Source organism: Lynx canadensis, chromosome X, assembly GCF_007474595.2.
Source record: "Lynx canadensis isolate LIC74 chromosome X, mLynCan4.pri.v2, whole genome shotgun sequence".
NCBI classification, from domain to species: Eukaryota; Metazoa; Chordata; class Mammalia; order Carnivora; family Felidae; genus Lynx; species Lynx canadensis.
In genome coordinates this window covers 70,520,767-70,592,855 of record NC_044321.2, presented here as the reverse complement: position 1 = coordinate 70,592,855, position 72,089 = coordinate 70,520,767, and the positions used below count along the sequence as shown (strand labels likewise).

Sequence of the window (72,089 nt, the reverse complement as noted above, 5' to 3'; positions counted from 1 at the left end):
ATAAGTGACATAGAAACTAAAAAAACAGTACAGCAGATCAATGAAATCAGTAGCTGGTTCTTTGAAAAAAATAATAAAGTTGATTAACCTCTAGCCAGATTTATCAAAAAGAAAAGAGAAAGACCCACATAAATAAAATCACAAATGAGAGAGGAGAGATACCAACCAACACCACAGAAATACAATTCTAAGAAACTCTATTTTAACAATTAGAACATAGAAATTCACAGAAACATACAAACTACCAAAACTGAAACATGAATAGAAAACTTGAGTAGACCATCAAAGAAATGTAATCAGTAATCAAAAAATTCCCATGAAACAATATACTAGTCTTTTAATTTTTATTTTAATATTTATTTAGTTTTGAGAGAGACAGAGAATGTGAGTGGGTAACAGGCAGAGAGAGAGGGAGACACAGAATCTGAAGCAGGCTCCAGGCTCCAAGCTGTCAGCACAGAGCCCGAGTCGGGGCTTGAACTCAGGAGCTGTGAGATCATGACCTGAGCTGAAGTCGGTCACTCAACCGACTGAGCCATCCAGGCTCCTCTAAACTAGTCTTTTAATGTAACTATCTTTTGTAACACATTGCTAAGACTTCATCTATTTTGTCAAGTGTTACCTATAAATTTGTTAAAAAACATAATTATGAACTCATTTAATCTCGTGTATTTTTCATATCATCACCACTAAGTGGCAGTGCAGTCATGTCTTTATGCATAGCATTGATACCATTTATTCCATTTCATATTTTGTTTCCTTAAGAATTTAAAAGTGATTTACTAATTATGTTTTTTAATGAGTAGGATAATGGTAATGTTATTCGTGGTTTCTCTTTGTTCAGTTTTGGCTTTAGCTATAAAAACAGGCATAGGAATTTCTGTAATGATGCACTTAAGTGAAAACAGCAACATTTTAAAAATATAGTTGACACACAATATTACATTAGTGTCACATCTACAAAATAATGATTCAACATCTCTATATGTTATGTTATACTCACAAGTATAGCTACCATCTGTGACCACACAATGCTATTACAATATCATTGACTATATTCCTTATGCTAATCTACAGGTTATTATGATAAGTAAAATAAGCCAAACTGAGAAAGACAGAATCCATATGTGTGGTAGTCAGAAGAAAGACTGGACTCAGTATTTTGTACATCATATAACATTACCTCTGGAAAAGTCTACTGTATATTTTACAAAGTTGAGATTTTTGTACTATTGACCAGTTCTGCTTTCTGACACAGAGGAATATAAGACACCCTACAGATTGACCAGTACTTCAAGCACGTAATTTTACAGATAGAGAGATTTGATTCTAAAGAGATTCAGATCATTGGCAATGTTTACATACCCAGTTTGTGACAAACCCAGGACTAATATTGAGATGTTTTTGTAATTTTGATCTTTTTGAAACTCAGGGTATGATTATATAACCCCAAATAACTTAAAAGTAGCAAATATAGTAAATTATTTAAATGTATACAAATAGTCATATATTTGTCATTTAACTAAACATTTTGCTTAATTTTTACCTAATGGAATAACTAGTGTTGTATAAGCATAAGCAGAAATATCTACTTTGCTACCTAAATTGAATATAATTTATTATTGAATGGCTATCAAAATGTTCCAGGTAATCATTACGTTTTACAGAAGTGTATTTGTTAAAGTCTTAAGTTCTTCTAATCAGTATAGATTAAACTAAAACCAAAATTTAAATTTGACCTAACTTGTGCTCCTATTACACTAAGAACAATTTGTTCTCTTAAACACAGTGGTTGGATACTTCCACTCATATGTGGAAGGATAATAATGTTTGCATTCCGTGATACTACTGCCGTTCTCAGCTTGTCACAATTTAATCACAGCAAACAATCTATGGCTTGGGTTTTCAGTTTAAGGTTTCAAACACAGAGAAACAGCATTTTTTTTAACTATTCACCGATCATAATGAAATCTGGATTGTTCCTCTTGACCTCTATATGTTGGTATTAAAGATATGTTTAGTTTCTGAGACTCTCAGAGGAAAAATTTCAAAAACTAACCCTTTACTCATTATTTACAATATATAAAATTTAGCATAGAAGTGAGGAATGAGAGTAGTAATAACAATGTACCAAAGGCAAAAACCATTAACTCAGAAAAAAATCATGCTTCTATATGCTTATTAAATAACATTTCTCACTGCAATTAATTCATTGCACCAAGATTTGTTATATCATTATTTATAATGAGGGAAAGAGTTTGATATATGTTACACAAAGATTTGAAATTTTGGAAATTTCAAAAGCTTTTATAGCTCTCTGTACTGAATTATTCTTCATTTAACTTAAATCCAATTTTTGTACCATGTTATATTCTTTTCCCTTGGTTGAGCCCAATATATAAAAGATAAATAGCTTTTTGAAAAGTAATTTGAAATATATTCTAAACAAATAAATCAAGTAAGTAGCATTGATTTAGAGGTTACTAACAATGTATAGAATATGGTGCAAAAATGTTTAAATATTTTTACTTGACTCACCAATAATTATGTTTTGATTGATTATAATTTAATGTATATATTAATTTAGCAGTGTATGCTATGTCCCAAATGAATGAAGTAGGTAGTAGATGAAAAGAAATGAAGAAGATTGCCAATTCAGGCTGAGGTGGCCCAAAGTATTTTTCAAACTCTATTTTACTCTATCACTTAGAGGTTGGCATTATCCAAGTTCCAACTTTGATACTATTTCTTTCTCACTATACTTGTGCCTCCCCAAACAGTAACCATTAGTCACAGGTGCCTATTTAAACTTAAATTTAAATTAATTAAAATTAAATATCCATTTCCTCACTCTACAGCAGCCATATCTTGAGTGCTCAATAACCACGTGTAGCTAGTTAATTCTGTATAAAACAATACAGGTTATTGGACGTCCATCACTGTATAAAGTTCTATTAGAAAGTACTTTGAATCTACCTACTTAGCCTAAGTAATTTCATCTACATCATGGCTCACCTAACACTGATGACTACTTCCAAATCTGTATTTTTTATGCTTAAATTTCCTCACATTTTAAATTAGATAGTAATATCTACCACATAAAACTGTTGAGAGGATGAAACAATATAATACATGTAAGTATTTTGAAAAGCACCAAACCAATAGTAGGCCTTCAATTATTTTCAGTAAATATGAAATGTCTTCATTATGATTAACAATAACATTGTCCTGAACTACAGATATGTATTTTTTACAACTTAATGGACATTTACATGTGAAACACATGGGGACATCAAACTCAATAAAGTGAAAGCCAAACAATACAGAACAAGTCTTTCTTTTATACAATAACTATTTAAATATTTGAAGACAGTCACCATTTATATCCTTAGATTATTATGGGTTAAAAATATTTAGTCATTGGGGCGCCTGGGTGGCTCAGTCGGTTGGTCATCCGACTTTGGCTCAGGTCATGATCTCACAGTTTGTGAGTTTGAGCCCAGTGTCAGGCTCCGTGCTGACCTCTCAGAGCCTGGAGCCTGCTTTGGATTCTGTGTCTCCCTCTCTCTCTGCCTCTCCCCTGCTTGTGTTCTCTCAAAAATGAATAAATGTAAAAAAAAAAAAGTCCAGTCATTTTAATTTTACTTGATGTTTTCTAAACCCACATCATCTTTTTAAATGTTTTTATTTATTTTGAGGAGGGAGGGGGAGGGGGAGGGTGGGGGAGCATGAGCAGTGGAAGAGCAGAGGGAGAGAAAGACAGGTTCCTCAGAAGCGGGCTCTGCACTGACAGCAGAGAACCCGATGTGGGGCCTGAACTCAGGAACTGTGACATCATGGCTTGAGTTGAAATCAGATGCTTAATCAACTGAACCACCCAGGATCCCCTAAACTCATATCATTTTTTTCAATATATGAAATTTATTGTCAAATTGGTTTCCATACAACACCCAGTGCTCATCCCAAAGGGTGCCCTCCTCAATACCCATCACCCACCTTCCCCTCCCTCCCACCCCCCATCAACCCTCAGTTTGTTCTCAGTTTTTAAGAGTCTCTTATGCTTTGGCTCTCTCCCACTCTAACCTCTTTTTTTTCCCTTCCCCTCCCCCATGGGTTTCTGTTAAGTTTCTCAGGATCCACATAAGAGTGAAAACATAAACTCATATCATTTTTAAATGATCAGCTCAAGTGTCACTTCTTTTGTGAATTTTTTTTCTGATTCTGATGCCATCTAGAGACTGATATAATAATCAGTAATTGCATTTATTATGATATATAGGAAGTTTTGCCTTTCTGATCATTTCTATCATTTGAACATAAGCTTCATGAACATAACAATTTTTTTATCATTGCATTTTTAGGTGTTAGCACAAGTCCTGTTAAAAATTAAAGACTAGTTAAATCATGTTTGAATTAATGAATAAATGTTTCACAGTGGAGAAGAGCTTTGAGCTTTGGGTTAAAAGATGAGTGGAGATGAGATGAAGAAAAGAGCAAAAATGGCATTAGTGAAGTCCTCATGGTGTACAAGCATAAGATGTTTTGTGGGCAGTGACTAGGCCAATTTGATTGGATAAATTATTTATAATTTGTAAGATGAATATAAAAATTACTGAATTTTAAGAAAAGCTCTAGATCTGTAAGATCCAAGATGGTGTCATAGGAAGATCCTGAACTCACTTCCACTCATGGACACACCGGATCTAGACCTGCATATACAGAATTTCTTCCTCAAGAAGAATTGAAGGTTGATTGAACAGCTTCTTCACAACAAACAATAGAAGAACCACACAGGGAAAGGTAGGAGAGACAAAGACCTGGTAACAACAAGAACCCCATCCTCAATGCAGTCACCTGCAATAGGGAGGGATACTAGTGACCACATGTAGAGTTGCCCACACTGGGACATAAATGAAAAAAAAAAAAAACCCAGCAATTTAAAGAACAACTACACTATAGGAGAAGGAAATCTATTAACCCTAGAGTCTCTTCCCAATGGGCAAGAAAAAGCTGGAACTATCTCTGGGGTTGGAGGCACTGGAAAATACCATTTTAACATTCCCCATCTAGCTTGATAGTGGGGACAGGAGCAGGGTCCAGGCATTCTAGCTAGTCTGTTAGCGCTAACAAACACACTGTTCCCCAGGCCCTTGACCCAAACCAGCCTCAGCCTTCCACCTATATTGTCGTCCTGGCATGACAAGGTCTGGGCCTCCCAGAGTTTGTGCCAGACCCAGTTGTCCTGATAAGGGGACACAGTGCCATGCATCCTAGGACATCTCTTGCCCATGCCCAATCCCACCATCCTACCCACACAGCCCCAGATAAGTGTACACTGGGAAGCATGCAGCCCATGCCTACTCCAACTCCAGCTATTTTACCAAAGCAATCCTGGCACAGCAAAAACTAGGACCCTTTCAGACTGCACTTGCTTCAGCTGTCCTACCATGTTGGTCCCATTGTGGCACTCTTGAGGGGTACACCCCTGGCCTATATCTGATCAAGTTACACCACCAAAGTGGCCCTAGCATAACACACCAGCTTGTGCCCACTATAGTTTCATATATCTTGCTGAGATGATTCAAGCATGGCATTCCCTGGGAACTGCCCACCTGGCACCTACTCCAGGTTCAACTGTCCTGCAAACATGACCCTGGTGCAGCACACCCAGGAACACCACTGTCCTGTGCCCACTACAGTTCCAGCCATTTCCACCAAGGTGAACCCAGCATGTATGCCCTGGGACACTTTGGCCAGCACCTACTCCAATTCCCACGATGCCACCAAAAAGGCCCCAACATGGCTTATTCCAGAACCTGTCATGTGCCTACATCAGATCCAAACCTTTTGAAATGGCAGCTCCAGTGCAGACACTTCGGGATACCCAGGCCTGTACAATTAAAACTCTAATCATCTTACCAAGGCAGAACCAGCAAAGCACACCACAGTAACCTACAGCCCACACCCACTTCATCTCCAGCCATCCTGTCAAAGCCACCCAGCACATAGTCCACAAAATGAGTGCTCCTATAAAAGAATACTACTTCAGACAAGGAGAGGTAGCTATTTCATCTAATTCATAGAAACAAGTGCAGAAAGTCAAACAAAATGAGACAGAGAAATATGTTCCAAGTGAAAGAACAAGATAGAACCCCAGAAAAAAATAATGAAATAAAGATAAATAATTTACCTTATAAAGAGATCCAAGTATTTTTCATAAATATGATCATCAGGATCAAGAGAAAACTGGAGGATCACAGTGAGAACAGCAACAAAAAGTTAGAAAATATAAGAAATAACCAGAGATAACCAATACAAAAACTGAAATGAAAAACACACTAGACGAAATCAACAGCAGATTAGATCATTTTATCTGGAAGACACAATAGTGGAAATCACCCAATCAGAAGAACAAAAAGAAAAAAAAGAATTTAAAAAAACGAGGATAGTTAAAGGACTACTGGGACAGCACCAAGTGTGTTAGCTTTCACATTATAGAAATAATAGAAGGAGAAGAGAGAATAAATGACAGAAAAATATTTTTAAAACATGGCTGAAAACTTCCTAACCTGGGGAAGAAAATAGGCATCCAGTTCCAGGAAGCAGAGAGTCCCAAACAAGATGAACCCAAAGATGTCTATCTCAGGACATATTATATTTAAAATAGCAAAAGTTAAAGATAAAGAGAGAATCCTGAAGATAGAAAAAGAAAAAAAATAGACATATACAAGTTAAACCCCATAACACTATGAGCTGAGTTTTCAGCAGAAACTGTGAAGGCCAGATGAGAGTAGGAGGATATATTTAAATTGCTGAATGATAAAAAAAAAAAAAACAACAACAAAAAAAAACATAAAACCAAGAACAATTTACTCAGAAATATCAGTCAGAATGAATGAGAGTTTCCCAAACACAAACTAAAGGAGTTCATCACCACTAAACTGGCCATAAAAGAATGATAAAGAGTCTTCTTTAAGCATAAAAGAAAAGGCCACAACTTGAAATAAAATATGTGAAAGAAAAAATATCACTGATAAAGACAAATAAATAGTAAAAGCAAAGGATCACCCACTTAAAAAGGTGAAAAAATAGTAATGTCAATTATAATCAATAAGTAGTTAAGGAATACACTAAATAAAGAGATGTAAAATATGAGATCAAAAAATGTGGAAGAAGAGAGAAGAAATGTAGTGTTTTTAGAATGTGTTTGAACTTAAGTAACTAGCAACATAAAAGAGATTGCAATATACAGAGGATGATATATACAAACCTTATGATAGTCATGACCAAAACCCTACAATAGATACAAAAAGTAAAAGGAAAAAAAAGAAAAAAAGAACCCAACCGTAACACCAAATAAAATAATCAAAACTTAAAATGCAGAGATCCAAAGAAGAAGAAAAAAATGAATTACAAAAACAACCAAAAAATAATTAACAAAATGCCAATAAATACATATGTCTCAATAATTATTTTATTTTTTTAAATTAAATCCAAGTTAGTTAACCTATGGTGTAATAATGATTTCAGGAACAAAAATTTAGTGATTTATCACTCACTTATAAAATGCAGTGCTCATCCCAAAAAGTGTCCTCCTTAATGCGCCTTGTCCATTTAGCTCATCCACTCACCCAACATCCCTCCAGAACCCTGTTTATTCTCAGTATTTAAGTCCCTTATGGTTTGTCTCCCTTTCTGTTTTTATGTCATTTTTGCTCCCCTTCCCTTATGTTCATACGTTTTGTATCTTAAGTTCCACATATGAGTGAATTCATATGATATTTGTCTTTCTCTGACTGACGTATTTCACTTGGCATAATACACTCTAGTTCCATTGATGTTGTTGCAAATGACAAGATTTCATTCTTTTTGATCACAGAGCCATATTCCATATATATTTCATATCTTCTTTATCCATTCAACAGTCAATGGACAAGGGCTCTTTCCATAGTCTGGCTATTGTCAATATTGCTGCTATAAACATTGTGATGCATATGACCCTTTGAAACAGCACTCCTGTATCATTTAGATAAATAACTAGTAGTGCAATTGCTGAGTTATAGGGTAGTTGTATTTTAATTTTTTGAGGAACCCCCATACTGTTTTCCTGAGTGGCTGCACCAGTTTTCATTCCCACCAGCAGTGCAAAAGGGTTCCTCTTTCTCTGCATCCTCACCAACATCTGTTGCAGCCTGAGTTGTTAATTTTAGCCATTCTGACAGGTGTGAGGTCGTATCTCCTTATGGTTTTGATTTATATTTCCCTGATGATGAGTGATGTTGAGCATTTTTCATGTGTCTGATAGCCATCTGGATGTTTTCTTTGGTAAGTATCTATTCATGCCTTTCCCATTTCTTCACTGGATTATTTGTTTTTGGGTGTTGAGTTTGATAAGTTCTTTATATATTTTGGATACTAACCCTTTATCAGATATGCCATTTGCAAATATCTTCTCCCATTCCATAAGCCTTTTAGTTTTGCTCATTGTTTCCTTCATTGTGCAGAAGGTTTTTATCTTGACAAGGTATCAAGAGTTTATTTTTGCTTTTGTTTCCCTTGCCTCAGGAGACATGTCAAGTAAGAAGTTGCTGCAGCCTAGGTCAAAAGTTTCTTGCCTATTTTTTCCTTAAGGATTTTGATGGATTCAAGTGTTACCTCTAGGTTTTTTATCTATTTTGAGTTTACTTTTGTGTATGGTATAAGAAAGTGGTCCAGGTTCTCTGCATGTGGCTGCCCAGTTTTCCCAACACCATTTGCTGAAGAGATTGACTTTTTTTGCATTGGATATTCTTACCCGGTTTGTCAAAGATGAGTCTGCCATACGTTTGTGGGTCAATTTCTTGGTTCTCTATTCTGTTCCATTGGTCTAAGTGTCTGTTATTGTGCCAGTACCATACTGTCTTGTTGATTACAGCTTTGTAACACAGCTTGAAGTTTGAAATTGTGATGCCTCCAGCTTTGGTATTCTTTATCAGGATTGCTTTGGCTATTTGCGGTCTTTCCTAGTTCCATACAAATTTTAGGATTATTTGTTCTAGCTCTGTGAAGAATGCTGGTGTTATTTTGATAGGTATTGCATTGAATATATAGAATTCTTTGGATAGTATCGACATCTTGACAATATTTATTCTTCCTATACATGAGCATGGACTATTTTTCCATTTCTTTGTGTCTTCTTCAATTTCTTTCATAAGCTTTCTATAGTTTTCAGTGTATATTTTTCACTCTTTCATTATGTTTATTCCAAGGTATTTTATGACTTTTGGTGCAATTATAAATGGTATCAATTCCTTGATTTCTTTTTCTGCTGCTTCATTATTGGTGTATAGAAATGCAACCGATTTATGTACATTGATTTTATATCTTGTGACTTTGCTGAATTCATAGATCAGTTCTAGCAGTTTTTTTTTTTTTTGTAGAGGTCTTTGGGTTTTCCACATAGAGTATCATGTCATCTGCAAAGAGTGAAAGTTTGACTTCCTTCTTGCTGATTTGTATGCCATTTATTTCTTTGTGTTGTCTGATTACTGAGGCCAAGACTTCCAACACTGTGTTGGATAACAGTGGTGAAAATGGACATCCTTTTTGCATTCCTGACTTTAGAGGGAAAGCTCTCCATTTTTTCCTGTTGAAGATGATATTGGTGTCAGGTCTTTTATATGTGGCTTTTATGTTCTTGAGTTATGACCCATATATCTCTACTTTCTTGAGGTCTTTTATTAAGAAAGGATGTTGTATTCTGTCACATGCTTTCTCTGCATCTACTGAGAGAATCATGTGGTTCTTATCCTTTCTTTATTAATGTGATGTATCACTTTCATTGATTTGTGGATATTGAACCAGCCTAGCATCTCAGGGATCAATCCCACTTGATCGTGGTGAATAATTCTTTTAATGTGTTGATGGATGGGTTTTGCTAGTATCTTGTTAAGAATTTTTGCGTTCATGTTCATCAGGGGAATTGGGCTTTAGTTCTCCTTTTTACTGGGATATTTGTCTGGTTTCGGAATCAAGGTAATGCTGAACTTGTAGAAGTAGAATGAGTTTGGAAGTTTTCCTTCATTTCAATATTTTTGCAACAGCTTTGAAAGAATAGGTGTTAACTCTTTTTCAAATGATTGGTAGAATTACCCTATATTATGGTATTATACTCAGTGAGTTTCTTTATTATTGTGATTGATTTATATATTTGTGGGTTCATGTTGGGGGCACAAAGATTTACAATTGTTAAATCTCTTTGGTGTATAGACCCCTAAAATAATTTATAGTGCTCTTCTTCATCTCTTGTTTGTTTTTATTTTAAAATTTCTTTTTCCTGATATCAGTATGGCTACTCTGGCTTTCTTTTGATGAACTTTACCATGATACATGGTTCTCCATCCCCTTGCTTTCAATCTGCAGGTGTCTTTAGGTATAAAATGGGTCTCTTATAATGAGCATATAGATGGATCTTGTTTTCTTATCTATTCTGCTACCCTAAGACTTTTGATTGGAGCATTTATTCCATTTACATGTAGAGTGAGTACTGAAAGATATGAATTTTTTTACATGGTTAATAACCTCCAGGGATTATATATTTTTTTATATATATATATGAAATTTATTGACAAATTGGTTTCCATACAACACCCAGTGCTCATCCCAAAAGGTGCCCTCCTCAATACCCATCACCCACCCTCCCCTCCCTCCCACCCCCCATCAACCCTCAGTTTGTTCTCAGTTTTTAACAGTCTCTTATGCTTTGGCTCTCTCCCACTCTAACCTCTTTATTTTTCCCTTCCTCTCCCCCATGGGTTCCTGTTAAGTTTCTCAGGATCCACATAAGAGTGAAACCATATGGTATCTGTCTTTCCCTGTATGGCTTATTTCACTTAGCATCACACTCTCCAGTTCCATCCACGTTGCTACAAAAGGCCATATTTCATTTTTTCTCATTGCCACGTAGTATTCCATTGTGTATATATACCACAATTTCTTTATCCATTCATCAGTTGATGGACATTTAGGCTCTTTCCATAATTTGGCTATTGTTGACAGTGCTGCTATGAACATTGGGGTACAAGTGCCCCTATGCATCAGTACTCCTGTATCCCTTGGATAAATTCCTAGCAGTGCTATTGCTGGGTCATAGGGTAGGTCTATTTTTAATTTTCTGAGGAACCTCCACACTGCTTTCCAGAGCGGCGGCACCAATTTGCATTCCCACCAACAGTGCAAGAGGGTTCCCGTTTCTCCACATCCTCTCCAGCATCTATAGTCTCCTGATTTGTTCATTTTGGCCACTCTGACTTCCGTGAGGTGATACCTGAGTGTGGTTTTGATTTGTATTTCCCTGATAAGGAGCGACGCTGAACATCTTTTCATGTGCCTGTTGGCCATCTGGATGTCTTCTTTAGAGAAGTGTCTATTCATGTTTTCTGCCCATTTCTTCACTGGGTTATTTGTTTTTCGGGTGTGGAGTTTGGTGAGCTCTTTATAGATTTTAGATACTAGCCCTTTGTCCGATATGTCATTTGCAAATATCTTTTCCCATTCCGTTGGTTGCCTTTTAGTTTTGTTGGTTGTTTCCTTTGCTGTGCAGAAGCTTTTTATCTTCATAAGGTCCCAGTAATTCACTTTTGCTTTTAATTCCCTTGCCTTTGGGGGTGTGTCGAGTAAGAGATGGCTACGGCTGAGGTCAGAGAGGTCTTTTCCTGCTTTCTCCTCTAAGGTTTTGATGGTTTCCTGTCTCACATTTAGGTCCTTTATCCATTTTGAGTTTATTTTTGTGAATGGTGTGAGAAAGTGGTCTAGTTTCAACCTTCTGCATGTTGCTGTCCAGTTCTCCCAGCACCATTTGTTAAAGAGGCTGTCTTTTTTCCATTGGATGTTCTTTCCTGCTTTGTCAAAGATGAGTTGGCCATACGTTTGTGGGTCTAGTTCTGGGGTTTCTATTCTATTCCATTGGTCTGTGTGTCTGTTTTTGTGCCAATACCATGCTGTCTTGATGATGACAGCTTTGTAGTAGAGGCTAACGTCTGGGATTGTGATGCCTCTTGCTTTGGTCTTCTTCTTCAAAATTACTTTGGCTATTCGGGGCCTTTTGTGGTTCCATATGAATTTTAGGATTGCTTGTTCTAGTTTCGAGAAGAATGCTGGTGCAATTTTGATTGGGATTGCATTGAATGTGTAGATAGCTTTGGGTAGTATTGACATTTTGACAATATTTATTTTTCCAATCCATGAGCAGGGAATGTCTTTCCATTTCTTTAAATCTTCTTCAATTAGCTTCATAAGTTTTCTATAGTTTTCAGCATACAGATCCTTTACATCTTTGGTTAGATTTATTCCTAGGTATTTTATGCTTCTTGGTGCAATTGTGAATGGGATCAGTTTCTTTATTTGTCTTTCTGTTGCTTCGTGGTTAGTGTATAAGAATGCAACTGATTTCTGTACATTGATTTTGTATCCTGCGACTTTGCTGAATTCATGTATCAGTTCTAGCAGACTTTTGGTGGAGTCTATCGGATTTCCATGTATAATATCATGTCATCTGCAAAAAGCGAAAGCTTGACTTCATCTTTGCCAATTTTGATGCCTTTGATTTCCTTTTGTTGTCTGATTGCTGATGCTAGAACTTCTTGCACTAAGTTAAACAACAGCGGTGAGAGTGGGCATCCCTGTCGTGTTCCTGATCTCAGGGAAAAAGCTCTCAGTTTTTCCCCGTTGAGGATGATGTTAGCTGTGGGCTTTTCATAAATGGCTTTTATGATCTTTAAGTATGTTCCCTCTATCCCGACTTTCTCAAGGGTTTTTATTAAGAAACGGTGCTGGATTTTGTCAAAGGCCTTTTCTGCATCGATTGACAGGATCATATGGTTCTTCTCTTTTTTTTTTTTGTTAATGTCATGTATCACGTTGATTGATTTGCGAATGTTGAACCAGCCCTGCATCCCAGGAATGAATCCCACTTGATCATGGTGAATCATTCTTTTTATATGCTGTTGAATTCGATTTGCTAGTATCTTATTGAGAATTTTTGCATCCATATTCATCAGGGATATTGGCCTGTAGTTCTCTTTTCTTACTGGGTCTCTGTCTGGTTTAGGAATCAAAGTAATACTGGCTTCATAGAATGAGTCTGGAAGTTTTCCTTCCCTTTCTGTTTCTCGGAATAGCTTGAGAAGGATAGGTATTATCTCTGCTTTAAACGTCTGGTAGAACTCCCCTGGGAAGCCATCTGGTCCTGGACTCTTATTTGTTGGGAGATTTTTGATAACCGATTCAATTTCTTCGCTGGTTATGGGTCTGTTCAAGCTTTCTATTTCCTCCTGATTGACTTTTGGAAGAGTGTGGGTGTTCAGGAATTTGTCCATTTCTTCCAGGTTGTCCAATTTGTTGGCATATAATTTTTCATAGTATTCCCTGATAATTGTTTGTATCTCTGAGGGATTGGTTGTAATAATTCCATTTTCATTCATGATTTTATCTATTTGGGTCATCTCCCTTTTCTTTTTGAGAAGCCTGGCTAGAGGTTTGTCAATTTTGTTTATTTTTTCAAAAAACCAACTCTTGGTTTCGTTGATCTGCTCTACAGTTTTTTTAGATTCTATATTGTTTATTTCTGCTCTCATCTTTAGTATTTCTCTTCTTCTGCTGGGTTTAGGCTGCCTTTGCTGTTCTGCTTCTAGTTCCTTTAGGTGTGCTGTTAGATTTTGTATGTGGGATTTTTCTTGTTTCTTGAGATAGGCCTGGATTGCAATGTATTTTCCTCTCAGGACTGCCTTTGTTGCGTCCCAAAGCGTTTGGATTGTTGTATTTTCATTTTCGTTTGTTTCCATATATTTTTTAATTTCTTCTCTAATTGCCTGGTTGACCCACTCATTCCTTAGTAGGGTGTTCTTTAACCTCCATGCTTTTGGAGGTTTTCCAGACTTTTTCCTGTGGTTGATTTCAAGCTTCATAGCATTGTGGTCTGAAAGTATGCATGGTATAATTTCAATTCTTGTAAACTTATGAAGGGCTGTTTTGTGACCCAGTATATGATCTATCTTGGGGAATGTTCCATGTGCACTCGAGAAGAAAGTATATTCTGTTGCTTTGGGTTGCAGAGTTCTAAATATATCTGTCAAGTCCATCTGATCCAATGTCTCATTCAGGGCCCTTGTTACTTTATTGACCGTGTGTCTAGATGATCTATCCATTTCTGTAAGTGGGGTTTTAAAGTCCCCTGCAATTACCACATTCTTATCATTAAGGTTGCTTCTGTTTATGAGTAATTGTTTTATATATTTGGGGGCTCCTGTATTCGGCCCATAGACATTTATAATTGTTAGCTCTTCCTGATGGGTAGACCCTGTAACTATTATATAATGTCCTTCTTCATCTCTTGTTACAGCCTTTAATTGAAAGTCTAGTTTGTCTGATATAAGTATGGCTACTCCAGCTTTCTTTTGGCTTCCAGTAGCATGATAAATAGTTCTCCATCCCCTCACTCTCAATCTAAAGGTGTCCTCAGGTCTAAAATCAGTCTCTTGTAGACAGCAAATAGATGGGTCTTGTTTTTTTATCCATTCTGATACCCTATGTCTTTTGGTTGGCGCATTTAATCCATTTACATTCAGTGTTATTATAGAAAGATACGGGTTTAGAGTCATTGTGATGTCTGTATGTTTTATGCTTGTAGTGATGTGTCTGGTACTTTGTCTCACAGGGTCCCCCTTAGGATCTCTTGTAGGGCTGGTTTAGTGGTGACAAATTCCTTCAGTTTTTGTTTGTTTGGGAAGACCTTTATCTCTCCTTCTATTCTAAATGACAGACTTGCTGGATAAAGGATTCTCGGCTGCATATTTTTTTCTGTCTAGCACACTGAAAATCTCGTGCCAATTCTTTCTGGCCTGCCAAGTTTCAAAAGAGATCAGTCACGAGTCTTATAGATCTCCCTTTATATGTGAGGGCACGTTTATCCCTTGCTGCTTTCAGAATTTTCTCTTTATCCTTGTATTTTGCCAGTTTCACTATGATATGTCGTGCAGAAGATCGATTCAAGTTACGTCTGAAGGGAGTTCTCTGTGCCTCTTGGATTTCAATGTCTTTTTCCTTCCCCAGTTCAGGGAAGTTCTCAGCTATGATTTCTTCAAGTACCCCTTCAGCACCTTTCCCTCTCTCTTCCTCCTCTGGCATACCAATTATGCGTATATTATTTCTTTTTAGTGTATCACTTAGTTCTCTAATTTTCCCCTCATACTCCTGGATTTTTTTATCTCTCTTTTTCTCAGCTTCCTCTTTTTCCATAACTTTATCTTCTAGTTCACCTATTCTCTCCTCTGCTTCTTCCATCCGAGCCGTGGTGGTTTCCGTTTTGTTTTGCATTTCATTTAAAGTGTTTTTCAGCTCCTCGTGACTGTTCCTTATTCCCTTGATCTCTGTAGCAAGAGATTCTCTGCTGTCCTGTATACTGTTTTCCAGCCCAGCGATTAATTTTATGACTATTATTCTAAATTCACTTTCTGTTATATTATTTAAATCCTTTTTGACCAGCTCATTAGCTGTTGTTATTTCCTGGAGATTCTTCTGAGGGGAATTCTTCCGCTTGGTCATTTTGGATAGTCCCTGGTGTGGTGAGGACCTGCAGGGCACTTGCCCTGTGCTGTGGTGTATAACTGGAGTTGGTGGGTGGGGCCGCAGTCAGTCCTGATGTCTGCCCCCAGCCCACCGCTGTGGCCACAGTCAGACTGGTGTGTGCCTTCTCTTCCCCTCTCCTAGGGGCGGGATTCACTGTGGGGTGGCGTGGCCCGTCTGGGCTACTTGCACACTGCCAGCCTTGTGATGCTGGGGATCTGGCGTATTAGCTGGGGTGGGTAGGCAAGGTGCACGGCGGCAGGGGGGGCAGGCTTAGCTCGCTTCTCCTTAGGTGATCCACTTCAGGAGGGGCCCTGTGGCAGCCAGAGGGAGTCAGATCCGCTGCGGGAGGTTTGGCTCCGCAGAAGCACAGAGTTGGGTGTTTGCGAGGAGCAAGCAATTTCCCTGGCAGGAACCGGTTCCCTTTGGGATGTTGGCTGGGGGATGGGCGGGGGAGATGGCGCTGGTGGGCGCCTTTGTTCCCCACCAAACTGAGCTCTGTCGTCTGGGGGCTCTGCAGCTCTCCCTCCCTTTGTCCTCCAGCCTTCCCGCTTTCCGAGCAGAGCTGTTAACTTATGACCTCCCAGACGCTAAGTCGCGCTTGCTGTCGGAACACAGTCCATCAGGCCCCTCTGCTTTTGCAAGCCGGACTCGGGGGCTCTGCTTGGCTGGCGAGCCGCCCCTCCGCCCCGGCTCCCTCCCGCCAGTCCGTGGAGTGAGCACCGCCTCGCCGCCCTTCCTACCCTCTTCCGTGGGCCTCTCGTCTGCACTTGGGTCTGGTCACTCCCTTCTGCTAATCCTCTGGCGGTTTTCTGGGTTTTTTAGGCAGGTGTAGGTGGAATCTAAGTGATCAGCAGGACGCTCGGTGAGCCCAGCGTCCTCCTATGCCGCCATCTTCCTTTCACTCCTGAAAGATATGAATTTTAGTTACTTTGTTGCCTGTAGAGCTGGTGTTGATCTCTGGTCCTTTTACTCTTTGTTGCTTTTGGTCTTTTTTTTTTTTTTCATATTTTCTCTACTCAAAGAGTCCCTTTTAAATTTCTTGTAGGGATGGTTTAGTGGTCATGAACTCCTTTAGTTTTTCTTTGTCTAGGAATCTATCCCTCCTTCTCTTTTGAATTACAGCATTGCTGGATAAAGACATCTTGGCTTCATATTTTTCCAATTTAGAAAGTTGAATATAGCCCATCACTCTTTTCTGGCCTGCTAATTTTCTGTGGATAGGTCTGCTGTGAATCTGATCTGTCTTCCCTTATAGGTTAAGGACTTTTTTTTTCCCCTTGCTAGTTTCATAATTCTTTTCTTGGCTGTGTATTTTGTGAATTTGACTGTGATATGTCTTGGTGATGGTCTGTTTTTTGTTGAATATAATGGGAATTCTATGTGCTTCTTGGATTTTTATGTCTTTGTCCTTCCCCCAATTAGGATTTTTTTTCCATTACAATTTGCTCATTTACACCTTCTGTCACTTTTTCTCTCTCTTTATCATCTGGGACTCCTATGATTCAGATGTTATTCCTTTCTAATGAGCCACCGAGTCTCTAAGTCTTCTATCATGCTCTTTTGCCTTTGTTACGCTCTTTTTTATGCTTCATTATTCTCCATAATTTTGTTTTCTATATAGCTGGTTTGCTGCTCTGCTTCGTCCATCTTTGCCATTGTGGAAACTGTTTGAAATTGCATCTCAGTTATAGCATTTTTAATATCGTCCTGACTAGATTTTACTTCTTTTATCTCCACAAAAAGAGAATGTATGATTTTTTCAACCCCAGCTAGGATTCTTATCAAGGTTCTAAATTCCATGTTTGAGCATGTTGCTTATATCTGTGTTGATTAAGCCTCTGGCAGTCATTACATCCTGTTCTAACGTTTGAGTGAATTCCTTAATTTTGTAATTTTGGAGAAAGAAAACAATTAATAAAATATCACAGAGTTTGAGTCTGGAGTTGGCTCTTACCCAGCAAGAGAGCAAACACAGAAATGAAAATGAGAGAGGCTAATGTCTAGAAGGAGACAAGAGCCCTGACCAAGGGTCCTTTCTCCATATTTATTAGAATCTTGAAGGCTTACATACGTGGTGAACATGCAGAAGAAAACAATCAGATAATAACCATTAACTTGTGTGTGTAAGAAGCAAATGTCCTGGGGGTCAAGAGGCTTATAAAGTTATGATCAAAACACAATGGTATACTGGTGCCAGATGGAAAGTGTTTTCCTGTAGGTGAAACAATTAATTTGCTGTTATCTCTAAAGTTTAAGATTGATGGAACATGCAGCTCTAAGAATAGTGAGTTACTCGCCTCACTAGCTACCCTTAGGTATTTTTGCCCTTCTAATCTTGGGTGCTTTCGCCCTTCTAACCTTGGGGACTTTCACCCTGCTAACCTTGGGTGTTTTCTCCCTGCAGTGGCTTTCCTCCATAAGCCTTGTTAACCCAGTGGTGTAAATGTAGAGAATTCTTAGACTTATTTCCCATAATGAAATAAAAAATCAAAATTAAAAAATTAATGACAAAACAAAAAATCAAATAAAGGAATCTAGCTCTTAGGTGTGCTTTTGTCTACTTGTTGAAAGAAGCTTGATAGAATAAAGAAAAAAGGGAATGAAAAGCAAAGAAAAAAAGGCAAGAAAAATTTAAAATTTAAAAAAGTTCATATAAAATAGAACAAAATGAAATAAAGAAAATTAAATAGAAGAAAAAATTTTAAAACATAAAAATAAAGTAAAAAATAATTTAAAAATTAAAAAAATACAAAATAAAAAAATAAAATAAAAATAAAATTTTCTCTTTATGTATCCAAGAAAAGGAAACAAAGGAAAAAAGAAAAAAAAAGAAAACAATTTAAACAAAATGAGAAGCAAAAAAATAAATGACTAAATGAAAGAACACACAGAATTAAACCCGAATGAAGTTACATCCAGTTTCCCCTACATCTAAAACTATGAAGCACTCTATAGTGCAGACACTAAGCAGGTGGAGGGACTTGTGCTGATCTTCTAGGGGATGTGCTTGGAGGGTGCAGTTGGGTGGAGCTTGGTGAAATGTTCTATTCTTCACTAGGTGGCACTGCTTAGCTTAATGGATCAGTGTAGCGTGCATTCACGTGGGTGGTAGAGGTTGAAATGGCTTCACCAAGCTCCTTATTCTCTGGCACAGGAAATTTGCACTGTCACTGACCTAACAAGTGGCCCTCCTTTGTCTCAGGCCTCTGTCACACCCCACCTCTACCCTGTCTGTGTCCAAGCTGTCTGCCTGTCAGGTGGCACCTCCCTCTAGAGTTTTATCTCAGATGGCATTGTGTTTCAAAACACACTTCAGAAACCTCTATGGTTTAGACACACACCAACTCTCTGGGGGAGGATCTCACTGAGCAAAGGCTGGGTTCCATCTTGCCCCAGAAAATGTTCATGCAATCATGCAGTGGCAGAGATTCAGAGATTTTGGTAAATCACAACACAGAGCTGGCACCAGGTTTGACCATATTCTGGCGTTTTTGTCCCAATACTGACAAATGTGGCTGTTCTTTGGGGTCTGCTGGGACATTTGCTTGTGGAAAGGCCATATGGTCTGTACCAAAACTCTCCCAGCAGGGCATCCATTCCTCCCTATGTGGTACACAGACCCCTCAGACCCTGCTGCCTGTTCCTGGGGATTCACCCTGTTTCCTCACCAGACCACTGCCAGACACTGAGCTCTGAAATCAGACTATGCATTCCACTGTTTATAGAATCCTGGTGGTACTGAAACACTTTTCTTTCTTCATGTCAATGGTTTTAGGGAACGTATTCTGTGTCCAGTTCTTTGTGAGTGTTTTCACTCTCTTTCTCTCCAACTACTTTCTGGGAGTGTTTTTCATGCACTCTCCCAATGTGCTGCACTCTCCCCTTCTCTGCCCTTCCTTTCTTTCCCAAAACAGTTCTCTACCCTCCGTGACTTTTCTCTCCCCCAGTTTACCTCTCCACACCAAGTACTTTCCAAGTTCTGTGACTTAAGTTTTGCAGATTATGTTAATCCTTATATCAATTTCCTAGGTGTACAAAATGGTTCACTGCTAATCTAGCTGTGTTTCAGGGCTGAGACAAGCTAAGGGTCTCCATGCTGCTCCGCCATCTTGATCCTTCCTCAATACTTGTTTTAAATGTAAATTGACTAAATGCACCCATAAAAATATTTAGGATGGCTGAATGGATAAAGAGAACCCTATCTATGTGTTTCCTATGAGACTCACTTCAGATTTAAAGACAGACATAGATGGAAAGTGAAGAGATGGGAAAATATATTCCTTGCAATTAGAAATTAAGAAAAAAAGCTGGAATAACCACATTCATATCAGACAAAATAGACTATAAACAAAGAATATGACAAAAGGTAAATAATGGCATAACATAATGACGAAGATGCCATTGCAAAAACCGGATATAATATTGTAAATATTTATGCACCCAACTAAGAAACACTTAAATATTTTAAGAAAATATTAAAAAATAAAGGGTCAAATTGACAATAACACAATAGTTGTAAGGGGTTTTAATACATCACTTACATCATTGTATAGATCATCCAGACAAAAATTAAGTAAGGAAACATTACCCTTAAATGACACTTTAGACCAGCATTACTTAATAAGGATATATAGAACATTTCATCCAACTACTGCAGAACGCATTCTTTTAAAATGAATATGGAACATTCTTCAATGTATTCACATGATAAGCAGAAAAACACGTCTTAATAGATTCAAGAAGATTGAAGTCATATCAAGCATATTTTTGGATGACAGTGGTATGAAAGTAGGAATCAATTACAAGAAAAAAACTGGAGAAGACATTAAAACATAGGAAATATGTTTTACTACTAAACGACCAATGGGTCAAAAAAATTAAAGTATACAAAAATATACCTTGAAACAAATGAAAATGGAAACAATGGTTCAAAATTTATGAGACACAACAAAAGCAGTTCTAAGAGAAAAGTTCATAGCAATACAAACATACCTCAAGAAACAAATGAAAGTGGGGCAACTTGGTGGCTCAGTTGGTTAAGTGTCTGACTTTGGCTGGTCATGATCCTGTGGTTTGTGAGTTCAAGCCTTGCATCAGGCTCTGCACTAACAGCTGGGAACCTGGAGCCTGCTTCAGATGCTGTATCTCTTTCTCTCTCTCTGCCCCTCCCTGACTCACATTCTATCTCTCTCAAAAATAAATAAACTTTAAAAAAAAATAAAAAAAACTTAAAAAATTATACTTTATACCTAAAGGGACTGGGAGATGGGGAAAGAAGAAACAAAGCCCAAAATAAATAAAAGGAAAAAAATCATTTTTAAGAGTGAAAATATAATGGAGATAGAGATTAAATAAGCAAAGATCAATGAAACTATATGCTCACTCTTTGCTAAGATAAACAAAATCCATATAGTTTTATCCAGACTTGACAAAGAAAAAAAAAGCAGAACCAAATAACTCAAATAAAATCAGAAATGAAAGAGAAGTTACACCATATGACACAGATATACAAAAAATATGAGAGATTACTATGAACAATCATATGCCAACAAATTGGAGAACCTAGAAGAAATGGATAAATTTTGGGAGGAAGGAATTAAGAAGGGGACCCTATATTTCCCTCATCCCTCAAACACAGACAGATAAATATCAAATAATTCTGAACACCCAAGAAATAAATCTTAGAACTGAGAGAACTGCACATCTAGAGGGAGAAAAATGGCCGCATAATGGAGGGTAGGAGGTGCAGAGAGTTGACTTGGGGGAAAAAAAAGAGTTGTGAGTGCTCCAGAGAGGAGGGAGCCCTGACCATGGAGAGAGGATCAAGAGAGAATGACAGAAAGAGAGAAAGAGAAGGAGGGAGAGTATCATGCAGGGCAATACACAAGAAAAAAATTCTCCAAAACCATTGACTGGGAAAAGGAGGGACTGATTGTTGCAGCTTCTTATAAGCACCTAAATTCAAAGACTTAAGTTTTAGAAGTTCACACCATTATTGGAGTCATGCCTGGTGGGCTTGGTGGTACTTCTGTGGAGAAGGAGAGCAGAGGTCTGTGAGTGGACACTGTGGCCTAAGTATGCCTTAAGTCCCACAGGGAGAAACAGTTCCACTTCTTGAAATGCACTGGGGAAATGTGGAATTGCCTTTCAGGGACAAAGGAGAAGATGGGAACCATTAAACAGCCTTGTTAATTAACAGAGCAACAGAGGAACCCACTGAAGGCAGCTAACCTGGAGAATAGCTTTTGGCTTTTCATTGCTGTGAACTTCTGGCCCTGCATGGTAGTGTGATTACTTTTTGGGGAGAAACTGTCATTAGCCACAACACAATGACATCCTTCCCCAGAGGATCAGGTCAGGTCTTTGCTGTCCCAAGTCCCTAAATTTTGGAGGTGTGAAACTCAGCTGCATGCTTGAAATAAAGCCAATGAGTACTGCACAGACAGATGGCTCAGAAACAGACAGGATGAAGGCAGCGTTCTGAAAGAGGACAGTAACACAAAGGGGAGATTGTTCAGTCTTTTGTGAGGCCTTCTTGAACAGCAAAAAGCACGATATCCCCTCTCTGGGGGTGAGACAGTGAGGTGATTCCATTCCCCCACTGTCCATCAGCAAGGACAGACATCAGTAAGCAACACAGAGCTAAGACTGGAGGCTAGTGAGGCTTACACCAAACCCTGCCTTACTGCACCATGAAGGTTCATCTTTACAAGGGCACATCTCCCTGGGAACAAGCACAGCAGGCCTCTCCCACAGAAGACCACACAAGTCTATGTGCATGCACCAAGTCTACTGATCATAAAATACTGCAAAGATTAAGTTCTAGGATAAATAGAATCTAACCTTTTCTAGTAAGCAGACCAAAACACACCTAGCAAAACTTGCCACACACTGGACCAGGTCCAAACACTCCATACTGCAGCAAAGGAGACTATACAAAGGACTGATCTTAGGGAAAGAGCAGCCAAAACACAATAGCGGAGTGCTCACAACATACACCAGAATAGTTTCCTGAAGTGCCAAGCCCTGGACAGTATATGACCTCTTCTTAATATAGCCACTACTCTCAGTAGCAGGAAACAAAATAGGTTTTCCTAACACACAGTAGACAGAGGTCTAGGCAAAATGCCAAGATGGAGGAATTCATCCCCAAAAAAGGAACCAGAAGAGGTCATGGCCAGGCATCTAATAATAACAGATATAAGCGATATGACTAAATCAGAATTAAAAGCAACAATAAGGACATAAAATGGGGTTAAGTAAAGTGTAGAAGACACTAGAGAATATCTTTGTGCAGATAAGAGTCCTAAAAACTAGTGAGACAAAAATTTAAAATGGTATAACTGAGATGCAAAACTGACTTACTGCAATGACAATGAGGATGGATGAAGCAAAGGAATGAAACAGTGATATAGATGATCAAATGATGTAAAATAATAAAGCTGAAAAGAAGAGGCAAAGAAAACTATTGGATCATAAATGTAGTCTTGGGGAACTCAGTGACTCCATAAAGCATAACATTTGTATCATAGGAATACCAGAAGCAGAAAGGAGGGAAAAAGGGGCAGAAGATTTATTTGAGGAAAATATAGCTGAAGACTTCCCTAATATGGGGAAGCAAACTGTCATCCTAATTCAGGCAGGACATAGAACACCCAAAAGCCAGCCAACAACAAGACATTGTTTGCAAAATAAAGTGATAAGGAATAAAACCCTAACAGCAGCAATGGAAAAGAAATCCCCGGCCACTTGGGTGGCTTAGTTGGTTAAGCGTTCAACTCTTGGTTTTGGATCAGGTCATGATCTTGTGGTTTCATGGGTTTGAGCCCCATGTTGGACTCCACACTGTCAGTGAGGAACCCACTTGGTATCCTCTGTCTCCCTCTCTCTCTGCCCCTCCCCCACTTGTGCTGTTTCTTTCTCTCAAAATAAATAAACTTAAAAAAAGAAAAGAAAAGAAATCCTTAACTTACAAGGGAAGACAAATCAGGTTAGAGTAGATCTCTACAGAGAAATCTGGGTAGCCAGAGAGAGTGGTTTGATATATTCAATGTGCTGAAGGGAAAAATATGAAGCCAAGAATACTTTATCCAACAAGGCTGTCACAATGGAAGGAGTTTGTGACTACTAAACCAGCCCTGCAAGAAATATAAAAAGGGGCTCATTAAGTGTGAAAGAAGACCAAAGGAGCAAAGATTAGAAAGAAACAGAGAAATTCTCAAGAAACAGTAACTTTACAGGTAATAAAATGGCACTAATTCTTATCAATAATCATGCTTAATGTAAATAGACTAAAGGCTCCAATCAAAAGACATAGGGTAATGAAATGGATGAAAAAACAAGAACCATCTATATATTGTTTACAAGAGACTCATTTTAGAACAAAAATACCTCCAGATACGGTGTGGATAATAATCTATAATGCTAATGGATGTCAAAAGAAAGTTGGATTTAGATTTTAAACGAAAGACTGAAAAAAGTGATGAAGAAGGACACTTTATTAAGAGGTCTATCCAATGAGATCTAACAATAGTAAATATTTATGACCCCAATTTGAAGCACCCAAATATATAAGACAATTACTAAGAAATACAAAGGAACTCAATGATAATACTAAAATAATAATAGGGGGTTTTATCACCCCACTTACAGGAGTGGATAGATTATCTAAGCAGAAACACAATAAGGAAACGGTGGCTTTGAATGGAACAGTAGAGCAGATGGACTTAACAGATATGTTCAGAATATTTTATCCTAAACCACCAGAATATGCACTGTTTTTTAGCGGGCATGGAACATTCTCCAGAATAGATCACATACTAGATCACAAATTAGGTCTCAACAAGTACAGAAAGATTAAGGTCATACCATTCATATTCACACTGTGAACCCTGAAGTTTACCACAGCAAAGCATTTGGAAAGACCTCAAATACATGGAGATTACATAACACCCTGTTAAATAATGTATGGGTTGAACCTGATACTAAAGAAGAAATTAAAAAAATATACAAGAAAGCAAGTGAAAATGAAAACACAACAGTGCTAAACTTCTGGGAGGCAACAAATGTCGTTCTAAGAGAAAAGTATATAGCAATATCAAGAAGCAACAAATGTCTCCAATATACAACCTAAACTACACCTAAAGGAGCTAGGAAAGGAATAGAAAATGATGCCTAAATACAGCAGAAGAAAGAAAACAATAAAGATTAGAGCAGAAATAAATGATATAGAAAGAAAAAACAGTGGAAAAGATCAATGAAACTAAGAGCTGGCTCTTTGACAGAATTAATAAAATTGATAAACCCTACACAGACTTTAAAAAATGAAGAAATGACCACAAAATAAAATTACAAATGAAAGAGGAGAGACCATAACCAACAGCACAGAAATACAAACAATTATAAAAGAATATTTTGAAAAATAATGTGCCAACAAATTGGGCAATCTGGAAGAAATGGATGAATTCCTACAAACTACAAAACTGAAATAGGAAGAAATTGAAAATTAGAATAGTCCCATAAGGAGCAAAAAAAAAAAAATGAATCAGTAATCTAAAGTTTCCCAATGAACAAAAGTCCAGAACCAGATGGCTTCCCAGGGGAATTTTACCCGACAATTAAAGAAAAATTAATACCTATTCTTCAAAAAATGTTCCAAAAATAGAATTGGAAGGAAAATTTCCAATCTCATTCTTCAAGGCCAGCATTACCTTGATTCCAAAACCGAACATAGACTCTACTAAACAGGAGAGTTACAAGCCAATAATCTTGATGAACTTGACTGCAAAAATTCTCAGTAAGATACTAGGAAATCAAATCCAAGAGTAGATTAAAATTCACCACAATCAAGTGGGATTAATTCCCAGGCTGCAGCTGTGGTTCAACTTTTGCAAATCAATCAACATGACGCACCATATTAATATGATAAGCATAAGAATCATATGATCTTCCCAATAGATGCAGGAAAAGCATTTAACAAAATACAGCACCCATTTTTTTAACATTTATTTATTTTTGAGAGAGAGACATAGAGAGACATATCATGAATGGGGGAGGGACAGAGAGAGAGGGAGACACAGAATCTGAAGCAAGCTCCAGGCCTGAGCTGTCAGAACAGAGCCCGACGTGGGGCTCAAACTCACTGACCTGAGCAGAAATCAGATGCTTAACTTACTGAGCCAGGCGCCCCAATTCAGCATCCATTCTTAATGAAAAACTTCCACAAAGAAGGGATAGATGGAATTACCTCAACTTCATAAGGGCCATATACAAAAGATCCACAGATAATACATCACCAATGGGAAAAAACTGAGAGATTTTCCTCTATGGTGAGGGACAAGACAGAAATGTCCACTCTCACCATTGTTATTTAACAGAGTGCTGGATGTCCTAGCTACAGCAATCAGAAAAAAAAAGAAATAAGTAGCATCCAAATAAGCAAGAGAGAAATCAAATATTCATTATTTGTAGAGGATATGATATTCTATGTAGAAAACCTGAAAGACTCCACCAAAACATTACTAGAACTGATACATCAATAGAGCAAAGTTGCAGGATATAAAATCAATGTACAGGAATCTGTTGCATTTCTGCACAGCAATAATGAAGCAGCAGAAAATAAAGAAATCAATCCCTTTTACAATTGCACCAAAAACCCATAAGATACCTAGGAATAAACTCAACCAAAGAGGTAAAAGGTCTGTAATTTGAAAACTATAGAATATTCAGGAAAGAAATTGTAGAGGACACAAAGAAATGGAAACACCATTCCATGCTTATGGGTTAGAAGAATAAATACTGTTAAAATGTCTATACTACCTAAAGCAAATACACTTTTAGTGTAATCCCTGTCAAAATACCAACAGCATTTTTCATGGAGGTAGAACAAAAAATCCTAAAATTTATGGAACCATAAAAAACCCCAAATAGCCAAAGCAATCTTAAAGCAAAGCCGGAAGCAGCCAATTCCAGACTTCAAGTTACATTACAAAGCTGTAGTGATCAAAACAGTATGGTCCTGGCACAAAAATAGACACATAGGGTCGCCTGGGTGGCTCAGTAGGTTGGGCGGCTGACTACGGCTCAGGTCATGACCTTGCGGTCCGTGAGTTGGAGCCCCACATCGGGCTCTGTGCTGACAGCTCAGAGCCTGGAGCCTGCTTCCGATTCTGTGTCTCCCTTTCTCTCTACCCCTTCCCTGTTTGGTCTCTGTCTCTGTCTCTCTCTCAAAAATAATAAACATTAAAAAAATTTTAAAAATAGACACATAGATCAATGGAACAGAACAGAAAACCCAGAAATAAACCCACAACCAGAGGATCAACTAATCTTTGACAAAGCAGGAAAGAATATCCAATGGAATAAAGACAGTCTCTTCAGCAAATGGTGTTGGGAAAACAGGACAGCAACATGCAGAAGAATGAACCTGGACCACTTTCTTACACCATCCACAAAAATAAATTCAAAAAGGATTAAAGACCTATGGGACACCTGGGTGGTTCAATCAGTCAAGCGTCCAACTTTTGATCTTGGTTCAGGTCATGATCTCATGATTTGTGAGTTCAAGCCCCGAGTTGGTCTCTGCACTAACAGCACAGAGTCTGTTTGGGATTCTGTGTCTCCCTCTTTCTGCCCTTCCCCCACTCTCTATGTCTCTCTCTATCTCAAAATAAATAAATGAATTAAAAAAAGAATTAAAGACCTATTTGTGAGACAGGAAAGTATCAAACTTGGGAAGAACACAGGCACCAACTTCTTTGATATTGGTTGTAGCAACTTCTTTATAGATCTGTCCCCTGAGGTAAGAGAAACAAAAGAAATAGTAAACTATTGGACTTCATCAAAATAAAAAAGCTTCTGCACAGCAAAGGAAACAATCAATAAGACTTAAAGTCAATGTTTGGAATAGGAGAAGATATTTGCAAATGACATATCTGATAGAGGGTTAGTATCCAAAAAATATAAAGAACTTATAAAACTCAACACCCAAAAAACAATCACCTTAAGTAAAGGAGAGAAGACAAATAGTCATTTTTTTCCAAATAAGACATACAGATGGCTAACAGACACATGAAAAGATGCTCCACATCACTCATCATCAGGGAAATACAAAACAAAACTAAAATGAGATATCACCTCACAGATGTCAGAACGGCTAAAATTAACAACACAGGAAACAATAGATGTTGGCAAACATGCAGAGAGAGCAGAACACTCTTACCCTGTTGGTTGGAATGCAAACTGGTGCAGCCACTCTGGAAAACAGTGTGGAGGCTCCTCATAAAGTTAAAAGTAGAACTACCCTATGATCCAGCAATTGCACTACTAGGTATTTACCCAGAGGATACAAAAATATTGATTTAAAGGGAGACCTGCAGCTCAATGTTTATAGCAGCTTTATCAACAATAGCCAACTTATGGAAAGAACCCAAATGTCCATTGACTGATGAATAAAAAGATGGAGTGTGTGGTGTATACACACACACATACACACACACACACACACACACACACACACACTCTGGAATATTACTCAGCCATCAAGTAGAATGAAATGCTATAATTTGCAACAACATGGATGGAGCTAGAGAGTATTATGCTAAGCAAAATAAACCAGAGAAAGAAAAATACCATATGATTTCACTCATATGTATGATTTTAGAAATCATATAACATATGAATGTAGGGGAAGAAAAATGAGAGAGGCAGATAATTAAACAGACTCTTAACTATAGAGAAGAAACTGAGGCTCAGTGGAAGAAAGGTAAGTTGGGGAATGGGTTAAATGGGTAATGGGTATTAAGGAAATCACTTGCTGTGATGAACACTGGGTGTTGTATGTAAGTTTTGAATCTTTCAATTCTACACCTGAAGCTAATATTACACTGTATGCTAACTAACTGTAATTTATATAAAATCTTGAAAAAGATAAAAAAAAGAAAAGTATTTAGGATAAAGTTTTTTTTTCTAAGGAATTTGGAAACATTTCCACACATGCAGGCTCTGAGATAAGCATATTAATCTTAGGCAGAATTCTTCAAAGTCATTTCCAATAACACCAGTTTATTTTGTTGCTAATCACTGTCCTGCAAGAAAATATTTCCTTGATCACCTAGGTTTTGAAATGACAGGATATTGAAAGTGAAATAAGTTTTCTAAGTGCAACAAGACCCAGAGATTTGAAGGTGATAATGGAAAACCTCCAGAGGACAAGACCTTATAAAACATCTCTATATATATTTTCCCTGGTCAATTCTCCATGGAGCACATTTTGGAAACATTTGTTTAAGGTTGTTTTTCCACAGGCTATGTGTTTATGATGTAGGCACCACAATAAGCACTTACCTACTTTCTCTATCCTTTATAATTATATTTATATCTCCAAAGTCCCACTTCATAACTTTCCACACTTGTTCTTAAATGATTTTAAAAGGCACATATTTGAGTTATTTTACAAGCCAAAGTGTTGGTTTTAAATAAATATTTATGGTTTATTTTCTTATGCAATCTTTCACAGATTGTGATTGTGTGAAAAAAGAATGTTCACATTTAGATTTTTACTTTTTGAACATTAAAATTGTGCATAAAATTCCAGAACTATCACCCAGTAAGTCTTTTTGCATTAAAACATGATTTTATTTCTCTTCAGTGAGATAGTATTTTGGGAGAAATAAACAAAAATATTGTCCTTATACATTATGAACTGCTTTGATTAGGTTTCAGAGTATTTATCAAAAAAAAAAAAAAAACAAACTCTTAGAGACACAAAAACCTATTACTTTCAAAATTATAGGGGACCCTGGGTGGCTCAGTTGGCTGAACATACAAGGTTGGCTCAGGTCGTGATCTCCTGGTTGGTGAGTTCAAGTCCTGCAATGGGGTTGCTGTTGCCAGTGCAGAGTCCGTTTCTAATCCTCTCTCTTTCTCTCTGTCCTGTCCCTGCTCACACCCAATCTTTGTCAAAAATACATAAACATTTAATAAATAAATAAATAAATAAATAAATAAATTAATTAATAAAACAATGCTACAAAATGTTAATTTCTTAGAGAGATATCACTGTATTATTTCTCTCCTATATCCCATTTTATTTATTTTTTTACTATATGACATTTATTGTCAAAATGGTTTCCATACAACACCCAGTGCTCATCCCAAAAGGTGCCCTCCTCAATACCCTTCAACAACCCTCCCTCCCTCCCACCCCCTATCAACCCTCAGTTTGTACTCAGTTTTTAAGAGTCTCTCATGCTTTGGCTCTCTCCCACTCCAACCTTTTTTTTTTTTTCCTTCCCCTCCCCCATGGGTTTCTGTCAAGTGTCTCAGGATCCACATACGAGTGAAAATGTATGGTATCTGTCTTTCTCTGTATGGCTTATTTCACGTAGCATCACACTCTCCAGTTCCATCCACGTTGCTACAAAGGACCATATTTCGTTCTTTCTCATTGCCCTGTAGTACTCCATTGTGTATATAAACCACAATTTCTTTATCCATTCATCAGTTGATGGACATTTAGGCTCTTTCCATAATTTGGCTATTGTTGAGAGTGCTGCTATATATATTGGGGTACAAGTGCCCCTATGCATCAGTACTCCTGTATCCCTTGGGTAAATTCCTAGCAGTGCTATTGCTGGGTCATAGGGTAGGTCTATTTTTAATTTTCTGAGGAACCTCCACACTGCTTTCCAGAGTGGCTGCACCAATTTGCATTCCCACCAACAGTGCAAGAGGGTTCCCGTTTCTCCACCTCCTCTCCAGCATCTATAGTCTCCTGATTTGTTCATTTTGGCCACTCTGACTGGTGTGAGGTGATATCTGAGTGTGGTTTTGATTTGTATTTCCCTGATAAGGAGCGATGTTGAGCATCTTTTCATGTGCCTGTTGGCCATCCGGATGTCTTCTTTAGAGAAGTGTCTATTCATGTTTTCTGCCCATTTCTTCACTGGGTTATTTGTTTTTCGGGTGTGGAGTTTGATGAGCTCTTTATAGATTTTGGATACTAGCCCTTTGTCTGATATGTCATTTGCAAATATCTTTTCCCATTCCGTTGGTTGCCTTTTAGTTTTGTTGGTTGTTTCCTTTGCTGTGCAGAAGCTTTTTATCTTCATAAGGTCCCAGTAATTCATTTTTGCTTTTAATTCCCTTGCCTTTGGGGATGTGTTGAGTAAGAGATTGCTACGGCTGAGGTCAGAGAGGTCTTTTCCTGCTTTCTCCTCTAAGGTTTTGATGGTTTCCTGTCTCACATTCAGGTCCTTTATCCATTTTGAGTTTATTTTTGTGAATGGTGTGAGAAAGTGGTCTAGTTTCAATCTTCTGCATGTTGCTGTACAGTTCTCCCAGCAGCATTTGTTAAAGCGACTGTCTTTTTCCATTGGATGTTCTTTCCTGCTTTGTCAAAGATGAGTTGGCCATACGTTTGTGGGTCTAGTTCTGGGGTTTCTATTCTATGCCATTGGTCTATTTGTCTGTTTTTGTGCCAATGCCATGCTGTCTTGATGATGACAGCTTTGTAGTAGAGGCTAAAGTCTGGGATTGTGATGCCTCCTGTTTTGGTCTTCTTCTTCAGAATTACTTTGGCTATTCGGGGCCTTTTGTGGATCCATACGAATTTCAGGATGGCTTGTTCTAGTTTCGAAAAGAATACTGGTGCAATTTTGATTGGGATTGCATTGAATGTGTAGATAGCTTTGGGTCGTATTGACATTTTGACAATATTTATTCTTCCAATCCATGAGCAGGGAATGTCTTTCCATTTCGTTATATCTTCTTCAATTACCTTCAAAATCTTTCTATAGTTTTCAGCATACAGATCTACATCTTTGGTTAGATTTATTCCTAGGTATTTTATGCTTCTTGGTGCAATTGTGAATGGGATCAGTTTCTTTATTTGTCTTTCTGTTGCTTCATTGTTAGTGTATAAGAATGCAACTGATTTCTGTCCATTGATTTTGTATCCTGTAACTTTGCTAAATTCATGTGTCAGTTCTAGCAGACTTTTGGTGGCGTCTATCGGATTTTCCATGTATAATATCATGTCATCTGCAAAAAGCGAAAGCTTAAATTCATCTTTGCCAATTTTGATGCCTTCGATTTCCTTTTGTTGTCTGATTGCTGATGCTAGAACTTCCAACACTATGTTAAACAACAGTGGTGAGAGTGGGCATCCCTGTCGTGTTCCTGATCTCAGGGAAAAAGCTCTCAGTTTTTCCCCATTGAGGATGATGTTAGCTGTGGGCTTTTCATAAATGGCTTTGATGATGTGTAAGTATGTTCCTTCTATCCCGACTTTCTCAAGGGTTTTTATTAAGAAAGCATGCTGGATTTTGTCAAAGGCCTTTTCTGCATCGATTGACAGGATCATATGGTCCTTATCTTTTCTTTGATTAATGTGATGTATCACGTTGATTGATTTGCGAATGTTGAACCAGCCCTGGATCCCAGGAATGAATCCCACTTGGTCATGGTGAATCATTCTTTTTATATGCTGTTGAATTCGATTTGCTAGTATCTTATTGAGAATTTTTGCATCCATATTCATCAGGGATATTGGCCTGTAGTTCTCTTTTTTTACTGGGTCTCTGTCTGGTTTAGGAATCAAAGTAATACTGGCTTCATAGAATGAGTCTGGAAGTTTTCCTTCCCTTTCTATTTCTTGGAATAGCTTGAGAAGGATAGGTATTATCTCTGCTTTAAACATCTGGTAGAACTCCCCTGGGAAGCCATCTGGTCCTGGACTCTTATTTGTTGGGAGATTTTTGATAACCGATTCAATTTCTTCGCTGGTTATGGGTCGGTTCAAGCTATCTATTTCCTCCTGATTGAGTTTTGGAAGAGTGTGGGTGTTTAGGAATTTGTCCATTTCTTCCAGGTTGTCCAATTTGTTGGCATATAATTTTTCATAGTATTCCCTGATAATTGTTTGTATCTCTGAGGGATTGGTTGTAATAATTCCATTTTCATTCATGATTTTGTCTATTTGGGTCATCTCCCTTTTCTTTTTGAGAAGCCTGGCTAGCGGTTTGTCAATTTTGTTTATTTTTTCAAAAAACCAACTCTTGGTTTCGTTGATCTGCTCTACAGTTTTTTTAGATTCTATGTTGTTTATTTCTGCTCTCATCTTTAGTATTTCTCTTCCTCTGCTGGGTTTAGGCTGCCTTTGCTTTTCTGCTTCTATTTCCTTTAGGTGTGCTGTTAGATTTTGTATTTGGGATTTTTCTTGTTTCTTGAGATAGGCCTGGATTGCAATGTATTTTCCTCTCAGGACTGCCTCGCTGCATCCCAAAGCGTTTGGATTGTTGTATTTTCATTTTCGTTTGTTTCCATATATTTTTAAATTTCTTCTCTAATTGCCTGGTTGACCCACTCATTCTTTAGTAGGGTGTTCTTTAACCTCCATGCTTTTGGAGGTTTTCCAGACTTTTTCCTGTGGTTGATTTCAAGCTTCATCGCATTGTGGTCTGAAAGTATGCATGGTATGATCTCAATTCTTGTATACTTATCAAGCGTTGTTTTGTGACCCAGTATATGATCTATCTTGGAGAATGTTCCATGTGCACTCAAGAAGAAAGTATATTCTGTTGCTTTGGGATGCAGACTTCTAAATATATCTGTCAAGTCCATGTGATCCAATGTATCACTCAGGGCCCTTTTTTCTTTATTGACCGCATGTCTAGATGATCTAATCATTTCTGTAAGTGGAGTGTTAAAGTCCCCTGTAATTACCACATTCTTATCAATAAGGTTGCTTATGTTTATGAGTAATTGTTTTATATATTTGGGGGCTCCGGTATTCGGCGCATAGACATTTATAATTGTTAGCTCTTCCTGATGGCTAGACCCTGTGATTATTATATAACACCCTTCTTCATCTCTTGTTACAGCCTTTAATTTAAAGTCTAGTTTGTCTAATAGAAGTATGGCTACTCCAGCTTTCTTTTGGCTTCCAGTAGCATGATAAGTAGTTCTCCATCCCCTCACTCTCAATCTGAAGGTGTCCTCAGGTCGAAAATGAGTCTCTTGTAGACAGCAAATAGATGGGTCTTGTTTTTTTATCCATTCTGATACCCTATGTCTTTTGGTTGGAGCATTTAGTCCATTTACATTCAGTGTTATTATAGAAAGATACGGGTTTGGAGTCATTGTGATGTCTGTAGGTTTTATGCTTTTAGTGATGTCTCTGGTACTTTGTCTCACAGGATCCCCCTTAGGATCTCTTGTAGGGCTGGTTTAGTGGTGAAGAATTCCTTCAGTGTTTGTTTGTTTGGGAAGACCTTTATCTCTCCTTCTATTCTAAATGACAGACTTGCTGGATAAAGGATTCTCGGCTGCATATTTTTTTCTGTTCATCACATTGAATATCTCCTGCCATTCCTTTCTGGCCTGCCAAGTTTCAAAAGAGAGATCAGTTATGAATCTTATAGGTCTCCCTTTATAAGGTAGGGCACGTTTATCCCTTGCTGCTTTCAGAATTTTCTCTTTATCCTTGTATTTTGCCAGTTCCATTCTGATATGTCCTGCAGAAGATGGATTCAAGTTATGTCTGAAGGGAGTTCTCTGTGCCTCTTGGATTTCAATGTCTTTTTCCTTCCCCAGTTCAGGGAAGTTCTCAGCTATGATTTCTTCAAGTACCCCTTCAGCACCTTTCCCTCTGTCTTCCTCCTCTGGGATACCAATTATGCGTAGATTATTTCTTTTTAGTGTATCACTTAGTTCTCTAATTTTCCCCTCATACTCCTGGATTTTTTTATCTCTCCTTTTCTCAGCTTCCTCTTTTTCCATAATTTTATCTTCTAGTTCACCTGTTCTCTCCTCTGCCTCTTCAATCCGAGCTGTGAACGTTTCCATTTTATTTTGCATCTCGTTTAAAGCTGTTTTCAGCTCCTCCTGACTGTTCCTTATTCCCTTGATCTCTGTAGCAAGAGATTCTCTGCTGTCCTCTATACTCTTTTCAAGCCCAGCGATTAATTTTATGACTATTATTCTAAATTCACTTTCTGTTATATTATTTAAATAATTTTTGATCAGTTCATTAGCTGTTGTTATTTCCTGGAGATTCTTCTGAGGGGAATTCTTCCGCTTGGTCATTTTGGATAGTCCCTGGTGTGGTGAGGACCTGCAGGGCACTTCCCCTGTTCTGTGGTATATAACTGGAGTTGGTGGGCAGGGCTGCAGTCAGACCTGATGTCTGCCCCCAGCCCATGCTGGGGCCACAGTCAGACTGGTGTGTGCCTTCTCTTCCCCTCTCCTAGGGGCAGGATTCACTGTGGGGTGGCATGGCCTCTCTGGGCTACTTGCACACTTCCAGGCTTGTGGTGCTGGGGATCTGGTGTATTAGCTGGGGTGGGTAGGCAAGGTGCATGGGGGCGGGAGGGGCAGGCTTAGCTCGCTTCTCCTTAGGTGATCCACTTCAGGAGGGGCCTTGTGGCAGCGGGAGGGAGTCAGACCCGCTGCTGGAGGTTCGGCTCCACAGAAGCACAGCGTTGGGTGTTTGCGTGGAGCAAGCAAGTTCCCTGGCAGGAACGAGTTCCCTTTGGGATTTTGGCTGGGGTTTGGGCGAGGGTGATGGCACTGGCGAGCACCTTTGTTCCCTGCCAAACTGAGCTCTGTAGTCCGGGGGCTCAGCAACTCTCCCTCCCTTTGTCCTCCAGCCTTCCCGCTCTCAGAGCCCGCTCTCAGAGCAGAGCTGTTAACTTATAACCTCCCAGATGCTAAGTCCCACTTGCTGTCAGAACACACTCCGTCAGGCCCCTCTGCTTTTGCAAGCCAGACTCAGGGCTCTGCTTGGCCGGCAGGCCACCCCCCTGCCTGGCTCCCTTCCACCAGTCCCTGGAGCATGCACCACCTCTCCGCCCTTCCTACCCTCTTCCGTGGGCCTCTCATCTGTGCTTGCCCCAAGACTCCATTCTGCTAATCCTGTGGCGGTTTTCTGGGTTATTTAGGCAGGTGTAGGTGGAATCTAAGTGATCAGCAGGACGCGGGATGAGCCCAGCGTCCTCCTATGCCGCCATCTTCCTCTCCTCTCTCCTATATCCCATTTTATTTTTTTTTAATTTTTTTTCAACGTTTATTTATTTTTGCGACAGAGAGAGACAGAGCATGAACGGGGGAGGGGCAGATAGAGAGGGAGACACAGAATCAGAAACAGGCTCCAGGCTCCGAGCCATCAGCCCAGAGCCTGACGCGGGGCTCGAACTCATGGACCGCGAGATCGTGACCTGGCTGAAGTCGGACGCTTAACCGACTGCGCCACCCAGGCGCCCCATCCTATATCCCATTTTAAAAGTCTATCTGTGCATGCAAAAATTATATGACTAGATTGTGTATTGTTTTGATAATGCAACTAAACTAATATTAATTTTCCATTGAAAATATGATACCACTATAAAATAGTTACTTATGCCTTAATGATATAAAAATTGCAGTTAGTATCAGATGGAATTTTCATTATTGCTATTTTCTCTCTAGACTTTTTTAAATGATCAGCTTAAGATAAATAAATACATAAATAAATAAATAAATAAATAAATAAATAAATAAATAAAAACAGTAGTCTGCATTTTAATTTCTTATCGGGTGCATGTGGATTAGTAATTTACTTTGTTACCTATGGCCTTAATGGATACAACTAAGAGAAAATAATGAAAAATAAAGGAAGGCAGAATTCATTTCTATATATTAAAAAACAATTACATAATAGCTTGAAATGTGCATTTACTATTATGGATCAAGGAATTCCAAATAATTTGAGGTGTTCATGTAAAGGCTGAGTGAGCACTTGTTGAGAATGCCATAGCGTCAAGCACCAGATAGCTTTTACATTTACCTATTTTTCCAACAGCTATAGTCCAGGATTTTATAATTTATAAATTAATAGTGTTACTTACAGTATTAACTATGTTATCTTAAAGTATATTTTACATTTTAATTGAAAAAGTAACACATGTGCAGAATAGAAAATATCTAGCATTAGGAAAGAAAATATCCCTCCAAGCCTGTATCTTCCAGATCCTCTAGTTGTACAGCCTCACCAAAGGCAACCTCTTAACAGTTTTATGTGTATCTTTTCATAATATTTATTATGTCGGTGTAAGTGTACATGATGTTTTCCTCATTCCACACAAATTGGAATATACTATGCCTTCACTTCTGTACATAGCTTTCTCATTAATTCCTGCATGGTGTTCCATCAAATGGATGAATTAAACTTTTTAGCACACTTTTTTTTAGAGCAGTTTCCGGTTTATAGCAACGTCAAGCAGAAGGTAAAAAGACTTCCCGTATACTCCATGCCAATTTGTTTAGTTGTATAAACATCACTACAATTCAATTTTAGGAGATTTCTATCACCCTCAAAATTCCTCTCACACTCATTTACAGTCAATCCCCACTTCCATTCCTAGTTCTTCGCAATTACTATTCTGCTTCTGTGTCTATATATTTGCCTTTTCTAGAAATCCCATGTAAATAGTGTCATGCAAGATAGTCTTTTGTGTCTGTCTTCTTTTACTTGGCATAGTATTTTTGAGGTTTACCTGCATTGTTCATATATCAGTGGTTTGTTTCTTTTTATTACTGAGCCATATTACATTATATAATGCCACACATTGTTCAACCAGTCACCGGCCATTTGGATTGTGTCTTTTTAAAAGCTATTATAGATAAATACTTCTATTAACACTTTATACATGTCTTAGTGTGAAAACATTTTATCTCCTTTTTCTTTTTTAATTTTTTTTAATTTTTTAAATTTTTTAAATATTTATTTTTGAGAGAGAGTACGAGTGGAGGAGGTGCAGAGAGAGAGAGCAGGGGACACAGAATCTGAGGTAGGCTCCAGTCTCTGAGCTGTCAGCAGAGTCCAACATGGGGCTTGAACTCACAGACCACAAGATCATGACCTGAGCCAAAGCTGGAAACTCAAACAGCTGAAGCACCCAGGTGTGCCTCTTTTCTTTTGTTTAATTTTATGTTTAATTTTATAAGATATTACTAAACAATTTGTCAAAGTGGCTGTATTGTTTTACGTTTTCACCAGTAGTGTGTTTGCATTCCAGTTTCTCAATATATCCACAGTTAGTATAATCAATCATTTGGCTCACAGTCATTCTACTGAGTTGGAGTGGGATCTCTTTGTGGTTTTTAATTTGCATTTCCCAAGCCATGGTTATTTGGTATCTTTTCATGTGTGTATTATCCATTCATATAGCTTCTTTAATGAAATGTATTTTAATTATTTTGATCATTATTTTAAATTTTGTTGATACTTTAACTTTCAGAGCAGTTTTAGTTACAATAAAATTGAGAGAAATGTATAGAAATTTCCCATACACCTTCTGCTCTCACACATAATAGATTCCCCATTACCAGCATTCCAAAGTGGTACCAGCATACCACCAAAGTGGTACATTTGTTACAATTGAAAAACCTACATTGATTCTTTATTATCACCCAAAGTCCACAGTGTGCATTAAAGTTCAGTCTTGATGTTGTGCATTCTAAGTTTGATCAAATGTGTAATGATATGTATTCATCATAATAGTATCATATAGATAATTTTCACTGCTCTAAAAATCCTCTATATTCTGTCCCTTCATCTCTTTTACCCTCTCCCCACCTTCTAGAAACCACTTATCTTTTTACTGTCTCCATAGTTTTGACTTTTCTGGAATGTTATATAGTATTCAGCTTTTTTAATTAGCTTATTTTACTTAGTAATTTGCACTCATGGTTCGTCAATATTTTTTCATAACTAGATAGCTCAATTCTTTTAGGTTTTAATAATATTACACTGTCTGGATATTCCAGACAGCTTATTTGTTCACCTACTGAAGGAAATCATGTTTGTTTCCAAGTTTTGGCAAAGCTTCTATAAGCATCCATGTGCAGGTTTTTGTGTGGACATATCTTTTCAATTCCTTTGGGTAAATACCAAAGATCATGACTGATGGATCACATGTTTAGTTTTGTATAAAACTGTCAATTGGTCTTACAAAGCAACTGAACCATTTTGCATCCTTACCTGTTACTCTACATTATCACCAAAATTTGATGTTACCACTATTCTTGATTTTGAGCATTTTAATAGATGTGTGCCGGTGTCTCATCATTGTTTTAATGGACATGTCCCTGATGAAATATGATGTGGAGCATCTTTTTATATGCCTATTTGTTATATCTATATATTCTTTTTTAGTAAATAATTGTTCTTTTTTTGTGTACAATTTAGTGATTCAGCATTTACATATAATACCCAGTGCTCATCACAACAAGTGCCTCCTTAATCCACAATGACTATTTAACGTACTCGCCCACCCCTCTGGTAACCATCAATTTGTTTTCTATAGTTAACAGTCTGTTTCTTTGTTTTCTTCTCTGTTTCAACCCCCACCCCCCCACCATGATCATCTTCTTTACCGAAGTGTCTATTAAGGTCTTTGGCTCATTTTTAAATCAGGTTGTTTATTTCATTGTTGAGTTTTAAGAGTTCCTTGTAAATTTGTGGGGGTTTTTAGTTTTGTTCCATTTTGAAATAAAAATTACATATTTAAGGTTGTATGTCATGATGTTTTGATATACATATAGTGAAATGATTACAGTAATCAAGCTAATTAACGTATCCATCTCCTCACATAGTTACTGTTTTGTGTGTATGCATGCTAAAAGCACCTGAAATGTGCTCTCTTAGCAAATTTCTAGTATACAATAGAGTGTTATTAACTATACACATTAGATTTCTAGAACTTATTCATTCTATAAAACTGGAACTTTGTACCCATTAGTAAACATTCTTCATTTTCCCCACATCCCCTTCCCTGAAAATCACCATCCTACTTTTTACTTTTATGAATTAAACTTTTTAGATTCCGCATATAAGTGAGATCGTGTGATATTTTTTCTGTGTTCAGCATATTTCACTTAGAACACTGTCCTCCAGGTTCTTTTTGTATATTTTTGATAATAGACCTTTATTAGATGGGTCTTTTGCAAAATTTTCCGCCCAGTCTTTGGCTTGTCTTCTCAATGTTTTGAAGTGCCTTTCACAGAGTATCTTTTAATTTTAATGAATTCCAACTTATCAATTATTATTTTCATTGATTGTGACTTTGACATTGTATCTAAAAAGTCATCACCATACCAAAGGTCAACTAGGTTTTCTCCTATGTTAACTTCCAGGAGTTTTATAGTTTTGTGATTTATTTTTATCGTTTATGATCCATTTGAGTTATTTTTGTTGTGAAATGTGTAAATGTCTGGGTCTAAATTCTTTCTTTTATATACATATTCAATTTTTCCATCACCATTGGTTGAAAAGATTATCTTCACTACATTGTATTCTATTTTTTTCCTATTGTAAAAGAAAATTTTACTGTATGTATCTCACGCACACCTCCCCTCCAGAAATGCTCAGTTTATTCTCTGTAGTTAATAGTCTTTTATGGCTTGCCTCCCTCTCTTTTTGATTTTTTATTCCTTCTCCTATGTTCATCTGCGTTGTTTCTAAAATTCCACATATCAGTGAAATAATATTGCATTTGTCTTTCTCTGACTTACTCATTTTGCTTACCATAATACACTCTGGCTCCACCGACAACATTGCAAATTACATTTTATCATTCTTTTTTATAGCTGAGTAATATTCCATTGCACGTATATACCACCACTTTTTTATCCACTCACCAGTCAATGGACATTTGGGCTCTTTCCATAATATAGCTATTGTTGACAATGTTTCTATAAGCATTGGTGTACATGTGCCCCTTCAAATCAATATGTTTGTATCATTCGAGTGAATACCTAGTAGTGCATTTGCTGGGTTGTAGGGTAGTTCTATTTTTAACTTTATGAGAAGCCTCCATACTGTTTTCCAGAGTGGCTGCACCAGTTTGCATTTCCACCAACAGTGTAAGAGGGTACCCTTGCCAACTTTCTTGGTATTCTTGCCAATATCTGTTGTTTGCTGTGCTGTAAATTTTAGCCATTCAAACAGGTGTGAGATGGTATCTCATTATGGTTTTGATTCTGTATTTCCCTGATGATGAGTGATGTTGAGCATCTTTTCATGTGTCTACTAGCCATCTGTATGTCTTATTTGGAAAAATGACTATTATGTATTTTTCCCCTTTTCTTAACTGGATTATTAGCTTTTTGGGTGTTGAATTTCATACGTTCTTTACATATTTTAGATACCAATCCTTTATCAGATAAGTTGTTTGCAAATATCTTTTCCATTTCATAGGTGGTCTTTTAGTTTTGTTGATTGTCTCCTTTTCTGTGCAGAAACTTTTTATCTTGATGAAGTTCCAATAGTTCATGTTTTCTTTGTTTTCCCTTGTCTTGGGAGATGTGTCTAGTAAGAAGTTGCGACAGCTGAGGTCAAAGTGGTTGTTGCCTGTGTTCTCTAGAATTTTGGTGCTTCCCTGTCTCACACTAAAGTCATTCATGAATTTTAAATTTGTGTATGGTTTCAGAAAGTGGTTCAGTTTCAGGCTTTTGCATGTTTCTGCCCAGTTTTCCCAATACCATTTGTTGCAGAGACTTTTTGTTTTGTTTTGTTTGTTTTTTATTTTTTTAAATTTTCTTTTTTATTTTGTAAAATTTACATTCAAATTAGTTAGCATATAGTGAAAGAATGATTTCAGGAGTAGATACCTTAATGCCCCTTACCCATTTAGCCCATCCCCCTCCCACAATCCCTCCAGCAACCCTCAGTTTGTCCTCCATATTTATGACTCTCTTCTGTTTTGTCCTCCTCCTTGTTTTCATATTATTTTTGTTTCCCTTCCCTTGTGTTCATCTGTTTTGTCTCCTAAAGTCCTCATGTGAGTGAAGTCATATGATCTTTGTCTTTCTCTGACTGACTAATTTCACTTAGCATAATACCCTCCAGTTCCTTACACCTGTCAGAATGGCTAACATTAACAACTCAGGCAACAACAGATGTTGGTGAGGATGTGGAGAAAGAGGATCTCTTTTGCATTGTTGGTGAGAATGCAAGCTGGTGCAGCCACTCTGGAAAACAGTATGGAGGTTCCCCAAAAAGCTAAAAATAGAACTACCCTATGACCCAGCAATTGCACTACTAGGCATTTATACACTGGATACAGGTGTGCTGATTCGAAGAGACACATGCACCACATGTTTATAGCAGCACTATCAACAATAACCAAAGTATGGAAAGAGTCCAAATGTCCATTGATGGATGAATGGTTGAAGAGACTGTCTTTTATCCATTGGATATTATTTCCTGCTTTGTTAAAAATTAGTTGGCCATAGAGTAGTGGGTCCACTTCTGGGTTGTTTATCTGTTCCATTGATCTTCGTGTTTGTATTTCTCTCAGTATCATACTGTATTGATGACTACAGCTTTATAATATAGCTAGATGTCTGGAATTATGATGCCTCCAGCTGTGATTTTCTTTTTCAAGAATGCTTTGGCTATTTGCAATGACATGGATGGAGCTAGAATGTATATGCTAAGCAAAATAACTCAATCAGAGAAAACCAAAACCACATTATTTCACTCATATGTAGAATTTAACATGTAAATTGAACAAATAACTATGGGAAGGAGGTAAATAGAAATACGAGAGGGAAACAAACCTTAACAATAGAGAAGAAACTGAGGGTTGATGAAGGAAGGGTTTTGGGAGATGGGTGATGGGTATTAAGAAGGGCACGTGTTGTGATGAGCACTGGGTGTTGTATGTAAGTAATGAATCACCGAATTCTACTCCTGAAACCAATATTACTCTGTATGGTAACTAAATAAAATTTAAATAAAAAATAAAAAGGAACAGGTTTTATGTCTTGAACTCTTCTTACCCTACTCAATTAGTCCACTTATGAAATTTTAGACTTAACCTGTTGTAATTTATAAGTTGGCTAAACAACATGTTCACCCTTTGATTAAATTTTAAAAAAATATTTCTGTTCTTTCATTACTTTCAGGCAAACATTTTTTTCATGACAAATTTCTTATAGAACAGGTGACTAATTGTAAGGTTTTTTGTTTTGTTTTCTACTGCAAAATATTTCAATTTTGAATTTAACATGGATAAGAATGCCATATGGTCTTTCATGATCTGAAATTCCTTATGGTTTTCTCTTATCTAAAAAAAAAATTTCTGGGATAAAAAGCAAATAGTTAAAAATGTTGATATCTGTTTTAGTAAAACCAAATATTTTTTTCATATTTTTATTTAAATTCCATTTAGTTGACACATGCTGTAATATTAGTTTCAGGGTTAGAATTTAGTGATTCATCACTTACATATAACAAGCAGTATCCTCCTTAATATTCACTACTAATTTAACATCCCCAATGTACACGCGCGCACACACACACACACACACACACTTCTGTCCAGCAACCCTGTTTGCTATCGATAGTTAAGACTCCGTTTTATGGTTTGCTTCTCCTTTTTTTTAACCTATGTTCATCTGTATAGTTTCTTAAATCCCACATATGACTGAAATAATATTGCATTAGTTTTTCTCTTACTGCATTATTTTGCTTAGCATAATACAACCCGGCTCTATCCATGCTCTTGCAAAAGGCAAAATTCCATCCTTTTTTTGAAGTTTGAGTAATATTCTGTTGTGCATATATACCATACCTTCTTTATCCATTCATCAATTGATGGGCTTTTGGTCACTTTCCATAATTTGGCTACTGTTGATAATTCTGGTGTAAACATCAGGGTGCATGTCTCCCTTAGAATCTGTATTTTTGTATTCTTTGGGTAAATCTCTAGTAGTGCAATTTCTGGAATGTAGGGTATTTCTATTTTTAATTTTTTGAGAAACTTCTATACTGTTTTCAGAGTGGCTGCACAAGTTTGCATTCCCACAAACGGTGTAAGAGTTTCTCCTCTCTGTGCAAGATAACCATTATCTATTGTTTCCTGTATTGTTGATTTCAGACATTCTGACAGGTGTGAGGTGGCATCTCATTGTAATTTTTATTTGTATTTCCCTGGCGATGAGTGATGTGGAACATCTTTTCAAGTGTCTTTTAGATGTCTGTATGTCTCCTTTGGAAAATTATCTATTCATGTATTCTGCTCTTTTCTTAACTGGGTTATTCATTTTTGAATTGAAATTGAATAAGATCTTTGAATTGAATAAGATCTGTTGAAATTGATAAGATCTTTATAGATTTGGGATACTAACTCTTTCTCAGATATGTCATTTGTAAATATATTCTCCAATGCCTTACATTCCTTTTAATTTTTTTTATTGTTTCCTTTGTTTCATAGTTTCTTTTCTTTTTTTATCTTGAAGTTCCAATAGTTCATTTTTGCTGTTGTCTCCCATGTCTCAGGAGACGTGTATTATAGGATGTTACTATGGCCAATGTCAAAGATGTTGCTGCCTGAGTTTTCCTCTACTATTTTTATGGTTTCCTGTCTCACATTTAGGTCATTTTTCAATTTTGAATTTATTTTTGTGAATGGTGTAGGAAAATGATACAGGTTCAGTTTTTGCATGTTGCTATCCAATTTTTCCAACAATCATTTGTTGAACAGACTTTTCCCCAGTGGATATTCTTTCTGTTTTGTTGAAGAGCAGTTGACCATGTAGTAGTGGGTCCATTTATGGATATTCTATTCTGCTACATCAATCTACATGTCTATTTTTGTGCTAGTACAATACTGTCTTGATCGCTACAGCTTTGTAATACAACTTGGTGCCCAGAATTGTGATGCTTCCAGCTATGTTTTTCTTTGTTTCAATATTGCTTTTGCAATATGGGGACTTTTGTGATTTCATACAAATTTTAGGATTGCTTTTCCCAGCTCTGTGAAAAATGCTGGTGGTATTTAAAGGGGTTGCATTAAATGTTTATATTGCTTTGGGTAATATAGACATTTTAAAAATATTTGTTAAATATTTGTTAAATTTCTTCCCATCCATAAGCATGGAATTTTTTTTCCATTTATTTGTGTCCTTTTCAATTTCTTTCATAAGTATTACAGAGTTTTCAGACTACATATATTTTACTTCTTTTGTTTGGTTTATTACTAGACATGGTTTTTGGTGCAATTATAAATGTGATCTAGTGCATGTTTTCTCTTTCTGCTCCTTCGTTCTTGGTATATACAAATGCAACAGATTTATGTACATTGATTTTGTATCCTGTGACTTTACTAACTTCATGTGTCTGTTGTAGAAATTTTTTGGTGGAGTCTTTTGGGTTTTCTTCACAAAGTATCCTGTCCTCTTCTATAGTGAAATTTTGACTTCTAACCTTCCTGGTTTATATGTCTTTTATTTCTTTTTGTTGTGTGATTGCTGAGACTAAGAATTTTTGCTATGTTATATAACAATGGTGAATGTGGTCATCCTGTCTTGTTCCTGATCATAGAAGAAAAGCTCTTAGTTTTTCCTCATTGATGATATTAGCTGTGGGTTTTTCATGTATGTCTTTTATGATGTCAAGGTATGTTCCCTCTTTCCCTTCTTTGTTGAGCATTTTGTCAAGAATAGAGGTTGTACTGTTTTGTCTCTTAAAGTCCTCATATGAATGAAGTCATATGATAATTGTCTTTCTCTGACTAACTTCACTTAGCATAATACACTCCAATTCCATCCACGTAGTTGCAAATGGTAAGACTTCATTCTTTTTGTTTGCCGAGTAATACTCCATTGTATATATATACCACATTTTCTTTATCCTTTCATAATGGAAGGGAAACAAAAATAATATAAAAACAGGGAGGGGAACAAAACATAAGACAGTCATAAATATGGAGAACAAACAGAGGGTTACTGTGAGGAGGGATGGGCTAAATGGGTAAGGGGCACTAAGTAATCTCTGAAATCATTGTTGCACTATATGCTAACAAATTTGGATATAAATTAAAAAAAAATTAAATAATAATAAATAAAAATACAATGATATTAAAAAATAAAAATAAAGTCAAAAAGAATGGGTGTTGTACTTTGTCAAATATTTTTACTACATCTATTCAGAGGATCATATTGTTATTATATTTTCTTATATTAATGTGGTGTATCACATTGATTGATTTGTGAATATTGAACCACTCTTGCAGCACAGAAATAAATCCTGCGTGATCGTGGTGAAAAACTCTTTTAATGTATGGTTGAATTCAATTTGCATTGATAATTTTTAAAAGATTTTTAATATTTATTTATTTATTTATTTATTTTTGAGAGAGAGAGAGAGCAAGCAGGGGAGGGGCAGAGAAAGGGGGACACACAATCCAAAGCAGGCTCCAGGCTCTGTGCTGCACAAAGCCTGACATGGGGCTCGAACTCATGAACCGTGAGATCATGACCGGAGCCAAAGTTGGACACTTCACTTACTGAGCCACCCAGGCGCCCCAATTTGCATTGAGAATTTTTGCATCCATGTTTATCAGAGATATTGACCTGTAATTCATTTTTTTTTTTAGTGAAGTCTTTGCCTGGTTATGGAATCAAGGAAATGCTGATTTCATAGAATGAGTTTGGAAATTTCCCTTGCATTTCTATTTTTTGGAACAGTTTTATTGGAATAGGTAACTCTTTAAATGTCTGGTAGATTTCCCCTGAGAAGACATCTTGCATTAGACTTGATTGTTGGTAGATTTTTGATTACTGATTTGATTCCTTTGATGATTGCCTATTTGAGTTTTCTATTTCTTCCATTTCAGTTTTAGTAGTTTATATATTTCTAGGAATTTATCCATTTTTTCCAGATTGTCTAATTGTTTGCTATATAATTTTTCATAATGTTCTCATAATTGTTTTTGTTTATGTGGGGCTGGTTGTGATCTCTCCTCTTCCATTTGTGATTTTATCTATTTGGGTCTTTTTTTCTTTCCCTTTTAATAAGTCTGACTAGGTTTTCACCAATTTAAGTAATTTTTTCAAAGAATCAGCCCATTTTATAAATCTATTCTGTTTTTTGTTTGTTTCTATATCACATATTTATGCTCTAATCATTATTTTTGCCTTATTCTGCTGGCTTTAGTATTCATTTTTTGTTCTTTTTCTAGCTCCTTTAGGTGTAAGTTAGGTTGCATATTTGACATTTTCTTGCTTGTTGAGATAGGCCAGTATTGTTATATACTTAACTCTTAGGACAGTATTTGCTACATCCCTAAGGGTTTAGACTGCCATGTTTTCATTTTCATTAGTTTAAATATATTTTTATTTCATCTTTAATTTCCCGGTTGGACCATTCATTCTTTAGTTGGATGTTCTCCATGTGTTTGTGGTCTTTGCAAATTTTGTCTTGTGGTTGACTTCAAGTTTCATAGTGTTGTTATCTGAAAATATGCATGGTATGATTTGAATCTTTTTGTACTGATTGATGCTTGATTTGTAACTTAGTATGTGATCTATTCTGAAGGCTATCCCATGTGCACTTGAGAAGAATGTGTATTCTGCTGCCTTAGGATGAAATGTTCTGAATATATATGCTAAGTCCATCTGGTCCCATGTGTCATTCAAAGCCATTGTTTCCTTGTTGATTTTCTGCTTACATGATCTGTCCATTGATGTAAGTGTTAAGACTCCTACTATTTTTGTGTTATTATCAATGAGATCCTTTATGCTTGTTATTAATTGATTTATATATTTTTGTGCTCCCATATGGAAGAAATAAATATTTACAATTTTTATGCCTTATTTTTGGATAGACCACTTTATTATAATATAGTGCCATTAACCGTTTCTTGTTACAGGATTTGGTTTTAAATCTAGTTTGTCTGATATAAGAATGACTACTCCATCTTTCTTTTGATGTCCATTAGCATGATAAATGGTTCTCCATCGACTCACTTTCAATCTGTAAGTGTCTTTAGGTCTAAAATTAATATCTTGTAGGTAGTATATAGAGGGTCTTGCTTTTTATTTTTTATCCATTCTGACATCCTATCTCTTTTGAGTGAACATTTAGTCCATTTACATTCAGAGTGATTATTGATTGATATGAATTCAGTGTCATTTTATTACTTGTTTTGTCATTGTTTCTGGAGATTTTCTCTGTTATGTTTCTTTGTAGTCTTTGTTGCTTTTGGTATTTCTTTCCAATTCAGAGCCCTCTTTAATATTTCTTGCAATACTATTTCAGTGGTCATAAACTCATTTACTTTTTGTTTTTCTGGGAAACCCTTTTCTCTCTTTCTACTCTGTTTGACAGCCTTGTGGAATAGAGTATTCTTGGCTTCAGACTTTTCCCATTCAGCATGTTGAATATATCATGCCTCTCTCTTCTTGCCTGCCAAGCTTCTGTGGAGCAGTCTTCTGCTAACCTTAGCTGTCTTCCCTTACAAGTTAATGACTTATTTTCTCTGTGCTGTTAAAAGATATTTACTTTATCTCTAAATTTTGCAAATTGTACAATATGTCTTTGTGTTGGTCTGCTTTTGTTTATTATTATGGGAGTTTTCTGCCTGGATTTTGATGTTTGTTTCCTTCCCCAAACTAGGGAAGTTTTCAGGTATAATTTTCTCAAATAAACTTTTGTCCCTTTTTTTTTCTTCTGGGACTCCTATGATACAATATTTATTATGGTTTAGGGAGTCACTGAGTTTCTTACATTTACATTTGTGGTCCTATATTTTCCTCCTCTTCTTTTCAGCTTCATTACTTTCCATATTTAATCTTCTATGTTACTTTTTTATTTCTCTGCTTCTTCTACCTTGTGTCATTACAGTCGGTTTTGCATGTTGATTATAGCAATTTTTATTATGGACTTACTTGTTTTTAGGTCTTTTATTTCTGTGGTAAGGGACTTTCTAGCGTATTCTATGCTTTTCTCAAGCCCATCTTGTATCCTTTTGGTGTTTCCTTTAAATTCTGGATGAGACACATTACTTACATCTGTTTTGATTAGAAACCTGGCAGTGACATTTCATTTTCTGGGATGAATTCCTTTGGCATTTTTTTCCTTGGTCTCTATTTCTTCTTTGTGTTAGAAAATCCTGTTATGTTTCCTGATCCAGAGAGTAATGGCTTAATGAAACAGAGGCCACATGCTATTCAGGGCCTGGACCTTCAGGAAGTGTTTCCGGTGTATGCTGTGCGCACTATGTTATTGTGCTTTGGTTGCTCTTTCTCTCAGGACAGTCTTTGGCAGTTTCTGTTTGCCTGCAGTAGGGAGTGTTTACACTATGTTCAGAGTGTGGAGGGTTTTAACTAGAAGTGCTCTGCTCAGCTTGTTAAAAGAGACATGTTGCTATTTCCACTAAAGCTGAATCTTTGCAGAACTCTATGGTCAGTAGAGGTGGTGCATGAGAGGGGTTTGTGTTGGTCTTCTGTGGGAGGTGCTCATTGTTCTGGTTCTCAGGCACACCTGCCCAAAAAAGCCTTACCTGCAGAGTGTGTGGGGGACTGAGCTTGGGATAACTTGTTTAGGTCGCCATTGTTGTTGTGCTGCTTACTGAAATTAGTTTATGTTGAAGGATGGGGAAGATAAATGGCACCAGCCCCCTCCATTATCTTTGGAAAGGGGAGTTTGTGCCTGCTGCTGACTAGGAAACCATCACATAAGAGTCAACAATCTCCTTTCGTGTGTCCCAGGCATCCCTCAGATCCTTGCCTTCACCCCGTCTGTGTCTGCACCATCTGTCCACCTCACGGCATAGTGCATTCCTGCTTTATCCCAGGCAGGCTGGCTGAGTTTTAAAACTCCAAATTTTATGTACCTGGTGTGGTGGGGACCCACACTGGTCCTTTGGGAGAGGGTCTCACTACACTGGGACTGAGGTAGGTTTTTCCCAGTAGGGCAGTTGCACCAAAGCACAGGGGTGTGGATTTTAAAGTAAATTGCAGCAAAGAACCAGTGTCCAAGTTAGCCACCTTCAGCAGTGTCCTTGTGCCTATGCTTAGGGCTGGCAGAGGTAGCAGTGTCTCTGTGCCTATGCTTAGGGCTGGCAGAGGGTAATGGTATCTGCTGGCTCTTTTATCTCCAGAGAGACAATGCCACCTCTCCCAGATGATCTTCAAGAAGGGGGGAGCATCTCTCCCCATGTGTCCTAGGGGATCCTCAGATCACACTAGGGTTATCTGGGCTAGCTACTGGGCTATCTACCTCCTCCACATGAACATTGAAGTGCCCGCCTGCCTCCACACTGGCCATGCTGTGGACCTCTATGTCTCCAGTATTTGAACACTACTAGTTGTAAAAAAGTCACAAAAATCAACTCCTCTTGTTTTCCCAGTCAATGGCTTTCAGGAAGTATGTTCCTTATGCAATCACCTATGTGCTCCTCTCCCTATATCTCTCTCCCTCTCTTTCTCCCCTCTCTCTCTTCTTTCTGTGACCAGGACTCCCTCCTCTCCACTGCACCTATGATCCTTTTCTCCCCAAATCACACCTCTGAACCTTCTACCTTCCATGATGTGGTCTCTACTTCCCCTCTGGTTTTGTAGTTTGTTTTGTGAGTACTCAGATCAATTTCTTGGGTATTCAGAATAATGTGAGGTTTATCAATCTGTATTCAAGAGATGAGGGAAGCCTAGAGCCCTCCTACTATTCTTCCATCTTAACTCCTCTACAAGCACACATAAATATTTAGACATCAATAGTTGTTCCTTGCATTTTTTGTTTATTTTAAGGATTTTGCTCATTTTTAAATTTTCATTTAAATTTTCTCCACATTTTTTAAAGTAATATATACCCCAACATGGGACTCCAACTCTCAACCTTGAGATCAAGAGTCACGTGCTCTATGGACTGAGCCAGCCAGGTGCCCCTGGCTCATTTCTGTTTTAATGTTTTTTCAGGAGTAGAAATGAGTGATTCATCACTTAAATATAACATCCGCTGCTCATTTCAAGTGCCCTCCTTAATGCCCACTACCTTTTTAGACCACCCCCCACTAACATCCCTCCAGCAACTCTCAGTTTATTCTTTGTATTTAAGAGTCTCTAATGGTTTCCCTCCCTCTCTATTTTTATCTTATTTTTCCTTCCCTTCCCCTATGTTAATCTGGTGTGTTTCTTAAATTCCACATATGAGTGAAATCATATGATATTTGTTTTTCTTTGACTGACTGATTTTGCTTAGCATAATGCAGTCTAGTTCCATCTACATTGTTGCAAACAGCAAGAATTCATTCTTTTTGATCACCAAGTAATTTATACACACACACACACACACACACACACACACACACCATATCTTCTTTATCCATTCATCTGTTGATGGACATTTGGGCTTTTTCCATTATTTGGCTATTGTTGATAGCACTGCTATAAATATTCGGGTACATGTGACCCTTTCAATCAGCATTTTATATCATTTGCATAGATACCTAATAGTTCAATTGCTAGGTTATAGGGTAGCACTATTTTTAATTTTTTGAGGAAACTCCATGTTTGCCCGAGTGGCTGCACCAGTTTGCATTCCTACCAGCAGAGCAAAAGTGTTCCCCATTCTCCACATTCTTGCCAACATCTGTTGTTTCCTGAGTTGTTCATTTTAGCCATTCTGACTGGTGCAAGGTGGTATCTCACCATTGTTTTGATTTGTATTTTCCTGTTGATGAGTGATGTTGAGCATTTTCTCATGTGTCTGTTAGCCATATGGATGTCTTCTTTGGAAAACTGTTCATGTATTTTGCCTATTTCTTCACTGGATTATTTAGTTTTTGGCTGTTGAGACTGATAAATTGTTTATAGATTTTGGATACTAACCCTTTATCTGATGTGTCATTGACAAATATCTCTCCTATTCCATCGGTTGCCTTTAAGTTTTGTTGATTGTTTCCTTTGCTCCGCAGAAGCTTTTTATCTTGATGAGGTCTCAATAGTTCATTTTTACTTTTATTTCCCTTGCCTCCAGAGACATGTATAGTAGGAAGTTACTGAAGCTGTGGTCAAAGAGGTTGTTGCTTGTTTTCTCTTCTAGGATTTTGATGGTTTCCTGTATGTCCATTTAGGTTTTTTCATCCATTTTGAGTTTATTTTTGTGTATGCTGTAAGAAAGTTGTCCAGGTTCATTTTTCTGCATGTTTCTGTCTAGTTTTTCCAACACCATTTGATGAAGATACTGTTGTTTTTGTTGTTGTTTTTTTTCTATTGGATATTCTTTCCTGCTTTGTCAAAGATTAGTTGACCATGCATTTGTGGGTCCATTTATTGGTTCTCTATTCTGTCCCATTGATCTGTGAGTAAGTTTTTGTGCCAGTACCATACTACCTTGATTATTACAACTGAAACACACCTAGGATATAATTTCCACAATTTTAAAACCTAATAAGTTATTTATAAACTGAACTGGGTGATCCTGTACATAGAACTTGCTTTCTTACATTTTGGTACTTAAATAACTTTACTAACCTTATGTAATGCCCAGCACAAAACTACAAATATTAGTCCAAGCATTCCTCAGTATGAACTTGGAATAAATTTGTTAAAGTTTTAAATAAATGTTTTTAAATAGTGATTTTCTATTTTTAATGTTAATTTAGCAATAAGACTTGCTCTGATATATATTTATTGTGCATTGATATTATGCCCCAGGTACGAAATATTTTTAGGAAATTATCTGCTGATCAAAAATCTTTGTTTCCATACTTTGGCTATTGTTGATAGTGTTGTTATAAACATGGAGGTACATGTGTCCCTTTGAAACAGCACACCTGTATCCCTTGGATAAATGCTTACTAGTGCCATTGCTGGGTTGTAGGGTAGTTCTATTTTTAGTTTTTGTGGGAACCTCCATACTGTTTTCCAGAGTGGCTGCACCAGCTTGCATTCCCACCAACAATGCAAAAGAGTTCCTCTTTCTCCACATCCTCATCCATCGATGGATGAATGGATAAAGAAGATGTGGTATATGTATATGTGTGTGTGTGTGTGTATATATATGTATATATACACACACACACACAATGGAGTATTACTTGGCAATCAAAAAGAATGAAATCTTGCCATTTGCAACTATGTGGATGGAACTGGAGGGTGTTATGCTAAGTGAAATTAGTCAGTCAGAGAAAGACAAAAATCATATAACTTCATTCATATGAGGACTTTAAGAGACAAAACAGATGAACATAAGGGAAGGGAAAAAATAATTTAAAAACAGGGAGGGGGTTAAAACAGAAGAGACTCATAAATATGGAGAACAAACTGAGGGTTACGGGAGAGGTTGTGGGAGGGGGATGGGCTAAATGGGTAAGGGCACTATTGAATCTACTCCTGAAATCCTTGTTGCACTATATGCAAACTAATTTGGATGTAAATTTAAAAAAATAAAAAACAAAACAAGTTAAAAATAAAAGAAAAAATATTTGTTTCAATTGTTACTTCACCCTTATTTTTTTAAACAAGATCTTCACCTTTACTTAATGCCTAAAGCTGTTTTTGTAATTTGCTTCATTATTTTTTTCTTTACTATTCTAGCTCATTCACACTTGTTTGGAAAAATTACTCTGATTTTATTATGAGAAAAAGAATAATGGTTTAGATGGCAGAATCATGCTTACATTTTTTGTTTCCCCCAATTAAATGTATAATTTCCAGAGTGGTTGCATCAGTTTGCATTCCCATCAGCAGTGCAAGAGGATTCCACTTTCTTCACATCCTCATCAATACATGTTGTTTTTTGTGTTGTTTATTTTAGCCATTCTCACAGAAGTGAGGTGGTATCTCATTGTAGTTTTTATTTGTATTTTCCTGATAATCAACAATGTTAAGCATCTCTTCATATGTCTGCTTGCCATCTGTGTGTCTTCATCGGAAAAATATCTATTCATGTCTTCTGTCCATTTTTAATTTTTTTTGAGTTTTGAGTTTTATGTGTTTATATATTTTGGATACTAACTTCCATCAACAAGAAAACAGTATGGAGGTTTTACAAAAAATTAAAATAGAACTACCCTATGATTCAACATTTGCACTACTGGTTATTTACCCAAAGGATACAAAAATAATAATTCAAAGGTTTGAATACACCCCAATGTTTATAGCAGCATTATCTAAAAATGGTAGTCAAAATGTGGAAATAGCCCAAATGTCTATTGACTGATGAATGAATAAAGAAAATGAATTATATACATACAATGAAATATTACACAGCCCTAAAAAATAAAATCTTACCATTTGCAATGATGTGGATGGAGCTAGAGAAAATTATGCTAAGTGAAAGAAGTCAATCAGAAAAAAACTAATACCATAAGATTTCACTCACATGTGGAATTTAATTTTAAAAAAATGATCAGAGGGAAAAGAGAGGCGAAACAGGAAACAGACTCTTAACTATAGAGAACCAACTGTTACCAAAGGGGAGGTGGGTGTGGGAATGTGTTAAATGGGTGATGGAGATTAAGGAGTGCACTTTTGATGCACACCAGATGTTGTATGGAAGCGTTGAATAACTAAATTGTACACCTGAAACTATTACACTGTATATTAAATAAATTAAATTTAAGTAAAATTAAAATTAAAATTTACATTAAATTTAAATAAAAGCTTTAAAAATATAAACATATTTCTTCCAAAAGAACTCTTCAATAAATGTGTTAATGTGTGTTTTCTTTGTTTTTATTTTTTTATAATTTTCTTTTCATCTTTAGTATTCTAGAAAACTTCCTGATTCTGATGCATTGCCTTACAAGCTTGGACTGGCTGCATACTCTTGGTGTCTCCCAACTTTGCTCAGGCTGGTCTAAGAAACAACCACATTCCAGGAAAATATATGCAAAGGCACTGGGAGTTCCAGGAGCCCCCAGAAGACTCTGTTCGTTATGTGTGCATAAAGTTGGTTATGCCTAAAAGACTATTATTATTATTTTGCTGCCAAATGCCACACAATTTAACTAAGTGTGGATGTGAAGGATCTATGGATGTATATATTTTTCTGCAAAGACCATACAATACTAGGCAACTTGGTTGCAAAGATGACCAAATGGTCTTATATACAAAAGAACAGTTCAGGAGTTGACTTTTTAGCAACTATTTTTTCTTCCTTAGTTTAAATAAAAAGAACTGCCATATTTCTGGTAAAGATTCAAACAAGAAAATATCTTGTGCCCAATAATTTTTTAAGGGAACTCATTAAGAATAAAAAATGAGGGACGTGTGGGTGGCTCAGTGAGTTAAGCGTCCGACTTCAGCTCAGTTCATGGTCTCATGATTCGTGAGTTTGAGCCCCGCATCAGGCTTTGTGCTGACAGCTCAGAGCCTGCTGCTTCAGATTCTGTCTCTCTCTCTCTCTCTCTTTCTCTCTGTCCCTCCCCCTGTTGTGTTCTCTCTCTGTCTCTCAAAAGTAAATAAATAAACATTAAAAGTTTTTTTAAAGGAAGAAAAAATGAGTTGTTTTTTGAAGACACATTAGTCATATGTCAAATGCAAAACAATATGGGCATTAAAAGAAACATATTTTCTTAGCAAGTGAAAAATGGTGAACAATTATACCACCTGCAAATTAAAATAACAAAAAGTGAGCGGACAAGTTGATATTTTTAATGAAGTTTATTTTTAAATAAGTTCTTTTGTGGAAGTTGTATCATTATGAAACTTCCTTTTTGATTTCCAATTTAAAGCAGGAATATTAGTATAAGGTTCAACAAACATTTCATGTAATTGTCAAGATAGTAAATATTTTTGGCTTTGTGGGCCATGCAGCCTCTCTCACAACAAAATTCTGACATTGTAGTGCAAAAACACTATAAACAATGTGTAAACACGTGGTTGTGTTTGTTTTAACAAAACTTTATTTACAAGTACAGGAAACTATGACCCACAGGCTGTAGTTTGTGGGAAGAAATGGATGACTTAATAGGTTGTAAGAATATTTTAAACTTGGGAAGATACGATAGTTCAATTGTCTCTTTGAAATGTTATCCTAAGAAATTTAATAATAGGTATACCATTACCCATATCAGTGTTACATATCCTTTTCAATGTTGATTAAATCCAGTCTTATGTGTAAAAACTACACATCTTAATTTTATAGAAAAAAATTATAAGAGTATGTACCAAAAATCAAGTAGTTTTTTTTTATCAGTTCAGCCCAAAGAAGTAGTTTTTATTCTATAAACGTTAATGATAAACTAAAAGGCTGATTTACTGATGGTATATTATACTTGAAGCTAAATTATTAAGCAACAATACGGGTATCCTTTTAAAAATTATTATAGATATATAATGAGAGTAAAAATACATGATAATCACAATTATCTCCCTAATTCATTGAGGGGCAATAACTTTGAGAGAAAGTAAAGTAAAATAGAACTTTCCTTTATTGTTACTGTAAAGAATACTATTTGTGTGGGTGTGGACCAGGCCATGTGGAAAAGGTAGAAGGCAACTGTCAGAGACAGAAAGCTTTGTCATACAGTGATCTCTAGTGTGTGGTTGAAGGATCAATTGTTGAATATCACTCTGACAGAACATTCTCACTGATGACATTGCAAGTAAGCCTATGAAGGAGCTAGGAAATATACAGCAGGGATTAATAATGTGAAGGTAAGGAGGAGATATACAACAAACATTATTTGATTAATAATGCAAAGGTAGGGGAACTGAGCAGAAAATTCAATATATCTTTTCTTTTGGAATGTATTTATCATTATCTCTGGGTATATATATTTTTTTTATTTAAAGAAGCTTAAGATACAATTCATTTCTCTTTCATTCTAAAAGGAATTATAGGGCAAGTATGTAAGGGAAAAACATAATTTGCACACTCCTGACTAGTGATAATATGCAAGACCAAATACAGTCTTCCCATGATATGTAAGCAAATATTTCCTGGAAGTCTTTATAATAAAAGAACTAGAATGGTCTTCTTATAGGGAACATGGGAAATGTTAACTCCAGAGAAGAGCAAAGATGACCCATTAGACTTTAAGTCTTTTTTTTCAAGTGAACTCCATGTTTTCTCCACCTGCCAGTCTACTTCTGGAATAATTACAATATCTACTGTCATGAGCAGAAATTCTATGTAAATTATAATCATTTTTAGAAAAAAAATTATTGACTTAAATTTCATCCATTGCCTCTTTATTTATTATCTGTGAAACACTTCAATTGGTTGAATTTAAATTTTTGAATGAGTTCATAATGTACACGGGTAATTCTTTAAGATAAGAGTGTAAAAATTTGCTCCTGTATCTAGGGCTATTATAAAGACAATTTGAAATTATCCATGATTTGTCCAAGCCTTAAGATCATACTTCATGTTTTTACTACAGTTGATTTTTACTGACAGAATTCAGAGTACAGTCCTCCTTTCTTTCCTTTTAAGTGTCCCTCATTAGATAATATTGAGAAGAAAAAAAGATATTTTAGTACATGGTCTCAGGGGTTAAATAAAAAAGGATAAAGATCTTTTCAAATAAGTCTACTGTCCATAAGATATGCACAAAATGCAATAATTTGATACTAAAGCAGTTGAAAAAATTTATTTCTTTTTATGTTTTGATAAAAATATGAAAAAGATTAATATCTCTGACATGTTCATACAAGTCTCAATCTATGTCAGGTGGTTTACCTAATATACAAGTATATTGTAGGTGGAAGATTAACTGCTATAGCCTACAAATATTCATTTTGATATATAAGAATCTAATAAAGAATGTTATGTATCGTGCTATTCATCCACATATTAACATCTATGTGATATTTAGCAAACTGATGAAGCACTAGAGATTCTTCCATTTACCTTGTTATTCTTTTTAACCAATACAAGAACATACATATTATAATATTCATTTGGAACACGAATATTTATGCTTGAGACACGCATCAAGCAAGAAGAATAAAAATTACTGATGTAGATGAAAGGTACAGAAATGTTGACTCTAGCTTTAAATAAGATTTCTCTAATTTCTTTTTCTTTGTGAAAGTGGCAACAGCTTAAGCACCTCCGCTGCCTTGTTGTTAAATATCCACTATTGCCCATCTGCCTTTTTGGTTAGTATGAAACTCCAAGTGGGAATTTTATCTCATTAATCATGTTATATCACAGGGATTCGCACGCGCACGTGCACACATACACACACACACACACACACACACAAAATCTTCATGCTTCACAGCAGACATCTACTGCCCAGTAAGACAAGTGAATAAATATAATAGTATATAATATCTTAACACTAATTAAAGGTCATCTGGTATAAAGTTGTGTGAAAAAATTGCTTAGATTGTGTTTTAACCAATTTGCACTCTCTCTATCTGCATAATGAGAAATATGAAACGCTCTAGCCATTCAATTTGCTATTATTTTGTCAAAGTCCAGAAATGTGATTATTCAAAACTCATGCAAAAAATGTGTTTTAAATAGCACATAATCACATTTAATTGTACATACAACATAGTTAATGAAATAAAACTATGAAATTGCTATACTTTCTTTTTGTATTTACTTTTGCATGCATTTTTCTATAAGACAATCATAAACTTAGAAGAAAAAAACAAATTCAACTGTACCAAAACCAAAGTTATGATAATATATTTATATCTTGACAAATGACACTTAGCATCTTTTTCATGTGAATTTCAACAATTTATAGACTACAGTCCAAATTGAAACCATAAGAAGACTTATTAACTTAGTATTAATCATCTTGGATACTGGAGGCCACCAGGAATGAGAACAGAGATCCCATGATTTTTCCATTGGTGTTTCACAGATATTGCATCTATGAGATATAGTTAGTGATTTTTAACTCTAGTAACGGTAGAGTAATTCACAGCTGACTAGCAACTGCCTTCATTTTCTCTTATACATTTCATGTCTTATTAAACCAGACTGTGGCCATGAGTCATTGAATGTTCTCACTATATTCAAGTGCTAACATTATCAACCAAATCCAGACATAAGTGTAAGTATAAAGACTTATATACAAAGTATTCCAAGTATAATGTATGCCCTATTAATTAGCACTTTCTGGAAATTGGAGTAGTACGAGGCATACTATGGTAGTTTTTTTATGTGATATAGTAAGTTGCATATGTGCTGATTCAAAAGTATTATGGGAAGAAAAATGACTATGCATTGGTCTTAAAAATGTTCAAAATATCTGACAACACCTGTAACACCCGTACAAGTAATGTAAATATACCCTATAGTGTGGTCACTTCCCAGTCCCAAATGAGCATGCATATATACACATGCATGCGTGTGCACACACACACACACACACACACGCACACACTGTGGTAGGCAGAATTTTAAGATAACCCCAAAATACCCACTCTCCAGTTATACACAACATGTGCAATATACCCCCCTTGAGTGTGGGTGGGAACAGGAAGTCATGGAGTATCATTCCAATGATTGTGTTATATACTCGTATTGAAAGAGATTTTTGAGCATGTCATTATTGATTCTAATCAGTTGACTTTGAATTAGTCAAAATCAAATAACCTTGGGCGGGTTAAACCTAATCAGGTGAACTCACGAAAGAGAGAAGAAGCACATGCTTTCTAGTTGGTCTTGTAGAAGACTGCCACTTTGTTGTGAAGGTCATGTGTCAGGGAGCAACATGAATCTTATAGAAGCTAAGGGCCCTAGTCCTACAACCAGAAATAAATAAATTCTGCCAACAACCAGTGGACTCAGAAGATTATTCCAAGCCTCAGATGAGATAACGGCCTCAGTCAACACTTGGATGCAGCATAATGAGATCCTGACAGATGACCCAGCCAAACAATGCCCAGACAACTGACCTACAGAAAGTAACAAAGTTGTGCTGTATTAGTGTGCTGAGATTATATTTTCTATTATGCAGCAATATAAAACTAACACACATATGCACACACAGACTTTTATGATGAGGTTTTTGTACTTATACCTAATATACTACTGGGTATCTCTGTTAGCTATCTTAATCTTTAAATAGTTATGGCTGAAGAGCATTGGCACATTGTAAATGCTGCTTATTCATATACATCTCTAGAATGCTTCCCCTGGTCAACACAATTTAGTTTGCATCCAAGAAAAGCAAGGCCAAAAAGGAAAGCCAATAAACTAATAGTTTTTGTCTGGTTTGGTTTGTTTATATTATGCGTTTTTTTGTGAATTGGGGGGTAAATCATATAGAGGAATCACTAGAATACAATATCACTTTGATTTTTACAAAATTATACATTAATGTGATTTTATGGGCCTTTATTATCTCAAAGAATTTATTGTACATTTTACTAGCACACATGAAAGATGTCTTATTTGAAAAAAAAAATATCTGTCAGATACTTTGCACATTTTTATTCAGATTATATATGGCTTTTTTGCTTTTGAATTGTATGAGTTTCTTATATATTTTGGATATTAACTGCTTATTTGATTTTGGTGTGCAAATATCTTCTCCCATTAGGAGGTTGTCTTTTCATTTTGTTGATTTTCCCATTTACCATGGAAAGCTTCTAATTTGATGTAGTTCCATTGTATATTTTCGTTTTTGTTGCCTGAGATTTTGATGTCATATCCAAAAATCCTGGCAAAGACCAATGTAAAAGAGAATTTTCCTTATGCTTTTTTCCAGGAGTTTCACAATTTCGGGTCTTACATTTAAGCCTTTAACTAATTTTGAGTTGATTTTAATTTATAATGTAAGATAAGGACACAATCATCCTTTTGAATGTAAATATTCAGATCTAAAACAGCTTTTTTTTCGTTGTTATTACCATTAGGTTTTTCTAAACCATATTACAGTTAGAGCAGTCTATTTTAATCAGATTATAACTTAATTTTTATTGCATACAAAAGTGTACACTTTTACTTCTCCAAACACATAAACACATAAAACAAATAATGTGACTCTTTACATCTATTTATATGGTGTATCTATTAACAAATTAATATAGCTATAGCTATATTAATGTTTTTGTCTTTTAACTTTTATTTTTTTTTTAATTTTAACGTTTATTCAGTTTTGAGAGACAGAGAGAAACAGAGCATGAGCGGGGAAGGGTCAGAGAGAGGGAGACACAGACTCTGAAGGAGGCTCCAGGCTCTGAGCTGTCAGCACAGAGCCCCACGCGGGGCTCGAACTCACGAACTGTGAGATCATAACCTGAGCCGAAGTCGGACGCTCAACCAACTGAGCCACCCCAGCGCCCCTGTCTTTTAGCTTTTAAATTAGCATTAAAAGTGACACATTCACCATCAATTCAGTTCTAGAAAAGTCTGAATTTCACTGAATACTTATCTTTACTGGTGAGTTTTAGAGGGACAGAGAGAATTCCACTGGGAGTGCAGAGACTGACATGGGGCTCAAACTTACAAACCGTGAAATCAATCTGAGCCAAAATCAAGAGTTGGACGCTTAACCAACTGTGCCACCCAGGTGCCATCCATCCCTTAAGCATTTCTTGTAAAACAGGCAAGTGGTGACGAATTCCCTCAGTTTTTGTTTGTTTGTTTGTTTGTTTGTTTTTTCTGGGAAAGTCTATCTTTCTTTAATTTCCAAAGGACGTATTTTCTGGGTGTAGTATTTTTGGTTAACAGATTTTTTTCCAGCTCTTTGAAAGAATAATTACCCCACTCTCTCCTGACTTACAAGGTTTCTCCTGAGATCTTCACTGATAGTCTGTGACAAGTTACTTTGCTCTTGCTGCTTTCAAAACTCTGTTTTTGTCTGAAAATTTGATTAAAATGTGTTTTGGTAAATATCTCTTTTTGATCAGCATTTTTGGAGTTCTTTAGGATTCATGGATTTCTATCTTCATTTTCCTCTCCAGATTTGCAAAGTCATTATTTATTTAAATAAGTTTTCTTCCCATTTCTCTTTTTCAGCTCCTTCTGTAACTTTCATAATGTCCCATAGGCTTTCTTCACTTTTTACTTTTTGGGGTGTGTGTGTGTGTATGTGTGTGTGTGATTGTGCCAAGCATTGCCATATTTTATGACCTCCATGTACAAACTAAGCAAATGAAATTCCCATGTAAAACAAATTGTGCATGGCAGCAGTTAAGAAGCAGTGGATCCAGGCAATCTTGTTCTAAAGCTGCTTTCTATTTCACCATTCTGCCTTTGTAGAGTTTATAATCTATAAATACTAATCAAAGATTTCTTTTTTCTTTTATTTTTTGGTATTGAGGTATACTTGACATACATTATACTTTATGCTTTAGTCACTACAAGTGTACCTACCATCTGTCACAATACAATTCCACTAAGATACCACTGACTATATCCCTATGCTGTAATTTTTATCCCTGTGACTTATTTATTCCATAAATGAGAGCCTGTATCACCCACTCCCTTTCACTCATTTTGCTCATTCTCCTACCAACCTCTCCTCTGGCAACCATCAGATTGTTCTCTGTAACTATGTGCCTGTTTCTGCTTTTTTGTTTGTATGTTTGTTTATTGAGTTGTTTTGTTTTTTAAGATTCCATATACAAATGGGATCATACAGTATTTACCCTTCTGTATCTGACTTATTTTACTTAGTATAGTACCCTATAATTCTACCAATGTTTTCACAAATAACAAGATTTCATTATTTTAAATGGCTGAGTAATATTGTAACACACACACACACAGACACACACAAACATACCACTTCTTATCCATTCATCTATAAATGGACATTAAGGCTGCTTCCATAACTTGGCTATTGTATATAATGCTGGAATAAAAATAGGTGTAGATGTATCTTTTCAATTCATTTTTTTTCTCTTTCTTAGGGTAAATTCTTAGTATTGCAAATATTGGATCATATGATATTTCTATTTTTAATTTTTTTAACACCCTTCATACTGTTTTCCACCGTGGCTATATAAGTTTACATTCCCAGCAATAGTACAGGAGATTTCCTTTTTTCTGCAATTCTTATCAACAATTGTTATTTTTTTCAATAACAAGCAGCCTTTCTGTTTTTATTTATTTATTTTTATAGTGCATAATTTATTTATTTAAATTCAAGTTATTTAACATACAGTGTAGTATTGGTTTCAGTAGAACCCAGTGATTCATCACTTACATACAACACCCAGTACTCATCCCAAAAAGTGCCCTCCTTAATGCACATCACCCATTTAGCCCATCTCCCCACCCACTTCCCCTCCAGAAACCCTCAGCTTGTTCACTGTATTTAAAAGTGTCTTATGGTTTGCTTACCTTTCTGTTTTTATCTTATTTTTCCTTCCCTCCCCCTATGTTTATCTGTTGTATTTCTTAGATTGCACATATGAGTGAAATCATGTATTTGTTATTCTCTGAATGACTTATTTTGCTTAGCATAATACACTCTAGTTCCATCCACATTGTTGCAAAAAGCAACATTTCATCTTTTGGATCACTGAGTAATATTCCACTGTGTGTGTGTGTGTGTGTGTGTGTGTGTATCACACCTTCTTTATCCATTCATCAGTTGATGGACTCTTTCCATAATTTGGCTATTGTTGATAGTGCTGCTGTAAACATTGGGGTGCATGTGACCCTTTGAATCAGCATTTTTTAACCCTTTGGATAAATACCTAATAGTGCAATTGTTGGGTTGTAAGGGAGTTCTACTTTGAATTTTTTGAGGAAACTCCATACTCTTTTCCCGAGTGGCTGCACCAGTTTGCATTCCCTCCAACAGTGCAGAAGGGTTCCTCTTTCTCTGCATCCTTGCCAACATCTGTTGTTGCATGAGTTGCTAATTTTAGCCATTCTGACTGGTATGAGGTGGTATCTCATTGTCGTTTTTATTTGTGTTTCTCAGATGATGAGTGATGTTGAGTATCTTTTTATGTGTCTGTTAGCCATCTGGACGTCTTTCAAAAAGTGTGTGTTCATGTTTTTTTCCCATTTCTACACTGGATTATTTGTTTTTTGGCTGTTGAGTTTGAAGAGTTCTTTAGAGATTTTGGGAATTAATCCTTTATACAATATGCCATTCTTAAATATCTTTTCCTATTTTGTTGGTTGGCTTTTAGTTTGTTGATTGTTTCCTTAACTGTGGAGAGGCTTTTTATCTTGATAATTTTGTTTCCTTTGCTTCTGGAGACACGTCTAGCAAGAAGTTGCTGTGGCTCACAGCTGGCATTCAAAACCCAAAATCTTAAGGGACCTGGCATCACTTGGATCCACTCCCCTCTTCTAGAGTAGAACCTCTCCACTTTGTGAGAAGTCCTCTGTACCTGAGAGACAGTCCCACAACTTCACAGTGCTCAGAATCTATGGTGTAGCGCTGTTAAAGCAGCAAAAATTATATTCACTCTGGGTGCACCTCTGTCCCCTGCTGATGAAAGGCTTTTGCCTGGCACCTACAGGGTCTTTTGTCCTTGGGAGACAATAAACATTCTTCCAAAAGTACTCCAGGAAGGGGAATATTCTCTTCCACTGTGTCACAGAGATGCCTACACCACACTATGCACTCTGGGCCAGCTCCTCCCTCCCCAGGATGGCAGGCAACAACTCCACTCCAGAGAATGTCTTGCACTTCCAAAAGTTCAGAATTTGAGTTCCAAACGCTGTTTTCAAAAAACCAAACAAAATAAAACAAAACAAATCCTGGGACACTCCATACTTCTCCCTCCACAGTCTGTGGTCCAAAGAGCTTTTCCTCTGTGCAAACTCTATGCCACACTTTCTCAATCCCTTTATCTTCACCCCACCATTTGTCTCTTCATGGAAAGGGTTCTCTTCCCTCTGTGACAACGCCATTTTTCTCTCCCCCAATTCACTACCACGCACGTCGCACCTGCCAAGCTGTCTCTGTCCAACTGTGGAGATCCTTCTGCCACTCCACAGATCAATTTCCTGGGTGTTTCAAGTGATTTGACCTCAATACAGCTATGTTTGAGGGCCAAGGAAAGCCCAAGGTCCCTCTACTTCTCTACCATCTTAACTTCAAAAAACCAACACTTGTTATTTATTTATTTATTTATTTAATTTTAGCCATTCTGACACTGACAGGTATAAGGTGATATCTCATTGTGGTTTTGATTTTTCATTTCCCTGATAATTGGCAATGTTGAACATCTTTCATGAGTCTGTTGGCCGTCTTTATATTTTCTGTGGAAAAATGTCTATTCAGTGCATCTTCCCACTTTTTAATTAGATTGTTTGTTTTTATGCCAGGGAGTTGTATAAGTTCTTTTTTTTTTTATGAAATTTATTGACAAATTGGTTTCCATACAACACCCAGTGCTCATCCCAAAAGGTGCCCTCCTCAATACCCATCACCCACCCTCCCCTCCCTCCCACCCCCCATCAACCCTCAGTTTGTTCTCAGTTTTTAACAGTCTCTTATGCTTTGGCTCTCTCCCACTCTAACCTCTTTTTTTTTTCCTTCCCCTCCCCCATGGGTTCCTTATATATGTTGGATATTAATCTCTTATCTGATATATCATTTACAAATATATTTTCCAATCCAGTATGTTGTATTTCTGTTCTGTTGATGATACCCTTCACTGTATAAAAGCTTTTTATTTTTATGTAATCCCAGTAGCTTTGTTGTTTTGCTGTTTTTTTTTTTTTTTCTCCCTCGCCTGAGAGGACATATCTAGAAATATGTTGCTATGGCCAATGTAAATAAAATAACAATCTGAGTTCTCTTCTAGGATTTTTATGGTTTCAAGTCTAACACTTATGTCTTTAATTAATTTGAGTTTATTTCTGTGTACAGTGTTTGAAAACAGTCTAATTTTACTTTTTGCATAAAGCAGTCCAGTTCTCCCAGAATGATTTATTGAAGAGAATATCCTCTCCTCACTGTATATTCTTGTCTTATTTTTAGTAAATTGACTACCTAAGTGTGAGTTTATTTCTTGCCTCTCTTTTCTGTTCTATTGATCTAAGTGTATATCGTTGTCAGTAACATACTGTTTTCATTACTACAGCTTTTGTGTGTGTCTTAAAATGTGGAATTGTGATACTATCAGCTTTTTTCTTTTCCAAGATTGTTTTGGCTATTCAGGGTGTTTTATGGTTTCATACTACTGTTTATCTTTTGCTGTTTTTGTTGTTCCTCTGGATAATATTAAATGTCTTGTCTTGGTGGTCACTAATTCTTTCATCTGCTAGGTCAAGCCTGTTTACATAGCTCTCTCTCTCTCTTTCTTTTAGGTTAGACATTCTATTCCTTAGCTCAAGAAAACCTCTTTCATTCTCATGATTTCTATTTCTTTACTGAACTTCTCATTTTGTTTATGTATTGTTTTCTTAATTTTATTTGTCTATTTTCTTACAGCTCTCTGATCTTCTTTCAAAATAGTTATTTAAATTGTTTGTCAAGCAATCTTTAGATCTCCATTTTTTTAAGTTAACCAGTAGATTTTTTTGTTTTGTTGCTTTCATGGAAACTTCTTTCTCTGATTTCATGTTTCTTGAAACCCTGCCTTTCTGTTTTTGCATTCCAAGAAGCAGTCACCTCCTTTGGTTTTTACTGACTGGCTTTGGGAGAAAAGACCTTCATGAGTGAGCCTGCTAGAGATTCTTGGGGTCTTTCAGACCCTTTCAGTGAATGCACCCGTTCCACTCTTCTCACTCTCTCATAGGGAGAAAGTCTTAAGATGTTGTTGTCTTCTCTCAATCCCACAAATGCACCCATGTTCCTGAGATCCTCCCGCTTGCTTTCCCAAGAAAGTTATTTGAAATGGTCAGTGTTGTGAGCCTTCTGCTAAACCAGCAAAATTGAGTTATCTGCTAAGATGAACAACTGCTATTGAGGGCCATGTGCTATCTGTAGGAACTCATGCAATGCATGCACTGGAATGTGTGGGATACCATCTGTTAAGGTGGAGACATACAAAATGCTAAAGACATACATTGAATGGTGTTGAAGTGCTCAGGAATTTTATCCTGGAGGTCTTTCAGTACAGTCCACAAGCCAGTCAGCACAATCGGCAACTGACTATTGAGAATCACACTCCAGTTCTTGTGAGTCCTTGCCCCTTCTCCCGGCTTTTAGTTGCCCACAGACAATTTAGCCATAGTCATACCCTCAGGGCTCTGAGTGGGGTGAGACAGAAGTGAAACTTCTGGGCAGCATCCCATAAGACTGGGAAAGCTAAATACTTGTTTCACTTTCACTTTCCTCCATGGGAGAAATCAGTTCCTTGAGGAATGGCCAATGCAGTTAAAGTGAAACTACTCTTCTTATGCTCCTCAATGCATCCCTTTCAGATTCTTATTCCATCAGGGTTCTAGAACCATAACTAGGCTGCAGTGCTCCCACAATATATGTTTCTGACCATGGGTGGTTGTAAATATTGGGTTTATCTTGGGGAATTACAAGTGTAACCTCTTATTATGTCATTTTGCTGATGTCACTTGATCAACTATTAAGTTTTAGAATTATTTGTATTTCCTTTCTGGAAACTGTGTTTAAATTCTTTATCTTTTTTCTAATATGTGACTTTTTCTGGTTTTGATTTTTTGAGCTATTTATATATTAGATTTATTAGTTTTTATCCTAGGAGTTGCAAATGTTTTTCCATCTAGAAAAATGTATTTTAATTTGTGTATAGCATTTTTACCCATGACTACTTTTTAAAAACATAATTTTATTATTTTTCCTTTCACAGATCGTGGATTTTGAGTTATAAATTGGAAGACTATATCAGGAGGAGCAGGAAGATGGTGGCGTAGGAGGACGGTGGGCTCACCGCGCGTCCTGCTGAACACTTAGATTCCACCTACACCTGCCTAAATAACCCAGAAAACCACCAGAGGATTAGCAGAACGGAGTCACCGGACCCAAGCGCAGACGAGAGGCCCACGGAAGAGGGTAGGAAGGGCGGCGAGGCGGTGCGCGCTCCACGGACTGGCGGGAGGAAGCCAGGGCGGAGGGGCGGCTCGCCAGCCAAGCAGAGCCCCCGAGTCCGGCTTGCAAAAGCGGAGGGGCCTGACAGACTGTGTTCCGACAGCAAGCGCTACTTAGCGTCTGGGAGGTCATAAGTTAACAGCTCTGCTCGGAAAGCGGGAAGGCTGGAGGACAAAAGGAGGGTGAGCTGCGGAGCCCCCGGACCACAGAGCTCAGTTTGGCGGGGAACAAAGGCGCTCGCCAGCGCCATCTCCCCCGCCCATACCCCAGCCAAAATCCCAAAGGGAACCGGTTCCGGCCAGGGAAATTGCTCGCTCAGCGCAAACACCCAACTCTGTGCTTCTGCGGAGCCAAACCCCCGGCAGCGGATCTGACTCCCTCCGGCTGCCACAGGGCCCCTCCTGAAGTGGATCACCTAAGGAGAAGCGAGCTAAGCCTGCCCCCCCTCCCGCCGTGCACCTTGCCTTCCCACCCCAGCTAATACGCCAGATCCCCAGCATCACAAGCCTGGCAGTGTGCAAGTAGCCCAGACGGGCCACGCCACCCCACAGTGAATCCCACCCCTAGGAGAGGGGAAGAGAAGGCACACACCAGTCTGACTGTGGCCCCAGCGGTGGGCTGGGGGCAGACATCAGGACTGACTGCGGCCCCGCCCACCAACTCCAGTTATACACCACAGCACAGGGGAAGTGCCCTGCAGGTCCTCACCACACCAGGGACTATCCAAAATGACCAAGCGGAAGAATTCCCCTCAGAAGAATCTCCAGGAAATAACAACAGCTAATGAGCTGATCAAAAAGGATTTAAATAATATAACAGAAAGTGAATTTAGAATAATAGTCATAAAATTAATCGCTGGGCTGGAAAACAGTATACAGGACAGCAGAGAATCTCTTGCTACAGAGATCAAGGGACTAAGGAACAGTCACGAGGAGCTGAAAAACGCTTTAAAGGAAATGCAAAACAAAATGCAAACCACCACAGCTCGGATGGAAGAGGCAGAGGAGAGAATAGGTGAACTAGAAGATAAAGTTATGGAAAAAGAGGAAGCTGAGAAAAAGAGAGATAAAAAAATCCAGGAGTATGAGGGGAAAATTAGAGAACTAAGTGATACACTAAAAAGAAATAATATACGCATAATTGGTATCCCAGAGGAGGAAGAGAGAGGGAAAGGTGCTGAAGGGGTACTTGAAGAAATAATAGCTGAGAACTTCCCTGAACTGGGGAAGGAAAAAGGCATTGAAATCCAAGAGGCACAGAGAACTCCCTTCAGACGTAACTTGAATCGATCTTCTGCACGACATATCATAGTGAAACTGGCAAAATACAAGGATAAAGAGAAAATTCTGAAAGCAGCAAGGGGTAAACGTGCCCTCACATATAAAGGGAGACCTATAAGACTCGTGACTGATCTCTCTTTTGAAACCTGGCAGGCCAGAAAGAATTGGCACGAGATTTTCAGGGTGCTAGACAGAAAAAATATGCAGCCGAGAATCCTTTATCCAGCAAGTCTGTCATGTAGAATAGAAGGAGAGATAAAGGTCTTCCCAAACAAACAAAAACTGAAGGAATTTGTCACCACTAAACCAGCCCTACAAGAGATCCTAAGGGGGACCCTGTGAGACAAAGTACCAGAGACATCACTACAAGCATAAAACATACGGACATCACAATGACTCTAAACCCGTATCTTTCTATAATAACACTGAATGTAAATGGATTAAATGCGCCAACCAAAAGACATAGGGTATCAGAATGGATAAAAAAACAAGACCCATCTATTTGCTGTCTACAAGAGACTGATTTTAGACCTGAGGACACATTTAGATTGAGAGTGAGGGGATGGAGAACTATTTATCATGCTACTGGAAGCCAAAAGAAAGCTGGAGTAGCCATACTTATATCAGACAAACTAGACTTTCAATTAAAGGCTGTAACAAGAGATGAAGAAGGACATTATATAATAGTTACAGGGTCTATCCATCAGGAAGAGCTAACAATTATAAATGTCTATGCACCGAATACCGGAGCCCCCAAGTACATAAAACAATTACTCATAAACAGAAGCAACCTTATTGATAAGAATGTGGTAATTGCTGGGGACTTTAACACCCCACTTACAGAAATGGATAGATCATCTAGACACACGGTCAATAAAGAAACAAGGGCCCTGAATGAGACATTGGATCAGATGGACTTGACAGATATATTTAGAACTCTGCATCCCAAAGCAACAGAATATACTTTCTTCTCGAGTGCTCATGGAACATTCTCCAAGATAGATCATATACTGGGTCACAAAACAGCCCTTCATAAGTTTACAAGAATTGAAATTATACCATGCATACTTTCAGACCACAATGCTATGAAGCTTGAAATCAACCACAGGAAAAAGTCTGGAAAACCTCCAAAAGCGTGGAGGTTAAAGAACACCCTACTAACGAATGAGTGGGTCAACCAGGCAATTAGAGAAGAAATCAAAAAATATATGGAAACAAACGAAAATGAAAATACAACAATCCAAACGCTTTGGGACGCAGCGAAGGCAGTCCTGAGAGGAAAATACATTGCAATCCAGGCCTATCTCAAGAAACAAGAAAAATCCCACATACAAAATCTAACAGCACACCTAAAGGAAATAGAAGCAGAACAGCAAAGGCAGCCTAAACCCAGCAGAAGAAGAGAAATAATAAAGATCAGAGCAGAAATAAACAATATAGAATCTAAAAAAACTGTAGAGCAGATCAACGAAACCAAGAGTTGGTTTTTTGAAAAAATAAACAAAATTGACAAACCGCTAGCCAGGCTTCTCAAAAAGAAAAGGGAGATGACCCAAATAGATAAAATCATGAATGAAAATGGAATTATTACAACCAATCCCTCAGAGATACAAACAATTATCAGGGAATACTATGAAAAATTATATGCCAACAAATTGGACAACCTGGAAGAAATGGACAAATTCCTGAACACCCACACTCTTCCAAAACTCAATCAGGAGGAAATAGAAAGCTTGAACAGACCCATAACCAGCGAAGAAATTGAATCGGTTATCAAAAATCTCCCAACAAATAAGAGTCCAGGACCAGATGGCTTCCCAGGGGAGTTCTACCAGACATTTAAAGCAGAGATAATACCTATCCTTCTCAAGCTATTCCAAGAAATAGAAAGGGAAGGAAAACTTCCAGACTCATTCTATGAAGCCAGTATTACTTTGATTCCTAAACCAGACAGAGACCTAGTAAAAAAAGAGAACTACAGGCCAATATCCCTGATGAATATGGATGCAAAAATTCTCAATAAGATACTAGCAAATCGAATTCAACAGCATATAAAAAGAATTAGTCACCATGATCAAGTGGGATTCATTCCTGGGATGCAGGGCTGGTTCAACATTCGCAAATCAATCAACGTGATACATCACATTAACAAAAAAAAAGAGAAGAACCATATGATCCTGTCAATCGATGCAGAAAAGGCCTTTGACAAAATCCAGCACCCTTTCTTAATAAAAACCCTTGAGAAAGTCGGGATAGAAGGAACATACTTAAAGATCATAAAAGCCATTTATGAAAAGCCCACAGCTAACATCATCCTCAACGGGGAAACACTGAGAGCTTTTTCCCTGAGATCAGGAACACGACAGGGATGCCCACTCTCACCGCTGTTGTTTAACATAGTTCTGGAAGTTCTAGCATCAGCAATCAGACAACAAAAGGAAATCAAAGGCATCTAAATTGGCAAAGATGAAGTCAAGCTTTCGCTTTTTGCAGACGACATGATATTATACATGGAAAATCCGATAGACTGCACCAAAAGTCTGCTAGAACTGATACATGAATTCAGCAAAGTTGCAGGATACAAAATCAATGTCCAGAAATCAGTTGCATTCTTATACACTAACAATGAAGCAACAGAAAGACAAATAAAGAAAATGATCCCATTCACAATTGCACCAAGAAGCATAAAATACCTAGGAATAAATCTAACCAAAGATGTAAAGGATCTGTATGCTGAAAACTATAGAAAGCTTATGAAGGTAATTGAAGAAGATTTAAAGAAATGGAAAGACATTCCCTGCTCATGGATTGGAAAAATAAATATTGTCAAAATGTCAATACTACCCAAAGCTATCTACACATTCAATGCAATCCCAATCAAAATTGCACCAGCATTCTTCTCGAAATTAGAACAAGCAATCCTAAAATTCATATGGAACCACAAAAGGCCCCGAATAGCCAAAGGAATTTTGAAGAAGAAGACCAAAGCAGGAGGCATCACAATCCCAGACTTTAGCCTCTACTACAAAGCTGTCATCATCAAGACAGCATGGTATTGGCACAAAAACAGACACACAGACCAATGGAATAGAATAGAAACCCCAGAACTAGACCCACAAACGTATGGCCAACTCATTTTTGACAAAGCAGGAAAGAACATCCAATGGAAAAAAGACAGCCTCTTTAACAAATGGTGCTGGGAGAACTGGACAGCAACATGCAGAAGGTTGAAACTAGACCACTTTCTCACACCATTTACAAAAATAAACTCAAAATGGATAAAGGACCTAAATGTGAGACAGGAAACCATCAAAACCTTAGAGGAGAAAGCAGGAAAAGACCTCTCTGACCTCAGCCGTAGCAATCTCTTACTCGACACATCCCCAAAGGCAAGGGAATTAAAAGCAAAAGTGAATTACTGGGACCTTATGAAGATAAAAAGCTTCTGCACAGCAAAGGAAACAACCAACAAAACTAAAAGGCAACCAACGGAATGGGAAAAGATATTTGCAAATGACATATCGGACAAAGG

General features: G+C 37.1%; 1 long non-coding RNA gene across 1 annotated transcript; it reads right to left on the bottom strand.

The window, feature by feature from the left end:
* Positions 1-30,343: 30,343 nt before the first annotated feature.
* On the bottom strand, positions 30,344-43,596 carry LOC115507666. Its single transcript, XR_003966766.1, has 3 exons — positions 43,493-43,596; positions 41,460-41,462; positions 30,344-30,357 (listed from the first exon to the last, which is right to left on the bottom strand). It is a non-coding gene; the product is annotated as an uncharacterized LOC115507666 (long non-coding RNA).
* Between the last annotated feature and the right edge of the window lie 28,493 nt (positions 43,597-72,089).